This window comes from Geotrypetes seraphini, chromosome 4 (genome assembly GCF_902459505.1).
Source record: "Geotrypetes seraphini chromosome 4, aGeoSer1.1, whole genome shotgun sequence".
NCBI classification, from domain to species: domain Eukaryota; kingdom Metazoa; phylum Chordata; class Amphibia; order Gymnophiona; family Dermophiidae; genus Geotrypetes; species Geotrypetes seraphini.
This window is the reverse complement of record NC_047087.1, coordinates 228,973,483-229,032,815: the sequence shown is the minus strand read 5'-3', so window position 1 is coordinate 229,032,815 and position 59,333 is coordinate 228,973,483. Positions and strand designations below refer to the sequence as shown.

The window sequence follows — 59,333 nt, the reverse complement described above, 5'->3', positions numbered from 1 at the left end:
TTTCATCTTGTTTAATAGTCTACGGTGTGGGACACTGTCGAAAGCTTTACTGAAATCCAAGTACACTATGTCCAGAGACTCTCCCGAGTCTAGCTTTCCTGTCACCCAATCGAAGAAGCTTATAAGATTGGATTGGCATGACCTGCCTCTGGTGAATCCATGTTGACAGGGATCCCTTAGATTCCCTTCATCCATTATCGTATCTAATTTACCTTTAAGTAGAGTTTCCATGAGTTTACACACTATTGATGTGAGACTCACTGGTCTATAATTTGCAGCCTCTGCTCTGCAACCCTTTTTGTGCAGAGGAACGACGTTGGCTGTTTTCCAGTCCAGGGGGACTCTCCCCGTACTTAGGGAGAGATTGAAGAGCATGGCTAACGGTTCCGCCAGAACATCGCACAGCTCTCTGAGCACTCTTGGGTGCAAATTGTCCGGTCCCATGGCTTTGTTCACCTTGAGTCTTGAAAGTTCTCTGTAAACATTAGCTGGTGTGAACTCAAAATTCAGAAATGGGTCTTCCTTGCTTTCTTTTGCTTCCAGCCGTGGCCCGTGCCCTGGTGCCTCGCAGGTAAAGACTGAGCAGAAGTAATGTTTCAGTAGTTTGGCTTTTTCAGAATCTGTTTCCACATAATTCCCGTCTAGCGTTCTAAGGCGTACTATCCTGTCTGCGTTCTTTTTCCTGTCGCTAATGTACCTGAAGAAGGATTTGTCCCCTTTTTTAATGTTCTTCGCTAGAGTTTCTTCCATTCGAAGTTTGGCCTCCCTGACTGCTGTTTTGACCGCTGCAGACTTTGTCCTGTATTCAATGTTTGCTTCTTTTTCCCCCGTGCGTTTGTACAAGAGAAACGCTCTTTTCTTATCCTTGACGAGGTACGAGACCTCATCAGTGAACCATTGGGGTTTCTTTTTTCTTTGTTGTTTAGTTACTGATTTTATGTAGCGGATAGTTGCCTCATGAAGGGTCGATTTCAAGGTTGACCACATAACCTCCACATTATCCGTTACTTCTTGAACCTGAAGCGTCTGATGGACGAAGTCTCCCATGCGTGTGAAGTCAGTGCCCCGGAAATTGAGTACCCTTGTTTTTGTTTGTGATCTAGGGAAGCCTTTCCTAAGGTTGAACCATACCATGTTATGGTCACTGGTGGCTAGCGGTTCTCCCACCGAGATCTCTGAGACGCTTTCCCCGTTTGTAAGTACCAGGTCCAGGATGGCCTGGGCCCTAGTGGGTTCTAATACCAATTGTTTGAGCCGTACTCCCTTCATGAACGTTAATATTCTCCTGCTATCACAAGTAGTCGCTGAGAGTGTGTTCCAATCTACATCAGGCATGTTAAAGTCTCCTAACAGAACAACGTCTCCCCATAAGGTGATATTCTCAATGTCTTCAATTAATTCAATGTCCTTGTGCTCCGATTGTCTTGGAGGTCTGTACATCACACCAAGATACAGGCATTTTTCTCCGCCTCTGGCCAGGTTTACCCAGATGAATTCCCCAGTATACTTGATATCCGTGATTCTGGTTGTCTTGATGTTTTCTTTGATGTAAAGTGCTACCCCTCCTCCTAACTTACCCTCTCTGTCTTGGCGAAGCAGGTTGTATCCTGGTATAGTTATATCCCACCCATGAGAGTCTGTGAACCATGTCTCTGAAATTGCTACTACGTCTAGGTCTGCATTAACTATTTCTGTTTCCAGTTCTAGAAATTTATTCCCTAGGCTGTGTGCGTTAACATACATAGCTCTCCACTCTTTTTGTTTACTAAGCTCATGCAGAGAGCCACCCATTTGAGTTAAAGTGACTCCTAGCAATTCTTTTGCAGTAAGGGTACTTACCTTAGACTTAGAAGCGGAGTTTTGGTTCACCACATCAGGATTGTTACTTACTGCTCTGGTGTAAAAGTGGGTACCCACCCCCGACTTACCTAGTTTAAAGCCTTTCGAAGTAGGTGGGCTAGTCGGTGTCCGAAGACGTTCTTACCTCTGTTGGTCAAGTGGAGTCCGTCTGGTCCCTGTAGTGTCTCTCCGTGATTCAGGAATCCGAAGTTCATCTCCCGGCACCATCATTGTAGCCACTCATTCGTCTTCAGGATACGTTGGGCCATCCTATTTCTAAGCGTACCATCTCCACCTGGATGGCGGCTTGTATCTCTTTCTGCTATGCCCAGGCTGGATTACCCCTTCACAGTAAAGTCACAGCCCATAAAGTCCGGGCAATGGCAGCTTCTGTAGCTTTCCTCAGATCTACACCTATTGAGGAAATTTGCAAGGCTGCTACTTGGTCCTCGGTTCATACCTTCACTTCTCACTATTGTCTGGATATTTTCTCCAGACAGGATGGACAGTTTGGCCAAACAGTATTACAAAATTTATTCTCCTAAGTTGCCAACACTCCCACCATCCCATTCTGGTTAGCTTGGAGGTCACCCACATGTGAGAATACCTCCCTGCTTGTACTGGGATAAAGCAGTTACTTACGGTAACAGGTGTTATCCGGGGACAGCAGGCAGCTATTAGCACAACCCACCCACCTCCCCTGGTTGGCTTCTCTGCTAGCTATCTGAACTGAGGAGACGCGCCCGGTTCACTGGGCGGAAAGGCACTTGCGCATGCACGGTGCGGGCGACTCGAAACTTCTAGTTTCTTCAAGCAAGTCTGCTTGTGAGGCGTCCGCATTGGGGCTCTGTCGGATGACATCACCCACATGTGAGAATAGCTGTCTGCTGTCCCTGGATAACACCTGTTACGGTACGTAACTGTGCTTTTTCAGACACTCAGTGTTTCTCAACCTTTTCAAGCCAAGTACCCCCTAAGCCTAACAAATACCAACCGAATAAATTAAAGTATCATGGGATAGGTGGCAAAGTTCAATTATGGATTAGGAATTGGTTATCGGATAGAAAACAGAGAGTAAGGTTAAATCAGGGGTGCCCAAACGGTCGATCGTGATCTACTAGTAGATCACGAAGGCGCAATGCAAGTTGTTCTCAGAGCCCATCCCAGTCTCCATGATAGACTCACGTTGCCTTCACATTCTCCCTGCTTCCTGACACCGTAAATAGAACAGCAGCAGCTCTGGGCCCAGCATCCCCCTCCCCCTGAGAAGAAGTTCTGGGTCAGCCAATCGCTGCTTGGATGGCCCGGAACTTCCTCTCCGATGTCAGAATTGACATTGGGTGGGGGGGGGAAGGATGGTGGGCCCGACGCTTCTGCTGTCCTATTTACGGCATCGGGAAGCAGGGAGAGCTCAGAATTTGGTGGCAGTGGCTTAGGGGGGCAGGGAGACTGAAAGAAAGGGGGGACAGAAAGACAAAGAAAGAAAGGAGGCATGGAGAGAGAAAGAAAGGGGGCAGGGAGACAGACAAAGAAAGAAAGGGAGTCAAAGAAAAAAAGGGGGCAGGCAGGGAAAAAGAAAGAAAGGCATGGATAGAGAAAGACAGACAGAAAGAAAGGGGGTCAGGGAGAAGGAAAGGGGAGGGAGCAGGGAAAGAGAAAGAAAAAGCTGGGGGAGGGAATGAGGTCTGGAGGAGAGGAAGCATACAGGAGGCTGAAAGAAGGGAAGAAATATTAGAAGCACAGTCAGAAGAAGAAAGTGCAACCAGAGACTCATGAAATCACCAGACAACAAAGGTAGGAAAAATGATTTTATTTTCAATTTAGTGATCAAAATGTCTGTTTTGAGAATTTATATCTGCTGTTCATATTTTGCACTATGGCCCCTTTTTATTAAACCGCAATAGCGGTTTTAAGCGCAGGGAGCCTATGAGCGTCAAGAGCAGCGCGGGGCATTCAGTGCTGCTCCCTGTGCTAAAAACTGCTATCGCAGTTTAGTAAAAAGGGAGGGGGTATATTTGTCTATTTTTGTATAGTTGTTACTGAGGTGACATTGCATAAAGTCATCTGCCTTGACCTCTTTGAAAAAACCCCAGAATATAAATAATAAACATAGTGGGCATTTACTTACAAGAACCAGTATTCAGCCATGGCCATTTATATGTAGCTTTTTCTAGAGTTAGAAGTTTTTCAGATTTTCTGATGACAGCTGTAGATGGCCCTAACCAAGGAAAACTATTACCTAACTCAAACAGAATCTTTACAAGGAATATTGTCTAAGGACATTTTATAGATATACAACATAAAAACAATAAAAAATTATTTTCATACTATTAATAAAACCCTTAACTACACATGCACACTTTTAAACTACATGCCTGCACATGCACATAATAGAACCACCAAACAGAAAAGCATCTGAGCACCAAGCATTCCTTTACACCCTTGATTTACACAGGGTTTCCTATGTTGACTGGGAAGTATGAGTATTATATTCAGTTGACGGAGGTTTTAGGTAATTGAGATTGTTTGTATGCATAGTTAGGAACGGGAGAGCATTTTACAATAAAATACTGTCATTTACAATGTTTAAGAATAATTTTTAAAAATATATATATTTTTCAGTCACTTCGGGTTTTTAAATTGCACCTATATGCCCCAATGGCAAACAGACCTGCTGGACAAATGGGAAATCTAAAAATTTCTTAAGCCCATTACATGCAACAACAAATAGGAAAAATTGAAAAACTTATAATAAATCAATCATACAATGGATATAAAAGTTCTCATAGTAAATTTTTAGTAAATTGTTTTCAGTCTGCAACTATATTCTAGCACCCATTAATCTAACGGGCTTAAACACTAGTATAAATAATGTGTGGTCATTTTAAAAGTAGCTCGCAAGCCCAGAAAGTGTGGGCACCCCTGGGTTAAATGGTCATTTTTTTCAATGGAAGAGAGTAAACAGTGCTATTTAACTTATTTATAAATGATCTGGAAAATGGAATGAGTGAGGTGATTAAATTTGCAGATGACACTAAACTGTTCAAAGTTGTTAAAACGCACTGGAGAAAAGGAGGGAGGAATTACAATCTGTAGGTTTCACATAAACCTCCGTTGTGAATATACCATCTTTAATAGTGATCTGAACATCAAGAAAAGAGATCTGTTTATCACTATATGTATAGGTAAACTTAACTTTAGGGTGACGTGTTCATATATGCCAAAAATTGAAGTAATTCATTCTCTCCACCATTCCAAACTAGAAAAATATCGTCGATATATCTGACCCATGTTTTGGTCATCTTAATCTAGACTCCCCTTTCAAGGGTTAATGTCGGGGAGTATGACGTCAGTTTGTCCAGTTATGCAGTTTAAATGTATGTAACTGTATCTGGCCTTTAAACTCCCCTGTTAAGGGTTAATGTCGGGGAGGATGACGTCAGTTTGTTCGGGACGTTGCCTAGTCAGCACGCTGAGGCTCGAGTATTAATAGCACTGCCGGTGCCATATTTCCTCTGTTTGTAAGCCTTCAGCAGCTTTCAACGGAACTGTAAGTCAGTTGTATAGCTTATGATAGGAATATCTCTACTGACATGATTTTTAAGTGATTATTTGATTATCTTGTAGATGCCTGCATGTTTTTGCCCACGGCCCTGAAGCAGTGGACTGAGTGATATGTCCACGAAACGCTGGCCACGTTGGCAACCTTTGGCAACCTACAGGCAATCCTTGAATTAAATATGACAACATCTAAGATAAGTGCAAAGTTGTCAAACTCTCTTGCAAACTAATAGAGAGATGTATTCATAGTTCGTTAAAAAGTTATAGTATACATAAAGGTTCTAAAAAAGTTTAGAAAAAGTTTTAAAAAAGTTAAATAATTATATTTATTGAAACCTGGAGCAGACTGTGCTGAATATATCCTCAGGTGTTTTTAGGCCAATGATTGGAGCAAGGAGTAGTTACGCTGAAGTTTTAGTCCATGATAGGACTTTGCGTAAGCTCCTATTCTGAGGCCTTTTCCTGAGTAGATATAATCATTGTAGAACTAATTTTGAACACATACTCTCTGGAAGTGGTATTTTGTATCATTTTTGTATTTTGAAGAATAACCTGAATCATAGTTACCGGATGCTAGGGTCCACCTTGGGGATTAGTGCCCAAGAAAATAATCTGGGTATCATCGTAGACAATAAGATGAAACCTACCGCCCAACATGCGGCGGCAGCCAAAAAAGCAAACAGGATGCTAGGAATTATTTAAAAAGGATGGTTAACAAGATTAAGAATGTTATAATGCCCCTATGTCGCTTCATGGTGTGACCTCATTTGGAGTATTGCGTTCAATTCTGGTCTCCTTATCTCCAGAAAGATTTAGTGGTGCTAGAAAAGGTTCACAGAAGAGCGACCAAGATGATAAAGGGGATGGAACTCTTCTCCGATTAGGAAAGACTAAAACAGTTAGGGCTCTTCAGCTTGGAAAAGAGACAGCTGAGGGGAGATATGATTGAAGTCTACAAAATCCTCAGTGGAGTACAACGGGTACAAGTGGATCAATTTTTCACTCCGTTAAAAATTACAAAGACTAGGGGATACTCGATGAAGTTACAGGAAAATACTTTTAAAAACAATAGGAGGAAATTTTTTTTCACTCAAAGAAGAGTTAAGCTCTGGAACACGTTGCCAGAGGATGTGGTAAGAGTGTATAGCATAGCTGGTTTTAAGAAAGGTTTGGACAAGTTCTGGAGGAAAAGTCCATAATCTGTTATTGAGAGACTCGGGGGAAGCCACTGCTTGTCCTGTAGCGGTAGCATGGAATATTGCTACTCCTTGGGTTTTGGCCAGGTACTAGTGACCTGGATTGGCCACCGTGAGAACGGGCTGGACTTGATGGACCATTGGTCTGACCCAATAAGGCTATTCTTATGTTCTTATTACCTCTGCCCAAGCACTGCCACAGACTCACCCAAACTCTGCCCCTGACTCCACCCCTCATAATTATAGTACTAATTTTAATGAAATTTCTTCCATCCATTTTTCAAATTCACACAATTTAATCTCATTAATACACAATGGTAACCACAAAATTAAAAAAAAACCTAAAAAACACACTGTATGTAGAGAAAATGTTAATTATCATTTATATTTGGGTTTTTTCAAAGAGATCAAGACAAGCGATTTTAAAATATGCAATGTCTGTCACCTCAGTAACAACTATAGAAAAATAGACAAATATAATACACAATTTAGACAGCAGATATAAATTCTCAAAACTGACACATTTTGATCACTAAATTGAATGAAAATAAAATCATTTTCCTACCTTTGTTGTCTGGTGACTTCATGAGTCTCTGGTTGTACTTCCTTCTGACTGTGCATCCAATATTTATTTTTGCCTCCTGCATGCTTAAGGTGACCATACGTCCCGTTTTGAATGGGACCGTCCCATTTTCAGACCCCCGTCCCGTTGTCCCCACACACAGCTTCGGGACGCCGAAATGTCCCGTTTACAGGGACAGCGTCCTGAAGGTGTGTGCGGGGACAACCGGACAGGCGATCGCTTCCTGTCCCTCCCTGCGCGCAAAAAAAAAAGCCTCTTTTTCTGGCCTCTTGCAGTGCTGAAGGGAGGGAAAGAAGGGCAGAGATGAGGGCTGAGTGACGAACGGTCTTCAATCCCTTTCAGTGCTGATTGGTCAGAACAGTTCCTGGGGTGGGGAGAGTCATAGAAGGGTCTGCCCTCTAGCTCTGATTGGGGGAGAAGAGAAAAGAAGGCGTCACTCTTAGCTCCTTCTGCTACTCATAGCTAGGGCGGGAGGAGGAACCAGGGCTGGACATGCAGCTGGGAAGATGGGCGCCCGATTTAAATCCACCCCATCTGCCGCCGCTGTTCTTCTTCTTACCTCCCTGCTGCTGCTGCTGGTAATCGTCGGCCCAGAACGTCCTCTCCAACATCAGAATTGATGTCGGGAAGAAGGCTTCTGGGCAGCGACTGCCAGCAGCAGCAGGGAGGTAAGAAGTAGAGTAGTAGCGTCGGCGGCGGGGCAGGGTGGCTTTTTTTTTTTTTTTTTTTTACAGTGACAGGGAGGGAAGGAAGGAGGTAGGTAGACAGACAGGTTAGCTTCAGTGGGGGGACACAAAGTCTGGAAGGCAGTGTGGGGGGATCATGGGAAGGAGGCACTGGGGGGCACTAAGGATATGGGAAGGAGGCACTGGGGGGCACTAAGGACATGGGAAGGAAGGAGGCAGGGAATAGAAAGGGACAATTGTTGGGCCTGAGTGCAGAAAGAAAGAAAGGATGCAGTCAGAAGGAAACGCAACCAGAGACTCATAAAATCACCAAACAGCAAAGGTAGGAAAAATGATTTTATTTTCAATTTAGTGATCAAAATGTGTCAGTTTTGAGAATTTATATCTGCTGTCTATATTTTCCACTATATTTGTCTTTTTTTTTATATAGTTACTAAGGGGACATTGCATATTTTAAAGTCATCTGCCTTGATATATTTGAAACCACCCAAATATAAATGATAATTAACATTTTCTATGTGTATAGTGTGCTTTGTAGTTTTTTTTAATTTTATGGTTACCATTATGAATTAATAAGATATTGTGTGCATGAAAAATGAATGGAAGAAATTGGGGGCGGGGCTAGGGCAGGATTATGGGCGGTGATGACAATTAATAGATGTCCCCTTTTGATGGAAAAAATAAATGGTCACCTTATGCATGCTTCCTCTTCTCTAGACCTCATTCCATTCCCCAACCAACATCTCTCTCTGTCCCTACATGAATCCATCTTTTTCTTCCTCTCTCTGCCTGCCCTCCCTTCCCACAAAGTCATAGCTGCCATTGATTCCTAACTGCCCCAGACATGTGCCATTCCCACCCCTGCCACAACAGGGAAGGGCCAGGTGTGGCCAGCCCACAGGCCTTCCCCAATGTCAATTCTGATGTTGAAAAGATGGTTTTGAGCAAGCCAGGAAGTAATTGGCTGGCCCAGAACCTTCTCTCCAATGTCAGAACTGACATCAGGGGAAGGCTGGCTGTGTGCAGGTTCAGAAATACTGCTCTATATCTATCAGCAAGCAAGGCTTTCATCTGTGTGTGCTGAGCTCACTGCTCAGCATGGCTATTTCCCGCCGCGACGCCGGACTTGTAAGCTGCATTCCTGCGTGACACACTACCGGAGCCGCAGCAGAGGTGGAAAAGAGCCGCATGCGGCTCTGGAGCCGCGGGTTGCCGACCCCCGATCTAGTATGTCTACATTTTGGACCAGATTCTAAAAACAGTGCCCTAAGTTAGGCAGTGGTAGGTACCTTACCACCGCCTAATGTAATTGGTTTTAATGGGCTTAATTGGCACACTAATTGGTTGCGCAAAATAAAAACCAATTAAAATGTCATTAACAAAAATGAAGGTGCCTACAAAAAGAGCATCAATATCATGCCTAAGGATGCGCCTTACAATGCCTAACACCACTGTAAGTGTGGTTAACGCCAGAAGTAGCATTAGGCATCATAAGGCACCTCTGTGGACACAATTCTCGTGAAAGGTAGGGGCCAAAAATGTAAGCCTTGAAAACCCTAGCCTAAATTTTCAATGCCTATCTTGTCTGAAATACTGTCACCACCAGTGAATATCTGATTTAAAAAAATATTTTCTGCACCGAGTAAACAAACTTTGCATAGTTATTGTGCAATGAACAGCTGAAACTCAAGGAAAACAGCATTTTCCTTGTGGATAGTGGGATGCTAGCTGAATACCATGGTTTCTGCGTGGGTTGTGAGACTTGTGACCCTTTCTGAGCTCTTTGGGGAGGACGGGAAAGAAAACGAATTAAATAACATCCACTAAGCCCTCTGCCATCACCACAATGCTGAACCTTAGACTCGCTACAGCAGCTTAATTTATTAACGATATAAAACAAAAAAAAATATAAATATTGCATGCAGTTTCATTTGCTATAGCAATGCAATAACGTCTTTAAAAAATGACTCTTTTTGGGATAGCTGTTTGATAACACTCGAAGACAAGAGATTGAAATTTATATACTCGCCTAGAATCCCGTGAGAAAAAAATAGTCTAAAGGATCGTAGTGTGCTGTTCCATTCTCATTCTTCCACCAACAGCTGCAGAGTAACCCTTAGGGTCTCATAGCACTAACTTGCAAAGCATAGTGGGATAGCTTTTTTGGCTGTAAGGCGCTGATATCCGACAGTAGGGAACGTCCTTCACCCCTTCTCCCTCCCCTCTCCCAAATTGTTAGCATACCGCTTCCTGTGCCTAGCTTTTTGTGACATCACCGCCAGGCTGCAGCCCCTACAAGTAAATCCTGTCCCGGCGAGTAACTGAAACCTGACCTCTTCTGACGTCGGTTCTGTAAATCAAGCACTATTAAGCCACACCTCCAGGATCGAGGTAGCGTAGAAAAAGCCTGATCTCAGAGCACCAAGCCTGGAGCTCTGTTTTTCTGGCTGTTCTTTCAGTGGGCATTCATTGTGTCTATAGCTAGGAAAGGGATTACTCTTAAACCTCAGGGTGCAGGCGCGTTCTGTTTTATGTTTGGTTCAGTCGAACAGGCGCTAAGTGGCAGCCTCATTTTTCTCGTTCCCCCCGCCTCTCTCTGACAGGGGTCCTAGTTGTCCCAGGTTATGATAGTCTCGGTAGGAAGACAGCGTCTCCTTCACTTCGCCCTCCAGCAGCCTGCAAGCACCGGAAGAACCGGCGCCGCCTTTGCTGTTTTAGACTCTACCCAAGCTCTGTTCTAGGTAGCTGGCCTCTACTGTAGCTCCAAAGTGGGGTGCTTAAGTAAAAGTCGCCGATGGAGCAGGAGAAACTTGTCCCTAAAAAAATGTGTGGCGGCAGGGTTAGGCCTATCGTTTAGCCTAACATACAAGGCCCGGCTCGCTATAGAGAGGGAGTAGAGTGGTTCTCACTTGTGAGCCCACTGCCTAGCGTCGCATCCTTGCTGTTTTCTTTATTAGGGATGTCTGTTCGTTTGGCGCACCTTACCCGGGTGCTGGTACGTGAGATGGGTTATATCGGGCTTTATTCCGCGTGCTACCCTCGCATGCTGGAGCTGGGCTCCATCCCTCGGTACAAACTGGACTAGGACTACTCTGGGTCCCCTTGTCTTTCGGTACGAGCAGGGCGGCTCCGGCACGTGTTCTCTTTCCTCGCCGATTCCTGGCCCCACCCACTCCGCACTGGGCTAATTAGCCGACCTTCTTCTTTTTTTTTTTTTTTTTTACTTTTTTCTGTCCCAAAGCGATAAGCGTGTAGGAGAGGGTGGAAGTGAAAGCTGGCTTTAGATTTCTATAACATTGGTAGTACAGTAGTTTCATTAACTTTCAGCACGGAAGTCAATTGATGCATGTTCCCAGGGTTAGGTCAAAATGGCCGAGTAGCTTAAACTTTCTGGGATGGTCTTTGTATCTAGTTTGTCTTATGCGCGGCGATTTTCATTTATGTATTTCCAAATGTATTAGTTTAGTACTGTTTTGCTGCAATATACAGTTTTTGTTTTTAGAATAAGTAGACTAAAATTGCCAAACGTACTGATTTGTACAAGTGCTTAAATATCTGGAGACATTTTATTGGTTTAACTTGTGCATGTTTTTTCTCATATTGGAACAAAAAAAAGGGGGGAGGGACTTTAGGAATCTTCGGCTCTATGTAAAATGATCTGTATGATATATTTTGAACACATGGATTTTCACACCATTGTAGCCTCAATCTTGGTATGACTTTTTTCAGCTTGTCTTAATGCATCTTAACTATTCTAGTTTTCTTGGTTGTATTAATGAATTAATAATCTGGCTTTAGTGTCACTGGATTTTGAGCAATTAAAGCAATAAGATAATATGCTGATAATGCATTTGTTTTATTTGTTCAAGGTACTGCATAAAGAGCCAAGCATAACTGTAAAATTATTTTCTTATGCTGTCACTCTTGTGAGGGTGAGGCATAAGAATTTAAATTGATTTGAGTACAAGGAGACTCAATAATGTAATCTTTCCTAGTGGTTGGAGGTAGAGAATGACACAGCGACAAATTTTTTTCCTGTTCCCCATAGGAACTCAATTTCCCTATACCATCCCCATGAGTTTGTCGCTGTCCTTGCCTCATTTCTGTAAGCTCTGCCTTAACTGCACAAGTCTCGAACACTTATGATTTTAAAGTGTTTGAGGCTTGGACAGATGAGGACAGAGCTTGTAGGGACAGGAAAACAACTGGATGGGTCAGGAAAATGAGTTCCCTTGGAGATGGGGAAAAAATTGTCCCCATGTCATTCTCTAGTTGGAGGTTCATGCCTTCTGTCACTTATTCTGCTTGTACTAGGGCCCTTTTATTCCTAAAAAAACAAATTTTTAGGAAGCTAAATAATTTTGTGTTGACTTGAAAAACTATGTAGAATATAATCAAAAGTTTAGTTCAATGGCTATGGGTATCTTATTGGTAAAACAATTGATGCTGCCGCACAGTGTTTCTGCTATTCTTGTCTTTAAGGCAAATAAGCTTTTGTGTATGTAGAAACATATCTATTCTGATTGTTATTAAAGCACACAAACTGCTTGCACTGCTGTTGGTCATAGCTGCACTGCAAAATATTTTAACTGATCCTATTCAGACCAATTTGAATGTTTGAGGGCATGGAGCATTTTACAACTTGCTATGGCTAGCCACTAATACAGTGTATCTTTAACTGTGTGCTCTTGCGATTTCAGGTGTGCCATGGCACACTGGAAAGGAGAATGCGCCAGCTGACTACCTACAGGACGTTTCTCTCATGGTGAGAGGTACGTCCTGTAAACAGTCAGCCGGCGCCTTTCCTTCATGCCAACCCTCTTCCCTGCTGGCACCCCCTTCTGAGGGCCTGTCTGGAGGGCCTTCATGTGTGTAAGTATGCCATCATGCTGACATTTTTGCACTTCTGGATGCCTCGAGCCGCGGCCTTTACATTTAGTGTGCCGCAGCTCAGGAAAGTTTGTGGGACACTGCACTAATAAATAACTTTTTATTGGTAGTGTAGATTTTACTAATCTGTTAAAGTAGGTTAGCTTACAGTTGTCAAATGTTTGGTTTTTTTCTGTCATTATATAGCCTCCCAAGATTCTCCAAGAAATTTAGCTTATAGTGCGCCAGACATTTATCTGTTAATGTGGAGGCAATCTGAATTTAACATATTAAAGTACAGTCTTGATTATCCAACATAAACAGGACCGACCCATTGTTGAGTAAGTAAAAAGTCTGATGTTAGGAAAACAGTGCTAACCCCCTCAAACAATGCATAAACAAAGGCAGTAAAAGCAGCATTCTGGGTCCAAATCAGATTCTTAGATGTGAAACTTCCCTCTGTGCTACACTGGAAAACAGAAAGCGAATCCACGTTTCTTAATGGCAACGCAATAACATCGTGGTGGGGGGGGGGGGGGTTGTCTGTCAGATATGTCAGATGATCAGAATAAGGAAAGGTTGGCTATTCAAGTTTCTACTCTACTAGACCACTAGTTCTTAACCTGGTCCTCAGGGCACACCCAGTCAGTCAGGTTTTCACAATATCTACAATGAATATAAGAACATAAGAAGTTGCCTCCACTGGGTCAGACCAGAGGTCCATCTCGCCCAGCGGTCCGCTCCCGCGGTGGCCCATCAGGTCCGCGACCTGTGAAGTGGTTTCTGACCACTTCTATAACCTACCTCAAGTTCTATCTGTACCCCTCTATCCCCTTATCCTCCAGGAACCTATCCAAACCTTCCTTGAACCCCTGTACCGAGTTCTGGCCTATCACTTCCTCCGGAAGTGCGTTCCATGTGTCCACCACCCTCTGGGTAAAAAAGAACTTCTAGCATCCTGAAAACCTGATTGTGTGGGTGTGTCCTGAAGACTAGGTTAAGAACCCCTGCTCTACTTATATAGTTAAGAAATTTAATTCTGCAAAATTCTTTTATTACGCTTTGGGAAATCTTTGACTACTAAAATACAGTAATCTTTTGCACTTTCTATGTATTAGATTCAAAATCTAATATGGTAAGTGCAAAGGTTATACAATAACTAGGAGCATTACTGATACTGGAACTCTGCTGTTGGCAATGTGCCTAATATGTTGGTGGAGAAGAAACACCTCCCAAAGCCAATCATGTTTTTAGGATTTCCATAGTGAATATGCTTAACAGATCTACAAGCACTGCCTCATTATATGCAAATCTCTATTATGCTTGTTTATTTTGGAAATCTTAAAATGTGAATGACTGGGGATTGGGTTGAGAATTCCAACTTTATAAAGTTAGCACGTGTCTTCCAGCTTTATAAAGTTAGCCATTGTGTCTTAGCTGGGGTCTCTGGTGCTTAGCAGGCTGCAAGATTGATCTCCAGTCACTTCTGACGTGTTAGTTGTCTGGGATCAGTATGGTGCCTTTGACCTCTAACAGTATCATTGTGATACTGTTGCTAGGGGTCAGAGGTGCCATTTTGATCCTGGGCTACAGGTGGTGTAGGAGTCACTGGGGATTATTTCTGCTCCCCACTAGACACCAGTGACCTTCTGGTAAAGAGCTCGGGGGGGGGGGGGGGGCAGAAGGTAGATATGGCTTGCTTTCTAAAGGATGTTTTTAAAAAAAATTTATTTATTAATTTGTTACAAATTATATAACAAACATAAAAGAATATCAATTACAGTCATCAGCATAAAAAAAAGCAATCTAAAGAAACAAATAATTCAATGATCTAGTCCACATTATCTGGCCGCTAGTACCATCTTTAGCAGGTTAAATTTAGTAAATAAAAACTAACTTCTTGGCAGGCAGAGTGTGGCTTAAATCTTTATCCCAGGACAAGCAGGCATGATATTCTCACATGTGGGTGACGTCATCTACGGAGCCCCGATGCGGAAGCATTTTCAAGCAAATTTGATTGAAGATTTAAGTTTGCTCTGCTGCTCCACGCATGCGTGCCTTCCTGCTCCACTAGGGGGTGCATCCTAGTAAGAAAAACAAAATGAAAACCTAAGATACTGTTTGCACAGAATTATCTTTTAGAAAACTAACTGGACTGGATCTAAGAAGACATATTTATCACTTGCATATGAGATAAGGCATTTACAAGGAAATTTTTAAAAAAGTCGCACCCACCACTAAAGCTCTAGGCCTAAGCGCTAAGAATTGCTTCCTTTTGAATTGAGTCTGTTTAGAGACATTGGGGAAAATCATCACTCGCTGGCTGCAAAACAGCTTGTTTTTAGTAAAATATAATTTCAAAATAGTTTGTTTCTCTAGCTCTATTTTGAAAACTACCAAGAGTGTAGCTTGTTCTGTAATTGTGTCTTTAAATGACTCTAAAAATTGAGACAAATCTAAACTATCAGGTGAAACTAATTTATCAATTTCCCCCTCATCTGCCTCTTCCTTGGAAGCCCTCGGAATGTAATAGAGGTTATCAGGTTCAAATGTGTCCGCATTAGCATATTGCAAGATCTCCCTCATATACATTCTTACTAGTTCCAATGGAGATATGTAGTGTGTAATAGGGAAATTTAGGAACCTAAGATTCCTGACTCTTATATAGTTCTCCATTCTTTCCATCTTAGCATGAAACAATATACTATCTTTAACATTAGAAAGAGCAGTACTCTGTAAATTACCCACAGATTGATTCAATTTATCTAGTTTATTTCCTAGCTCTGTTATTTGATTTTCATGCTCATTTACTTTAACTGAAGTATATGCGGATAACTGACACAATTTCAAAACTATTCTGCAATGAATATTCAATTCTATTCACAATAAGCCATATATCATTTAAAGTGATAACTTTGTCATAAGAACTTAAGCAATGCCTCTACTCAAGCGGCGGCCCAACAGGTCCAGGACCTGTGTAGTAATCCTCTATCTATACCCCTCTATCCTCTTTTCCAGCAGGAAATTGTCCAATCCTTTCTTGAACCTTGAACCCCAGTACCATACTCTGCCCTATTACGCCATCTGGAAGCGCATTCCAGGTTTCCACCACACACGTTGGGTAAAGAAGAACTTCCTAGCATTCGTTTTGAATCTGTCCCCTTTCAACTTTTCCGAATGCCCTCTTGTTCTTTTATTTTTCAAAAGTTTGAAGAATCTGTCCCTCTCTACTCTCTCTATGCCCTTCATGATCTTGTAAGTTTCTATCATATCCCCTCTAAGTCTCCTCTTCTCCAGGGAAAAGAGTCCCAGTTTTTCCAATCTCTCAGCGTATAAAAGGTTTTCCAAACCTTTTATCAGACGTGTCGCTCTCCTCTGAACTCTCTCAAGCAACGCCATATCCTTCTTAAGGTACGGCGACCAATATTGGATGCAGTATTCCGGATGTGGGCACACCATCGCCCAATACAGCAGCAGGATAACATCTTTCGTCCTGGTTGTAATACCCTTCTTGATTAAACCTAGCATTCTATTCGCTCTCTTAGTGGCCGCTGCGCACTGTGCCGTTGGCTTCAGTGTCATGTCCACCATTACCCCCAAGTCCCTTTCTTGGGTACTCTCATTCAATAACTTCCCTCCCATCCTATAATTGTACCTCGAGTTGCTGCTTCCCACATGCAATACTTTACACTTCTCAACGTTGAACTTCATCTGCCATCTCGCCGCCCATTCCCCTAGTTTGTCCAAGTCCCTTTGCAATTCTTCACAGTCCTCAGTTGTCTGAGCTCCACTAAATAGTTTGGTGTCGTCCGCAAATTTTATTATCTCACACTTCGTCCCTGTTTCTAGATCATTTATGAATATATTAAATAGCAGTGGCCCGAGCACCGAGCCCTGCGGAACACCACTCGTGACCTTCCTCCAGTCCGAGTAGTGGCCCTTCACCCTACCCTCTGTTTCCTACCCTCTAACCAGTTTCTGATCCATCTATGCACGTTTCCGTCCACCCCATGGTTCTTCAGTTTCCGGAGTAGACGTTCAAGAGGCACCTTGTCAAAGGCTTTCTGGAAATCTAGATATATGATGTCTATGGGGTCTCCTCTGTCCATCCGTTTGTTAATTCCCTCGAAGAAGTACAATAAGTTCAGGCACGATCTCCCCCTGCAGAAACAATGTTGGCTGGTTATCAGAAGTTTGTTTTTTTCAAAATATTCATTGATGTTTTCTTTTATCAGTGCTTCCGCCATTTTCCCCCAAACTGAGGTCAGACTCACCAGTCTATAGTTTCCCTGGTCACCTCTTGATCCCTTTTTAAAGATGGGCGTAACGTTGGCTATCTTCCAGTCCTCCGGGATCACGCCTGTTTTTAGGGATAGGTTGCAAATTTGCTGCAGTAGTTCTGCTATTTCCTCCTTAAGTTCCTTCAGAACCCTTGTATGGATTCCATCCGGACCCGGGGATTTGTCAGTTTTTAGTTTTCCTAACTGCCTGCGCACATCATCAAGGCTCACTTCCATGGATGTTAACTTTTGTGCTTTATTTCTGTTGAAGATTTGCTCAGGTTCCGGTATGTTGGTTGTGTCTTCACTTGTAAATACAGACGAAAAGAACATGTTAAGTCTTTCCGCGACCTCTTTCTCCTCCTTGGGGAGAACATCATGGGTTAACTTAATTACCATTTGGACAGGAGTCAGTCCTTTTGTTCTCGCACCCCCAGACTGATCTAATACATTAAGCTCAGTTTTATCACAAGATTGTAAGGAAGAGGTTGCATCCTCTACCTTAGAGGGTGTCTCTACTCTTCGAGCAAAAGTTGATGACTGAGGAGGTGGTGACGGCTCTCCTGAAAAGAGGGAGGCAGACTGCATGCTTAAAGTTACCTGCTCTTCCAACTATGGCAAAGAAGGAGCCAAAAGGTACTGGTCCAATGGTCCCATTCCTAAAGGTATAGAATGTAATTTTGCCTTTCTTTTTCCCATGGTGGAAGGAATTAGTATGAGCCCTTTGCCACCTCCTCACAGCCTCCGAATGGGCTCAAAAGGGGCCGTGTCCTGCCCCTTTGGGCCACGCCCCTTCAGACTTGCGGCCCCGAACCCGTGACTGCAGGCCACGCACCACGGTTGGATGGACTTTTAAAGGAGTCCTCCAAGAACCCTCTCCTTCACACTGGCTAGCGTCGGGCTGCTGCAGGGGCTGCCTGCCCAGATGGAATAACTGTGCTGCTGGCGGCACCAGTGGCCCTTTCTAAAGGATGTTACCGCTCCAGCAGGAGTGTAACTGCATTCACAATTAGTGTGGATGCTCTTAGAACACTGATGGGTAATCATGGGCTACCCAGTGATTGGAAGCAGTACATGCAAATCTCATCTATATTCTTTGTACAAATCTTGAAAACTGACTAGGTTGTGGACCTTGGACTCTGGTTGCCTACCCCAGGCTTAGCACCTTCTGTTTAAGGATGCAGTAAGAGTTCCCATATTTAGTATGTAAGACATGACAGCAGATAGTGTGCAGCCATACCATTTCCTGTCCCACAATATTTCATGGTAGCTTGTTAGCAAATTGGCATGTGCTATCGTGCTAGCATGGTAAGTTAACCAAGCTTGAGTAAACTCTTAAGGGCCAAATTCTATAAACAGCACCTATATTAGGTACCTTAATTGCAGTTGCCTAGTGAAGCCTAATTTTGAGATCTGCGCCTAACTTTTTTATTTAACTGGCATGGGGGAGAACCCGGAATATTCGGGCACTCTCGGTTTGGGAAGCCGGGCGTCATTGAGCCCGGATCAAAGGCTAATCCCTCCCCAACTCGGAAGCGGTTACAGAATTGGGATTAGTCTAGGCCCGATTCTGTATTGGTCGCCCCTCCTGGGCCGCCTTATACAGAATCTGGCCCAAAATGTGGATATGGATTTAACAACTTATTTAGAAAACTCCCTTGAGGTTGTGACTTATAGAACTACCTTGATGCTTACAGTAGCCCTGGAAAGTGACAGGGAATTTATTTTGCGTTTGTATTTCCGTCATCTTAATGACAAGTTTTTGGGCTCTAATGTACAAATTTTTCCTGATTTAGCTCAAAATCCCAGAGACGTAGAAAAGAATTCTTGACCTTAAAACCAAGAGTTCTTGCTCTAGGGGCTACTTTTCTTTTTAAATTTCCCTCAAAATGTTATGTGCTATTTCAAAATAAGAATTTTTTATTTTTTGAGCCCTAACAGTTATTGGAATTATTACTGTACTTCTAAAGAAGGTGTGGTTACCATGACTAATTAGATATGACCTTCCATTTGGTTGTGAAATGGTTTATCTTATGTCGTTACTCTAATAATCTAAATAGTTGATTTGAAATTTATTTCCTTCCTTGATCTCCAAATATTGTGGGCTAAATAAGAGTTAAATATTACTTGTTTATATCTTATTTTGTTAATTTTAATTTCTTCATCTCGTGTATCAAGTTATCATTGTATTAATATAAAAATTCAATAAATAAAATAAAAAAAAGCATTTAAAATAAAGCAAATATTTGACCAAGGATGTGAATACAAACGTAGAAGCTAATATGCCTTTTTGTACATCTCACCATCAGTGTGAGATGCAACAAAGGACAGATCTACCTTGTTACATAAGCCATATTGGTGCAAAAGTGGCTATTTTGTGGGAAATCTGGAAGCATGAGTGTCTGACACGTACATTTTATCTATTAGGTATCGCAAGGCTGCTTGCACTAGCAAACTTACTAATGATTAGTGCATGTTATTGCCACAGGCCCATTTTATTCATATGGGCCTTGCTTCAGATGTTAAAAGTGCCATTAATTTTGAATTGCCAGTGGTGAGCTAGCAGTTAGTAATTCTGCTTACTAAAACGAAACAGGACAAACTTTAGGATCATTCAGCCTCAAATTATTATCCTAGTAATGGAAGGACTAGAACCAGAGCACTTATAATTTAGCACATTATGGCTTGGGTTGGGAGGAATAAGAATGGTAACCAGAGCTGCTGCCAGACAGTTTGTGGGAAGAAATGGGTGAGGTGAGCCTAAAGCAGAGGAAGAGGGATAGAAGGAAAAAGCTTTTAAGTTTAATTTCACTGTTTCATTTATGTGAATGGGCCAATAAATCTCCATGGTTCACTGCGTATCAATAGCTCATTTAAAACATAAAACTTCCTGAAGTGTATAAAAAAATTATCTGGCTTCATGGTGAATTTTTTTTTTTTTTTTTTTCTTTCAGATATGTCTATCCCTCCAACATATGTTGACCTTGGTAAATCTGCCAGAGATGTTTTTAACAAGGGATTTGGTAAGGACTGATTTTTAATATAGTATGTGCATGTTTAGCAGGGAACCGGAACTGCCATCTGCCATCAATCCTTCCTTCCTGTTGACTTTGTGCAACTATCCCGCCCCTTCCCTTCCAATCCCCCTGCAGGTCTACCCTAGGTCCAGCGGTGAGGTGGGGCAGGAGCAATCCCTTTACGCTCCTGCCCGGCAGTCTCCTTAGTGAAAAAATTACTGTTGTGAGATGCCACGGCAAGCTTTGTGAGACTCAGTCTTGTGAAGTTTGCCGTGGTTTCTCACAGTAGTCATTTTTTCCCTATGGAGACTGCCTGGCAGGAGCGTAAAGGGATTGCTCCTGCCCCGCCTCACCGCTGGACCACCGAGGACCTAAGGTAGACCTGCAGGGAGACCAGGAGGGGAGGGGCCAGAAAGGGAGAGGCGAGCTAGTTGCACAAAGTTGCCAAGAGGGAAGGATTGCCAAGAGGCAACTCTGGTTCCCTACTCCACTGGACCACCAGGGCAGTACTGGAGGCCCACAGTGGTTGCAGGATGGGGTTAGCTTGATTATAAACAGAGATCCCCCATTTTTGGGCCATTTATTTGGCTCAAAAATCTCTGTTTATATTTGAGTATATATGGTAGCTACCCACTTTAAAACCAGTGTACTGGCCTCCATTGTGCATGCTTTCCAGCTTTTTGCCTAGTCGTATCTGTGCTTTACTTCTGACAGGATAACTTTTCAGAAGTGACTAAATTCTTAGTTAAATCTGAAAAGGTTTAACCTGCTTGTAAGGGAGTCAATAGGAGGTTACCAGTTCCTCTTAACACTCTTTTGTAGCGCTACCTTAAAGGTCAGGGCCCAGGGAGGACATGATGCAGGCAATGAGATAAAAACCCTAAGCCCAGATAGAACAGAGAGACCCAGAGAATACAAGAGGAGCCCTCCAGCATATCTTAGATACAGGTCTAAGAAGCAGAAATGACTTTTAGGTAAGCTAGGTTTACATTGGTGCTTCACATGGTCCAGTTCTTGATACCTGGATAGTACCAGGCTTAATTTAGGTTTTGTGAGGACTTGTCCAGTATACAGTATAGTGAGACTGTGGAGTCTCTCCAGAGATGCTCCATGAAGATGTATTTTAAGTTATCAAGAGACTGAAATCCTCCTAGTTATTTTTGCATTATGAAGGAAACAGTTTTGCTTTCTGTTTGTAGTGGTTTCTTTTATGTACAAAACACTTTGTGACTGTGTTTATGAAGTTCCATACCTGGCTGCTACCCATGCAGCATAACTAAAGTTTTAATTTTCTAGTGCAAACAGTGTGTATTAATAACTTACTGTTATTTTACTTAAGGTTTTGGGTTGGTGAAGCTGGATGTGAAAACAAAGTCTGCAAGTGGAGTGGTAAGGATGCTTTCATGGATTCTTTCTGACACTTTGCTCTCGGTACAAACCTGAAACGTCTCTCTTACAGCAATATAGACAATGTCAGCAAATATAGACATTTTTCTCTATCTGGTCTACCTATTTGTACCTGCCTCCTTTTTGTCAGTGGTTGGTCCTAATCTTTGGTATTCCTTGCCCATCCTGCCATTAAAAATCTTTGTCATTTAATGCTTGTATTCACCTATATTTTAGGTCTTATGGCCTTCACTAGAAGTCTGTTTAGGTGTGTGTTCACATCACCTTTGAACTTTATTCCTTCCCCCCAACACACACCTTCTTCCTTGAGATTTTTATTCTGTGGAAAATTTACTTTCTTGCTCTGTTGAACACTGAAGTATTCAGTAGGCTTCTTGTCATCTCATTATTTTTTATTTCTTTCTTTAGTAACTTGGGCTTCTGTTTCTATGTACAGCTTATAGTACAGGCTTTGCACTCTTGTTTGAATTTCCTTACCTTATTGTCTCCAGAATTGTACAGAAATGCAGTCTGTCCAGATAGCTGCAGAGAGCCAGGAATTCCCTCTTTCTAATACTAAAATGTTTAGAATGTATAAAATGTTTTTTAATCAAGTGCTTCAAGTCTTACTGTGTAACTGCTAATCTTTCCCTAACCAAAATGGCCTTTGGATTCACCCCTAAGGGGGTCTGGAAAAATCTCGGGTACCTAGGTGCCTAAAATTAATCAGTTGTTGCTAACCCAGGAATGAGCATGTGCCTTGCCAATCAGATGCTAGCTATGGAACTGCATGCTGTGCCTCTTTCTGACCTTCCTCTCAGCCCCCCCCCTTCACTATCCTGAGCAAGACAGCAGTCCCCATTCACTGCACTGCATCGAAGCAGACACAGGAGGGGAGAAAAGCAAACTAGGACAGAATAACACCCTCCTCCCCAACACCTATGCATACAGAACAAAGTACACAAAAAAGGCACGTGGAAAGTTAGTAACCAGAATGCAGTCAGGGAAACTCTGTTTATTCCTCTGAGATTTTGTCACCATCCTCCAATGAACCTGGTTCTAAAGCCCTTCTAAACAAGCAAGCATGCACCTTAGAAGGAATGAAAAGATTATTTCTACTCGGAGCATCTTGTAGTGATTCAAGAAACCAAAGTCCTATCATTAATAACAATGGCCCAAAAGACAATGTAGGAAAAATGGAGTTGGTTCGATGTATAGACTCCACTGCCTTGGTATTGGCAATCATGTAGCACTTCTTTGTTATCTTTTCAGAATTTCTATTTTTTTTTTCTTTTTTGAAGACAATTCCTTCAGAGAAACATAGAAACATGATGGCAGATAAAGGCCAAATGGCCCATCCAGTCTGCCCATTCACAGTAACCATTATCTCTTCCTCTTTAAGAGATCTCATGTGCATATCCCACGATTTCTTGAATTCAGACAGTCTCTGTCTCTACCACCTCTTCCAGGAGACTGTTCCCTTTCTGTAAAAAAGTATTTCCTTGGATTACTCCTGAGCCTATTACTTCTCAACTTCATCCTATGCCCTCTCATTCCACAGCTTCCTTTCACATGAGAGACTCAACTCATGCGCATTTACACGTTAGGTATTCAAACGTCTCTATCATATCTCCTCTCTTCCACCGAAGTATACCTATTGAGATCTTTGTCTGTCCCCATAGCCTAATCATGAAGATCACGCACCATTGTAGAAGCCTTTTTTTGGACGGATTCCATCCTTTTTATATCTTTTTGAAGGTGCAGTCTCCAAAATTGTATGCAATATTCTAATGAGGTGTCACCAGAGTCCTATACAAGGGCATCAATACTTCCTTTTTCCTATTGGTCAAACCTTTTCCTATGCACTCTAGCATCCTTCTAGCTTTCGCCGTCACCTTTTCAACCTGTTCGGCCACCTTAAGATCATCAGTCACACCCAAAGCCCACTCTTCTGTTGTGCACATAAGTTCTTCACCCCCTAAACTGTTCTGTTCCTTTGGGGTTTTGTAGCCCAAATGCACGACCTTGCATTTCTTAGCATTAAATTTTAGCTTCCAAATTTCAGACCATTCTTCAAGCTTTGCTAGGTCTTTCTTTGTTATTTACACCATCCAGGGTGTCTACTCTATTGCAGATTTAGGTATCACCCGCAAAGAGGCAAATCTTACCTGACAGCTCTTCAGCAATATCGCTTATAGAAATGTTTAAAAAAACAGGCACAAGAACAGAACCTTGAGGCACACCACTGAGGAACCAGAGTGATCTCCATTGACCACTACTTTCTGTTGTCTTCCACTCAACCAGTTCCTGGCCCAGCACACCATCTTGGGGCCCATCCCAAGGGCACTCAGTTTATTTATTAGACGTCTGTGTGGAACATTGTCAAAGTCTTTGCTAAAATCTGAATACACCAAATCTAGCGCACTCCCTATATCCAATTCTCTGGTCATTCAGTCAAAGAAATTGATAAGATTTATCTGACAAGACCTACTTCTAGTGAATCTGTTTCTTACAGTCCTGTAATCCACAGGATACCAGAAACTTCACCATTCTATTTTAAAATAATTTCCATTAATTTGCTTACCACAGAAGTCAGACTTACTGGCCTGTAATTCCTTACTTTCACTTTTATGCAGAAGGACCACATCCGCCCTTCTCCAGTCCTCCGGTACCACTCCTGACTCTAGAGAAGCACTGAAAAGGTCAGTCAGCATGGCAGGCAGATTGATAGGCTCAAAAACGATAAATCCCTGGGACCGGATGGCATCCATCCAAGGGTAATCAAGGAACTGAAAGGTGCAATAGCTGAACTGCTTCAACTAATAGCCAATCTGTCGATCAAATTGGGAAGGATTCCGGAAGACTGGAAAGTGGCGAATATCACGCTGATCTTCAAGAAAGGTTCGAGGGGAGATCCGGGAAACTACAGATCGGTGAGTCTGACTTCGGTATCAGGAAAGATGGTAGAGGCACTGATAAAGGACCGCATCATTGATCACCTTGACAGACACAATCTGATGAGGACCAGCCAACATGGCTTCAGCAAGGGGAGATTTTGCTTGATGAAGTTGCTGTACTTCTTCGAGGGAGTAAACAGGCAGATAGATAAGGGCGAGCCAGTCGATATTGTATATCTGGATTTTCAGAAGGTGTTCGACAAGGTCCCGCATGAACGACTATTTTGAAAAATTTCAAGCCATGGAATCGAGGGTGAAATACTCATGTGGATTAAAAACTGGTTGGCGGATAGGAAACAGATGGGGGTAAATGGACAATACTCGGACTGGAAAAGCGTCACAAGTGGAGTGCCACAGGGTTCGGTGCTTGGACCCGTGCTCTTCAACATATTTATAAACGGTCTGGAAATTGGTTCAGCGAGTGAGGTGATTAAATTTGCAGACGATACGAAGTTATTCAGAGTAGTGAAGATGCAGGAGGATTGCGAAGACCTGCAATGTGACATAAACATGCTCGAGAAATGGGCCCGACATGGCAAATGAGGTTTAACGTGGATAAGTGTAAGCTAATGCATGTCGGTAAGAAAAATCTTATATACGAATACAGAATGTCCGGTGCGGTACTTGGAGAGACCCCCCAGGAAAGTGACATGGGTGTACTGGTCAACAAGTCAAGCTGTCTGCGCAATGGCGGTGGCGAAAAGGGCAAACAGAATGCTGGGAATGATTTAAGAAGGGGATCACTAACAGATCGGAGAAGGTTATCATTCCGCTGTACCAGTCCATGGTACGCCCTCACCTGGAATACTGCGTCCAGCACTGGTCGCCTTACATGAAGAAGGACATGGTACTACTCGAAAGGATCCAGAGAAGAGCAACTAAAATGGTTAAGGGGCTGGAGGAGTTGCCGTACAGTGAGAGATTAGAGAAACTGGGCCTCTTCTCCCTTGAAAAGGGGAGACTGAGAGGAGGGGACATGATAGAAACAATCAAGATAAACAGGTTGTTCACCCTCTCCAAGGTAGAGAGAATGAGAGGGCACTCTCTAAAGTTCAAAAGGGATTGATTCCGTACAAACGTAAGGCAGTTCTTCTTCACCCAAAGAGTGGTGGAAAACTGGAACGCTCTTTCGGAGGCTGTTATAGGGGAAAATACCCTCCAGGGATTCAAGATAAAGATAAAGTTAGACAAGTTCCTGCTGAACCAGAACATACGCAGGTAAAGCTAGTCTCAGTTGGGACACTGGTCTTTGTCCAAAGGGCCACCGCGTGAGCAGACTGCTGGGCACGATGGACCACTGCTCTGACCCAGCAGCGGCAATTTTTATGTTCCTTCAGCACCCTTGGAAGTACACCATCCGGCCCCATCACTTTGTCAGAAGTAGTTGAATTCTTTGTAGCTATGTGTAACTTGTTCAGTATCGTGCTCTAGAGTGTCATATAAATAGTAATACAAACATATTTTTGAGATAGTTTGACCATTCTGCATAACTGAGTCATCTGTGGCCTTGAAGTTCTGTTCATTCAAGCTTGAACCCCCCCCTCCAATCTAGTGCATACATACAGTCATGTGAAAAAGAAAGAACTGAATATTTCATGGGGTGTCCTAATTTTTTCACATGACTGTATAAGGCTAGTAAGTAAGATTTAAAAAAAAAAAAAGACATGCAGGCCTTGACTCTAGTTCCTACTTTAGCAGAATTGGCAGTGATGGTCTTTATTTCCTATAGTGCTTAAAGGTACCATATCAATGCCAGCATTCTTAATATTTTGGCATTCTTTATAATTTGGCAGTCGGGAGTTTTTGGCAGTCGGGCTTATTTTCAAGCTGGGATAGCGTTCAAACTAGAGCATAACCTAGTTACTTTAGAAAGTAGATAAATTATTGAATGTTACTAAATAGCATGACCACACATTCAGTATGAATCTCCTATTTTACTGCACTGATCTACACAACATACTCTGGCTTCCAGTGTGAAGGAACATAAAATATTCAACAAGATTATCTTTCTGCCTAAACCCACCTCTTCAGTCCCCCCCACCCCCCTTCCCAAGTCTCCTTCCTGTCCTATCAGCTCACAACATCGGAGTCCTCTTTAACTCCTCTCTCTCCTTCTCCGCTCAGATTCAACAAATCGCTAAAGCCCGTCTCTTCTTCCTCTGTAATATTACCAAAATCTGACCTCTCCGAGCACACAACCAAAACCCTTATCCATACTCTTGTCACCTCTCACTTAGACTACTACACTTTGCTTTTCTCAGGTTTTTCACTCAACTATCTCCACACTCCCCCTTCAATCCATTCAAAATTCTGCTGCACGCCTTATATTCTGCCAGAGCCACTATACTCGTATTACCCTTTCCTTAGGTCACTTAATTGGCTCCCTATCCACTTCTGTACTCGGTTCAAATTCCTTTTACTGACTTACAAGTGCATCCATTGACCTGAGGAAATAACATATCATATGTTGTGGTAAATATACCACTAAAGAAAAATATCAACCCAAGTGATCCAAATATCCAATATAACACCCCTTATGATAGTCATGTGATCATATCAGTGCATATCACTACATTTTCTTATTCTAATTCAGGAAAAGGCCTCAGAAAAGGAGCCTATACACAGTCTTATCATAGACCAGAGTGATCCGCGTAGTTTACACTGCTCCAAGCTCCAGTCATCGGCCACAAAAACCTGAATATTTTATTCAAATTTTTAATTTATATCTCAGTTAAATATCTTCTTAAAATGATACTACTTTCATTATTTCTTCTAGGCTTCTTTTAATTTTCATTATTTCTTCTAAACTTCTTTTAATTTCTTTCCCAAAGCTTCTTTTGATTTCTTTCCCAAGTAAGCAAGAAACATTTGAAATGCACTTCTCCTTTACTAAGAGAAAATTGACAGTTATATTACTTATCTCAGTCACTGTTATGCCTCTCAATCAGTATTATTCTGTTATGCTGACGCAGGCCAGCGTTTCGCTGAATTAGTTTTGCTGCTGCTTCAGGGCCACAAATAAGGCATCAAGGTATCTATAGATAAAAGTATAAACATTATTTAACTAGCTATACTTTTCTTACCAACTAAATCGGACATTACTTATGTTTCTACTCGCGACTGTCAGAGATTCTCACATATTAACAAAATGGCAACGGCGTTTATTTTATACCCCCTCAATGACATACCACATATTCATTCAGCGTAACTCCTCCCATTGATCTCTTATTGGAAAAATTAACATATAATAGTAAAGCAGTGTAAGAGATAGACAGTATAAGAGTTTTCTTGCCCAAAAGACACACTTTTTCTACCCCCAAGTACCTTTCCTATTTCTAATCTTAATGTATATTTTCTGTAAACCGCTTAGAACCTAACGGATGTAGCGGTATATAAGAAATAAATTACATTACAAATTACATTACAAACATTTAATAAAAATGCTGCCATTCTATATTTTTGTTAAGACCCATAGGAGTCAGTGTATCCAAACGATCGATCCATCTTTGTTCATGTTGAGACAAATACCGTCTGAAATCGCCTCCTTTCTTTCCCCTGCTGACAACTTCTAGTATTACAGCTTTCAATGACCAAAAATCATGATTCATTTCAATGCAGTGTTTTGCCAATGGGGCACCAACTCTCTGATTTTTTTTTTTTTTTTTTAATATTACTTTTATGTTCAGTGAGGCGGATGTTAAATTTTCTAGACGTTTGGCCCACATAAAGGAGATCACATGGGCATTTAAGTATATACACTATCCCTTGGGTTTTACAATCAGTTATATTTTAAAAAATACTCTCTTATTTCTTGGATTACAAAACCTATCAGTGCACAACATTATTTTACACATTTGGCAAGCTTCACATGTTCGTACACATTTGGCAAGCTTCACATGTTCGATGACCCTGATAATATATCTCTCTGTTAATATTAATATTGGGAAGCATCGAAAGACATAAAATTTCTTTCCGATTTCTGTGATACGCTATCCACAAATCGTAATCCTGGAATGTTCCTGATATTTTAAACATTTCCCAATGTTTCCTAAGTAATGATAATTATTTCTAGAATATGTTAGTACACATGTTAAAACTTTACCATCCAACTGAGACTTTTTATCTGCTCTAGGGGTAAGTAAAGTGTCACGATGATTAAAGTATGCTGTCTTATATGCCGCCTTAACTACTTTAGGGGGGGTAACCACATTTTAGAAATTTATTTTTAAGTACATTCAACTGCTTCTTAAAGTCCACTACTGACTTGGAGCAGTGTAAACTACGCGGATCACTCTGGTCTATGATAAGGCTGTGCGTAGGCTCTTTTTCTGGGGCCTTTTTCTGAATTAGAAAATGTAGTGATATGCACTGATCTGATCAAGTGAATCTATTATAAGTGGTAAATATACCAACCATATGCTAGAGCAGTGGTTTTCGCTAATTTTTAAGCAAGGGCCATTTTAGGTCCAAAAGGGTTAACGGAGAGCTGACAAATATCTTCCCACTTGGGGCCATGACACCAATAATGCTTCTTGACATTCATTCCTACCAGAACACCTGGCCTTGATCACATATGCAGGATACAGATAAACTGCTACATTTCACTAATTTATTATGCAACTGAAATAGGAACTCCCTTTCCCTTAGCAGTGTACATGGACTTTCTTGTATTTCTCCTTTTCTTTAAAGGGGCTTATTTTTCTGGAATCCCCAGCCTGATTTGGCCCATTTTCAAACTTCTCTTTTTCCAGGTTTCTCCCAAGTTTCATCTCATTCCTTCCATTTTCAGTTATGTTGCCCCCAAACAAAATTATACAAAAGGATCAAGAATTTCTTTCCTTTACCTTCCCCCCTTTTTTATTTACAAAACAGCACAAGAGGTTTTAAGCACCGGTGTGCTGAATTCTCTGCACTGCTCTGATGTTCATAGGAAAGTCATAGCAACTAGAGAATGACACGGGGACAGATTTTTCCCCGTCCCCGCGGGAGCTCATTTTCCTGTCCCATCCTGGCGAGTTCTTTTCCTGTCCCTGCCCCATTCCTGCAAGCTCTGTACTCATCTGAATAAGCCTCAAACAGTTTAAAATCATAAGTGTTCAAGGTTTGTGCGGTTAAGGCTGAGCTTACAGGAAAGGGGCAGGGACAGCGATAGAGACAAACTCGCAGGGAAAGGATGGGGAAATTGAGCTCCTGTGGGGATGGGGACAAATCTGTCCCCGTGTCATTCTCTAGTAGCAACGCAGAGCATTTAGTACACCGGCCTATTGCACGATTTTGTAAAAGGGAGGGGTTAATCGAATCTAAACTGTCACAAAGGATGCTTCTGTCTCGACAGTCCTAAGGACACCACTGTCTGGTACTTATGGTCTATCTGGTCTGCCAATTTACCTTCTATTGTGTAAAACAAGGTTTGTTTGTTTTTTTTTAGCTAAATACCGTATTTTTTTGCTCCATAAGACACACTTTTTCTACCCCCAAAAAGGGGGTGGAAATAAGGGTATGTCTTATGGAGCGAATATCCCCCCCCCCCTCCCAGTACCTTTCATTTAAAGTCCCCTTTCCGTGCTTCTGCTTGTCTCTCTCACCTGATGGCTCTTCAGTTTGGGCAGAGCGGCGCAGAAGGTTGGCATATGCTGTTTGCATTCCTGCCTGGGCCGGCGCCATTCCCCGATTGGCTACAGTTCATTTTCAGGCTCCATTTCTCTCCATTTCCTTCTCTTGCTCATGCTGTTCTTTCACTTTAAAATGTTTCTGCCCCACTTCCTTTTTACTGAACTCATTTTCAGGCTCCATTTCTGGGTTGAGGAAGGAGGCAGTTGTGCAGCTCACTACTTTATTTAGAAGGAAGTCTTCAGATAGGCAGAGCTGGGAAAAATGCCATTTTCTGAGGGCCCTCTATTATGCAGGACCCGTAGGTAAAAGCAGCATTTTTTTCCCCATAAGACAGGGTGCACAAAACCAAAATGTAATAATACTGTGTGACTTATTTTTCTTTTAAAGGAATTTACAACATCTGGTTCATCAAACACAGATACTGGCAAAGTTAATGGTAGTTTGGAGACAAAATATAAATGGGCAGAATATGGTCTGACTTTCACAGAAAAATGGAACACTGATAACACTCTGGGAACAGAAATCACAATTGAAGACCAGGTAACTCTCCCTCCCCCCCTTTTCCTCTTTATTTCTTCCAGCTTTTTGGAAATTGGTACAATCTGATCTGGTGGCTTGAATTTTCATTTGCAGATTCTTATCACCTTCTGTCCAGAAAAGCAAGCACTAATAGTGCAATTTAAACCAGTAACTCTTGCATGTCTCAGATGCTAAGTCATAGGACTGGGCCAGGCAACTGGTATTAGTGTTTCACATAAATAATCTAAAAAAATATGATTTAACGGAAGCTTTTTTTCTCTCCATGTTAACCAGGTTGCTAAAGGTTTGAAGCTCACATTTGACACTACATTTTCACCCAACACAGGGTAAGTGTGTTAGATTTCATTTTCTTTTTTCACACTTGATTCTGTTTCTAAAAGTAGGATTTCTCCAGCTGTGATTTAGACATTTTTATTCAGCATCTTAAACCTGGATGCTGAAAGATGATTCTATACAAAAGAGTATAATCTGAGTGAGTGCTTGATGCAATGGAAGGCTGTGACTTGGTAAAAGTGATGTGACTTGCTAAAAGTGATAATAAACTGATAAAGCTCAGGTACATACAGCTTTTTTTCTTCTGTTTCTGAATCTGTCAACCACTGGCTGTCTTCAGTATGTGGTGAGTGAAAAGAGCTGCTGGTGCTATCTACAACAGACAAAAAGATGATAGTTCTGAAGTGAAGATTTCCTTATTGTTAGTAGTTTGAAGTGGTAGAAATTTATCAGAGGAGTTCGAGGGTACATTTTTCTCTGAATCGGATACAGGCAGTTGTTTGCCTGTTTGGGGAGGGGAGAGGGGCAAGGAGTTGGAAACTCAAATGGGGGTAGGATTTATCTACTCCCTCTTTTTCCCTCCCCTTAGAATGACAACCATAAATTTTCTCTCCATCACTTATGTCTCATCCCTCCTTGTCTTCCCAGGTCTGCTGCCACCAGGCTCAGCCTTCATAACTGTTTAGTCATAGTTGCAGCAGAGTGCTACAATAACACATTTTAACTCCTTTATATTTTTAATATTTTTATTGTTTTCCTTTGTTTTTTCCACTTATTTTCATTTCTTTAAGCTTTTTGTATGAATTTATTGCATTTTTCCCACATTTCCTCTCCTTTTGATTAAGTATTTTTTCCTTCATTACTCATTTTCTCTAGTTTTTTTCATCCTTTCTTTATGCTCATAAGTTTTTTGGGTTTTTTTTTTTCCTTTTTCTATCCTACCTATACTCCTTCCTCTCCTCTCCTGGTGTTTCACATACCCCTTGATCCTTGCCTCTCTTGCCTTTTGCACAGTTCACCCATCTCCACTACCCTCTCCTTCGATCTATTAACTTTTGTCCTTCCCATTCACCTATTCTCATTAGACAATGACACAGGGACAAATGTCTCCGTCCCCACAGGAAGGCAATTTCCCTGTCCCGTCCCCATGAGTTTTGTCGCTGTCCCTGCCCCATTCCTGTATGCTCTGCCTTAACTGCACTAGCCTTGAACACTTATGATTTTAAAGTGTTTGAGGCTTGTGCAGATGAGGACTGAGCTTGCAGGAATGGGGCAGGGACAGGAAAAGAACTCTTACGGGGATGGGAAATAAGTTCCCATGGGGACGGGGAATAATTTTTCCCCGTGTCATTCTCTGCTTCTCATTTCTTTTCTTCCCTCCTCAAACCTCCACCCCTCTTATCTTTTTTCATTCTCTCTTCTTCCCCATCTTTCCCTCCTGGCAAATTCTTTCTTGCTCCAATATTCAGTGGCATACACTCTTCCCTTCTGCCCCCAACTCCCCTCCAGGTCCAGCATCTTTCCTTCTGTTTTCATCCCACACAGGTCCTGCATGTTTTCCTTTTCATCTAGCATCTTTCCTCCTGCCTCACAGACCAGCATCTTGCCCTTTCCCCTTCCTGCTAACGCAATGAAAACAAATTTAAAACTAGTAACAATCTAAGCGTGGTGCCTTCACATTCCTATGCTGCTAAAAGCCCTGTTATCCTAGGCAGCATATTCTCGCATATGGGTGATGTCATCAACAGAGCCTGGTATGGACAGTATGAAAAGTGTACTGTCGCTAAATTTTAAGAAACTTTGCGACTACCCGCACAACACATGTGCGAATGCCTTCCCGCACGACGCTCGCTCATGGTACCTGAGTTCTTTTTCTGCAGAGCGAAGAAGTCTCTTTTTGACTGGACTCTGTTTAGTTGGTGTTGCCTTCCTGCTTCGTGTTTCTTTTGTCTTGTTTATAGTCCTTTTTTGCTTTTGTTTATATAGTTTCTATTTAAAAACTATATATATATGTTGTGGTCCCAGGTCTGGTTGTCTTCTGATATCTCGCTTGCCAGGGTCTCCTCCTTTCTTCTTCCCTTCCCTCCCCCAGAGGTCTGGCTCTCTATTCCTTCCCTCCCTCCATCCCAGCTTCCTGGTCTCAGAGAAAGCAAAGTTACTTGCCTGTAACAGATGTGTTCTTTGAAGACTGTAGTTATCGGTAACAAACACTTTGTCATCTCTCCCCTTCAAAAAAAAAAAAAAAATCTGTGTGTTAGAACTTAAGAGGGTTATAGGCTTTCCTGGAAACTTGAAAAAATTTCAGTTTGGTGGCTTGAGCAGTCACGTGATTTATGCATGTGACACTTGTCTTGAGCAACTGCTTTCATTCCCAGCCTCATTTGGCTTTAGCATTAGTGTTTGTACTACAGTGTCTTAAGCATATTCCAGAGTATGATGTTTTTGTTTTTTCTCCTTCCCTCAGCAAGAAGAGTGGCAAGATCAAGACTGCTTACAAACGTGATTATGTACATCTTGGTTGTGATGTTGACTTTGACTTTGCTGGCCCAGCCATCCATGGGTCTGGCGTTGTCACTTATGAAGGCTGGCTGGCCGGTTATCAGATGACATTTGACAGTGCCAAATCCAGGCTGACAAGGAATAATTTCTCTGTGGGTTACAAAACAGGAGATTTCCAACTACATACTAATATGTAAGTGTTACGAGTTTAATGGAAATAAACTTTGGTAGGAAACTGAAACTATTACCAGTTGAGGGTTCATGTCACTTTTTGCACTAGTGAGTGGTTTTACAGAACCTTTTAATGAATTGAATATTTGCATTTTTATTTATGTTGCTGGAAAATATTCTCCTATAGGATTCAGAATTTTTCATTTTTTAAAAATTTTCTGCCTTTGAGTATTCTAGATAATACAAATAGGAACATAACTCCATTCAGGCAGGAGGGAGTAGGCATTCCTCCTGCCGATGTCGGGGGGTTGTGTTGGGGTGTTATTCAGGCAGAAGGGAGTAGGCATCCCTCCTGCTGATGTCGGGGGTGGAGAGTTTCTGCCCACCGCAGCCAGCTAAGCTGATTGCGGCAGGGGAATTTCCCCCTATCAGCTTAGCCTGCAGGACTCCCCATAACCGCGGTTTCAGCGAGTCCTGCCGACTCTGCTGACCGGGGGAAATTCCCCTGCCACAATCAGCTGGTTGCAAATTGCAGTCTAATGATAAAGATAGTGACTGAAATGTAGGCTAGGTTTTTATGGGCCTACATATCAACCGCCTTTCTCGTGGCCACAGAGGCACATTAGGCCGCCTAATTCCACTTTTGGCATTGACCATGCCTACTTTGGTGTTCAGCAGCCTAAAATTTTTTTGTAGGTACAATTCCAGTGCCTTTTATTTAGGCATTGGTAGGCGCCTCATCCTTGCTGGGGGGGGTAGGGGGGAAGTTCTGTTTCTAACTGCATTTTTCAATTAATTTAGGTGCCGGTTTTAGAATTTCCCCCTAAATGCTTACCTCAAAGTTCCAGTGCATTTACCATTCCTCCTGTTAACATTTTTTGTTCAGATTTAATATACTAAACAGCTGTTGGTTCTTTCGGCTCATTTGTAGCCGTCATATTGCTGTACATGCATGGCTGCTGGAACCTTATTGTGCCCATGTTGTGCGACTGCCACTTGATCCAGGTTATCCTATATGCATATAGTTGAAGGTGACCATATACTACAAATTTATCTCTTAATCTGTGCTTTCATTTTTAACATAATTAATTTTATTCCATTAATTTTAAATTTTAATGTCTTTTTAATATAATAGGTTATATTCATTTTTTACTATTTTGTATTTCACTGATTGTCCAATTTTTTCTCTTCTGTGGAAACCGCCTAGAATTCTTTTGATTAAGACGGTAAAGAAAAATAAAGTTATGTTTTGTAAAAAAAAAAAATAAAAATAAAAATAGTTATGTTAAATACATAAGTTAGTACAGGTACAAGATCTTTTATCCGTAAAGCTCTGAAAACTGAAATTTGATGTGAACCAGAAGAAGTTAATTTCCCCAACGTGACACACGCTGAACAGTGCAGATGCATTCATTTTCTCCTGATCTCTGCACAATTCAGGTCGGAGGGCTGGAAAATGGAGATTTGCAGATTCCAGGATGGCACTGAAAAGCAGAAATGTTTGGAGAGCTGGAAAATAGCAAAGAGATGCAGATTTCACTTAGTAGTGAAAATCAGAAAAGAAAGCGTTTTATCTTTATCAATAGCACAGAAAGTTGAGGTATTGAAGAAGCTTGATCATGATGTGTTTGTATAATGACTGGCTGAATTATATGGTGTAGGAACAACCATATATTACATTACATTAGAGATTTCTATTCCGCCATTACCTTGCAGTTCAAGGCAGAGTACAAAAGAGTTAAAGAAGTTGAGTTATAAAAGAAGAACAGTGGTCATTAGAGTATATATGACTTCAAGAAACAGTTGTTGAAGTTTTACAATGAGAGTAGTGACCAGAAATTAATGAAAAACAGAAAACATTGCATAGAGCAAAAAATGAAGATTTACATTGTGTGCTGATTGTCAAAGAAGGTATGAATGCATGTCATTGACAGGTTTGATGGCAATGAAGCAAGCCAAAAAATACAATTAAGAACTGAAGATTGATGGTGAGTGTGAATATTCAGAAGGTTGGCTGCAGAAATTTTAAGAAGCGCTGCAACTTGAATATTGTGTGCAGTTCTGGTTGTCATATCTCTAAAAGATATAGCGGAACTAGAAAAGGTACAGAGAAGGGTGACAAAGGTTTAGGATGACTTTCTTATGAGGAAAGGCTAAAGTAGCTAGGGCTCTTCAGCTTGGAGAAGACAGTTCAGGGGAGATGTGATAGAGGTCTATAAAATACTGAGTGAAGTGGAAAGGGTAGATGTGAATCACTTATTCACTTTTTCCAAAAATACTAGAACTAGGGGGCATGCAATGAAGCTATTAAGTAGTAGATTTAAAACAAACCAGAGAAAATATTTCTTCACAAAATGTGTTATTAAACTGTGAAATTCATTGCCAGAGAATGTGGTGAAATCGGCTTACGGGGTTTAAAAAAGGCTTGGATAATTTCCTAAAAAAGAATTATTGAGATGGCTTGGGGAAATCCACTGCTTATTCCTAGGATAAGCAGCATAGAATCTGTTTTACTACAGTACTTGGGTTCTATGTAGGTACTTGGGACCTGGGTAGTCACTATTGGAAACAGGATACTGGGTTTGATGGACCTTCGGTCTGTCTCACTATGGCAATTCTTATGTTGTCCCCAATATAACAACTGGGTGAAATTCAAACAGAAAAAGTTCCCAAAGGACTGTGAACTAACAAAAACAAAAAGGAAACAAAATGAAAATGCCTTTAAACCTCGAAGGTGCTCAGAACCAATATATGGTAAGAAAGTGACCAAACCAGGGCAACAACCCCTGTAAGGACTTTCAAAGAGTCTATCATTGCACCATTCTCAAACGGTAGAAAGTTATTTAAATTTTGGTGAGTGTATTTTTATACTATTTTTCTTCTTTTTTTCTAATAAATGTCCATTTAAAATGTCCAATGCTTAAGTGAAAACTATGATCCTCAAAATAGGCAACTTGCTGTAGCAAGTTGGCTTCCTAAACTCACAGTTAAGTTTTGCCTATTTTGAGGATCATAGTTTTCACTTAAGCATTGGACATTTTAAATGGACATTTATTAGAAAAAAGAAGAAAAATGGTATAAAAAGACACTCACCAAAATTTAAATACCTTTCTATTGTTTGAGGATGGTGCAATGATAGACTCTTTGAAAGTCCTTACAGGGGTTGTTGCCCTGGTTTGGTCACTTTCTTACCATATATTGGTTCTGAGCACCTTTGAGGTTTAAAGGCATTTTCATTTTGTTTTTTGTTTCCTTTTTGTTAATTCTTATGTTATGCCATGGTGTTAAATATTTCAAAATCTGTGGTGAAAAAGTTTTTGCTGATTACAAGGCAGCTGAAAGTTACATTGATGAATTTGCTAAAAGGCTTTTTGATGGAAACCTTGATTCTGAAATAATTTACAATGATGAAACAGCTTTTTGCTGGAGCAGTGTTCCTCAAAAAACACAATAGTTAAGGAGCAAGAACCATCTGTTTTTAAGGACAGGGTAACTGTTCTTGCATGTACCAATGCCGCAGGCATCCCCAATGTTTCAAAGGCATATGTCATCTACCTGTGGATTATTAATGCTAACAAGAAAGCAAGGATAACCAGAAAAACATTTAGTGATTTGTTTTCATAACACTTTGTGCAAGCAGCAAGAGCTCATTGTAAAGAAGCTGAACTGGAAGAGGACTGAAGTTTTACTAGTTCTAGACCCGTGTTTCTCAACTTCAAGCCAAATACTCCTTGAACCTTACAAATATCAACTGAGTACTACTGCCCCACCTCCATAATAATAGTACTAATTGTAATGCAATTTCTTCCATCCATTTTTTCATACACACACAATATAATCTTATTAATACACTAGTGTTAAAGCCCATTACATTAACGGGTGCTAGAAAGCAGCCCCCTTTCCCTCTCCCCCTCCAGTTCTTCCATGACTCTCTCTCTGTGGCCCCCTTCTGTCTTCCCTCCCCCAAGCAAAGCTGTCTGCCTCCCAACTCCCCCCCTCCCCCCAAAGCAGCCTCCTTTCCCTCTCGGCCTCCAGTTCCTCCCTGTCTCTCCGTGGCCCCCCTTCTGTTTCCCCCCCAAGCAAAGCTGTCTGCCTCCCAGCACACCCCTCCCCCAAAACAGCCCCCTTTCCCCCTCCCCCTCCAGTTCCTCCTTGACTGTCTCTCCGTGGCCCCTCTTCTGTCTTCTGTTTTCGTGTCGGGCAGAGCAAATCGGGGCAGTAGCAGGCTGCGAAGCAGCGTGTTTAGAGTGCTGCGGCCCCTGCTGGAGTAAGGACGTTTGTCGGGACTGTGGGGCGGGAAGAGAAGAGGAGCGGCGGCAAGGGACTACGGGAACCGAAGGTAGGGTCGGATGGGAGGCTGAACGGGGGTTCAGGTGTGCCGGGGAGAGGAGCGAAGACGCCGCCGCCGCCGACCTTTAGTTCTGACGCGATTGGGTCCTGTTTGGTCTGCCACTGGCTGGAGGAGCTGAAGAGCAGGGAGTCCCGTGTACGGATTCTCTGCCGGCCAGAGAGAGAGAGATTCGCGTGCATGCGCACTCCTACCTCTCATGGAAAACGGATGCACGCAGGTGGGAGTGCACATGTGCGGCTTAGGGTTTTATTATATTAGATAATGGTAACCACAAAATTTAAAAAACACAAAGCACACTGCATGCAGAGAAAATTTTAATTATCATTTATATTCAGGGGGTTTCAAAGAGGTCAATTCAGGTGACTAAAATATGCAGTTGGTATCAACTATAGAAAAATAGACAAATATAGAGCAAAATATAGACAGCAGATATAAATATCACAAAACTGACACATTGTGATCACTAAATTGAATATTAAAATTATTTTTTCTACCTTAGTTGTCTGGTGATTTCATGAGTCTCTGGTTGCATTTCCTTCTGACTTTGCATCCAATATTTATTTCTTCTTTAGCAACTCTCCAAACCGGCATAGGCATCTTACAAAGGGGTTATATCTTATCATGATGAGCAGGTGAAGACCGAAACAAAACTGTGGAATATTACATAATAGGGGTCTCTCCCTATTCTTATCAGTCTTCTTTCAGTCTCCAGCAGGTGTGAGTAAGCTGTACCCAACACCCTTGGTAGGGCTGTTGGAATTTGTGTAGGGATCCTAGTCACTGTTTTTGTGCCAAATTGAGCTTGAGTGAGCCCTGTTTGGGGGTCTGTCCAACCTCAGGGGTGTCACCCGGCGGGTCTCGTGCTGGGTCCCTCCCCTTTTTTCCTCCACCTCCCAAACATTTTTGTAGAGGTGCCTCAGCAGTAAGTCTTGTCCCTAGTTCAGGTAAGGCATACTGATTTGAGAGCCAAGTGAAGTCTGTTCTGTGTCAAAAAAAATCCTGAGGTAGTGCCAGTTTGAAGGATTGCTTTCCCTTTAAATTTGCTGTATTTTACCGTATTTTTCAACTAACCGGCACTTTTTTCTTAGCTAGGTCGCGTATGGAGCAATGAGCACTTTACAAGGGAAAAAGTGTTCATTGTGCTCCAGACGTGAGGCACTTGCAGCCGGCCTATGCAAGCGGTTTACAGGCCAGTGCGGTGGAAGTTCCTTGGCAGCAGGTGCCGGTAGCAAGGGAACTCCGTCGCAAAGGCCTCGCGAGTCGGTAGGGAGCAGTGGGGAAGCCCGGTCTTCCCCCATCGCCCACAGAGGGATTTTCTTAGCCACCGACGGTAAGGGTAAAAAGGATTTTCTTACTGCTGATTCGGCTAGAAATTCCCTCACAGCTGATGCCGGCTTGCCTGCTTTAGCAGTTGAGATAGTTCAGGCTTCCCAGCTGCTACAGGCCCTGGAAGGGTTATTTTTTGCGGGATCTTCGCCATTTTTGACAGCAGGCACCTCCATTTTGTCTGCAACCTCAGGTCATCTTCCCCCTGTATTAGAAAAACAGGGGCAGGTTGCTGCTAGGTCCCCTGCTGTGGCAGGGAGTCCCATGGGATGCCCAGGGGTTTTTTCTCCTGATTTAATTTTTACTGTGTGCAGAGCTTATTTTTAGGCAGCTGAGGTCCCGCATGCACCCAGGGTGTTTCAGGGGGAGGGGGGGTTCCCTATGCACCCCTGTGGCTTTGCGTCCCTCTATGCCTTAGGCGTCCTCTCTTCCTCCTGCCTCATCCAAGCGCCTGAGGGTGGTTTGGGACGAGGAGTGGTGGTTGGAGGAGCATGTCGGCCTGGATGAGGATCTGGACCCTTTTGAGGAATTCCAGGATCCTCTAGAGGGGACGGCTGCTGGTGGTGGGGCGTCTGGTTTCTAGCGAAGACACTGGAAGAAATCTTTAAGAAGACTGCCACTGTTCCTGCACCATCATCAGATAACCAGTTAGACAGAAGATGATGCATGTTAGATGTTTTTGGCTAAGAGTCTGTGACTAAGACTTGAAGCATGTTAAAGCTTCATTTAAGGTATTGCTCCAGAACCATAATTTGGAAGAAGTTTGTGTTTGAAGTGTTTAATTTTTGTGACTCTTTCCTTGGTAATACGCACTCTTTGGGTCCCTTTTAGACTTTTAGATGGTAGTGACTTCGTGAATAGTGCGACTCTCTCTTTTTCCTCAGTTGTTTATACTCTTTCTAAAAGAGTACAGATTACTAAACAACATGGAAAATAAGACTATGGAAATTGTTGGGATGTGCACTCCTATATTTTATTTTATATCTGTCCTCCAGGAATATTTGAGCCAGAGACATGTCAGCCAGTGGAGGAGGGATTATGTTTGAAGTGTTTAATGGTTGCCTTATTTTGAAATAATTTTGGTGCAATTTTATAGTCTTATGGTCTGTCTCTTTTTCTGATTTAAATTATCATTCCAAAAATTGAAAAAATTCCAAAAACCAAAATTATACCTAGTCCCAGGATTTTGGATAAAGGATCTTGTACCTGAAGTTTAAGGTCTATAAATCCAAACTACAGTCCAAAGAAGCAGTCCACAATGTCCCATATTTTTAAAAAATGAACTAAAATCATTATGTAGATTTCTCATGAATGTTACAAGTGAAAGAAAGTGTCCCTTAAATGTATTACGATACATTCCTGTAAGCTTATATTAAACCAGTAATACTAGGAGTAGTAGAGCATCTGTCCCCAAGCTCTCTAGCTGCTGATATTATATTGGATAAAATATTGATGGGGCCGTGGCTTCTGTGACCCACCCTATTTTGCTGCTTATGAGTAATATAAAACTCATTTATTCAGATTCTATTCAATTCTCTGATCTGGTTTTGTCACTTGTGCCCCTGTCAATAAAGAATGTTATTTTTTTTTTCTCTTGCATTAGGGTAGCACTTGCTGGGCCGATATGAATCTGCATCACAGTTCATACATTTGTGTTCATAATTGTCAGCATAATTAAGGAGCCTTCAAAAGCTGAAAAAGTTTTGTATCAGTATGTGAGGAAAGATGCACATCTCGGTTTTAAAATGACCCAAATTATTTACAAGAAATTTCTTGTCCTGCTGCTTTGCTTTAAAATAATATTTTGAGGTAGCAATTTTGCAGCTAACATTGTGCATTTTAAATTGGGGTGGGATAGGGATGTGCATTTGTTAGCACACTAAATTTAGTTTGTACAAAATGAACATGTTAACTGTACACATAGTAATTTGTAGGTTTGTTTCTGTATAATTCTAGAGTGTGTTTAATTTTTTTATTATCTGAAATGAGGCAAAAAAAGTTTGAAAGTTGGTGGGGTCAGGGAATGCAAGAATAAATAAGGATGCGCACAAACAATAAATTCTAAGGAGAGGAGAATAGCAAACACCTAACCTTGCTGTGATACTAATATGGAGTCCTAGGATTCTGATGACGATTTGTTTGAAAATTGAGGGTGGGAAGGCCCCCAGCTGCCAGTACTGTAGCTGCTAGTTCTTTACTACCTTTGAAGAGGATGTATGCTCAAAATGAGAGTAGTTGAAGTTTTTGAAACTAAAATAACCAGACAAACCAAAGACTTTGTCCCCATGTTTCAGCCGTTTTTTTAAATCTCCTAATATTCTCTTAGAGTAATCTTTATTCCCATTTGGCGTTCAGTTCGATGGGGTTCATATTCAGTTTCTGCTGAATACTGGGCCTTAATCTGCATTAAGGAATAAAGTACCTGTATACATGTAAACCACTTCGAATGTGTAACCACAAAAGGCAGTGCAAGTCTCATTCTCTTTCTCTTAAGGAATCAAAAAATCTATGCCATGGGATACCAACAAAGCAATGTTTGTTTATTTATTTATTCAATTTTCTATACCATTCTTCCAGGAGAGCTCGGAATGGTTTACATGCATTTATTCAGGTACTCAAGCATTTTTTTGTGTGTGTCCCGGTGGGCTCACAATCTATCTAATGTACCTGGGGCAATGGGGGAGATTAAATGACTTACCCAGTGTCGCAAGGAGCAGCTTGGGTTTGAACCCACAACCTCAGAGTGCTGAGGCTGTAGCTTTAACCACTGCACCACACTCTCCCCCAATGTTGTCCTCTATAGTATTTCCAAAGTATGTGTTAATTTAAGCAAATTTTCTTTTAAATTGCAAAATTTCCATGAAAACTTCATCTTCAGGGAATGAGATTTGTTGAGATGCCCTAGTCTAAATTTATAACATTCCTCATCCTCCTTAGTCATTACAGAACAGTGTGTCATGTATTGAAGCACAGATGCTAATTCTGAATGATCGAGACGTTCAAGTATCTCACGGGTCGCATCGAAGTGGAAGAAGATATCTTCCTTCTCAAGGGTCCCACGGCAACCAGGGGGCACCCGTGGAAAATCAGGGAAGGGAAACTGCACAGTGACACCAGGAAATTCTTTTTCACTGAAAGAGTGGTTGACCGCTGGAATAATCTTCCACTGAGGCCAGCAGCGTGCCTGATTTTAAGGCCAAATGGGATAGACACGTGGGATCTATTCACTGAGTTAGGTGGGGAAGGGTCATTGCGGTGGGCAGACTAGATGGGCCGTGGCCCTTATCTGCCATCTGTTTCTATGAATTGAACTGTTCAGATGGGTTGTCCAGCACTAATGCAAGGTAACATAGTTACAGAATTGAGTGCATGAAGGTAGTATACATGTTTTTCAAAACTGCATGTATAGGGGTGGTTCTTTCATTCTTATTTGTTTTAATGCCGCCCACATGAAAAATAGTGCAGGCTTTTTTAAATTTGTGTAAATTCTGTACTTCAGTTTCTATAGAGTAAGCCATTCTCATTTGAAAAGTTTTAATATTTTACAGCAACGATGGGTCAGAATTTGGTGGCTCCATTTATCAGAAGGTGAGCGATAAGCTTGAAACAGCTGTAAATCTGGCTTGGTCAGCTGGCAACAACAGCACTCGTTTTGGCATTGCAACCAAATACCAACTGGACCCTACTGCTTCTATCTCTGTAAGTTCTTCTCAGTATTTTTTTAAATACTTACCCTAAAGAATGTTCATTGAGAGAAAGATGCATTTACCAGGACAATCCTGCCTACCAGAGTGCTTTACCTGAGGAATTTCATTGTTAACTTGTAAAATAAATTACTGAAGAATGCATTTGTCAGAGTAAACAATATAATTCCATTTTTCTACTTTCAGACTATAGAACTTCTTTTATCATTTTAGTACCGCTCGCCTTTTAGATTTGACTTCTACTCAGCACAGAAATGTGTGACTGTCTCTGGAAAAAGGTGACTAAATAGTGGATTTAAAATATTGAGATTGACCCATGACATGAAAAAAGGGCCATTTTTTTAATGTCATGGGTTTGGCTATTGCCAAATACAAATTGTCTTCTCTTAACAGAATTCATTAGAACCTCCATTTTTTTTGTTTCTAGTTATTTGTCACTTTTCCAAAAGATGGTCTCACAGAGTGGCGTGGCGAGAGAAATTGACGCCTGGAGCAGAGGCACCCAGCAATCCCACCCCACCAAACATCCCATCCCATATTTCTTCTAGTCTTCACCAACTGCAAGCAGGATCTATCTGCTGCTTGCCCCAGCTGAGTCTGCCCTTTGACATGGTCTTGCGAACAGGAAGTGATGTCAAAGGGAGGGCTGAGGCCAGCATGAGCAGTGGGGAGAAGTTCCTGCTCACTGCCAGTGAAGGCTGTAAAAGAGGTACTGGGGGAGGCATGCATTTAAGAGAACTCCCTTCCCCCATTGTCTGTGGGAAAGAGACACCAGCTACCCTGCAAAGATGGCACCCTGGATGCTCTGCCCCCTTCCTTACTATGCCACTTCTCATATATGTTGGTTATTGAGCTTTTCCATGAATTGTATTGGCATGCTCATGCCATTACATATTTGAAGAAGCTTCCCAAATATGATTTAATCTTAGAACAGTGGCTCTCAATCAGTCATGTAATCATTCTGAATTTCTGTCTTATATATAGATCGCTGAGGAATTGTCATGCTCTCTCTACTCTTACGCTCTTATTAAAAATGTATTTTTTATATATATATATTTTTTACTTTTACCCTCCTCATGCACCTTGTCAAAAAGCCAATATTTCTTATACTTGTTTTATGGGTGTTTGAAGAAATTCACGTGCAGCTACTTTTTCAGGAGCAGAAAGGATCCTTAGGCATCAGAGTTCAGGTTTGATCAGAACTTTTCTTTCCACCTTTCACTTTTTTTTTTTTGCCACAAGCTGCATCCAGATATATATCATCGACATACCTGGATCTCAAAATCAGCTTATGAGCTCAGGGAACTTTTTCTGTTTGAATGGCTTCTTTCTGGAACACCTCAAATCAACCTCTCTGCCAAGGAAGAGAATGCAGATGTTCCTGTCTACTGTAATAATATTCCTTCCCCACTGCATCTTTATTCCAGATGCGTTAGCAATTCCAAAAATTTGGCCATTTCACTTATTCTCTTGCTTGGCGCAATGTCTTCTTTCAAATGGAATGGATTCGCAATCTGGTGCCTTAATAGCCATGACACTGTTACATGCCCCCCTACAACAATTTACAGTATCTATACCACTTTTATCCTCTTGTGTCTACAGACCTCTTCTATTAGAGTGCATTCTGGTGTATTGTTTGTCAGTGCATGAAATTAAATGGAGTATAACATATCATGTATGAGCAGTATACCCAATTACATCATTGCTTGGTCATCCTTCTAATACAGTGGTCTCAAACTCGCAGCCCGGGGGCCACATGCGGCCCACCAGGTACTATTTTGAAGCTCTCGGTATGTTACCATTATTCTGGAACATTGCCCGCCTCACTGCTGTAACCTCATGCAAGCGCTTTCCTGCATCTGTATGTGATTGTGAGGTGGAGTGGAGAGGAGAATCGCATACACCAGTTGATAACTTTAGAATCTAAATCACAATTTTGCATGATGTAAAACTCTTTATAGTTTATAAATCTTTCCTTAATTGCTTCTGATAATTTCAGCTATACACAGCTGAAAGCAGAGCAACATGCAGAAAGTGAAAAACTATCTAAACTTCACTTTCTGCATGTTGCACTGCTTTCAGCTGTGTATAGCTGAAATTATAAGAAGCAATTAAGGAAAGATTTATAAACTATAATCAGTTTTACCTCATGCAGAGTTGTAATTTCTTTGATAAGACATTAACTATTTTTTCTGCGTCCCTCCAAGTACCTACAAATCCAAAATGTGGCCCTGCAAAGGGTTTGAGTTTGAGACCGCTGTTCTAACACATCCTAAACTTTTACTGAAAGTTACAAACCTTTTTGCTTTAATGAGGAAATAGTCCTACCTTCTATCGAAGCCTCGTTTCAATTTTTGACGAAGAGCCCTTCGTACTCTGGATTGTAAACAGGATCTGTCTTTTTACAGAACTGAATCTTTGCAGAAGTCTACCCAACCTTTTATGATCCAAATAGGAATGTTAAGCCAGTTGTAAAAGGAATTCAAAGATTACTGATCATTGGAGACATCAATCTCCACCTTGACGATGTCACCAGCAAGGACGCATCCGAATTTAATAGCTTCCTCTCCTCTTTAGGCTTTCCCCCTCCCACTCTCTCCCATACCCACGAAAAAGGCCACACACTAGGTCTCATCAGTTTTCTGGATCTCACTACTCACAAAACCTCAACCACTGACATTCGCTGGGAAATCGTTCCCTGGTCCGATCACTTCCTAGGGGCTTTCTGTCTCCCAATCTTCATGTCACATTTTGGGCCCACATCCCGCACCTCGACTTCTATCACCTTCCGCAAAAAAATCTCGTGCAATCTGTTCTGGACCAATTTTCTTGACAAATTCTCCCCCACCCCTAAACCTGCAGAACCAGAAACAAACTGGGTCACCCTCTCCGAGTCCACCTTCCTTTCCCTTGCCCCTCTCTCCACTAAAACCATCTCCTATTCCCACAAGGCCCCTTGGTACCTCCCATACCACAGAGAACTGAAACAGAAATGCCGAGCTCTGGAACGAAAATGGAAAAAATCTAAATCCCCTACAGACAGACACTCCTGGAGGGTCAATATTAAATTCTACAATACTGTTCTAAAAAAAGCAAGGAAAAACTAATACGGTGACAAAATCTCCAAATCCAACAACCAGACTAGCACATTATTTAACATCTGGCGTTCCTTAACCTCCAAAAATGCCTCCATCCTCCCCTCCTCCCCCTCAGCCGATTCTCTGGCAAAGTTCTTCAGCGACAAGGTCTCCACCTTGAGGCGCTCCTTCCCTCCTGCAATCTCCTACAAATCTCTGATTTCAATCGACCCCCAACCCTATCTTTACAGACTCCTACCCTATCCCAGCTGACAGATCCTGGTCTTCCTTCGAACTTGTTTCTGAATCCTTGGTCCATAATCTCTGCCTCAAATTGAAATCCTGCAATTGTACCTTGGATCCATTCCCCTCCTACCTTTACGAGAACACTCCCCCTCAGGCCATCTCGTCTCTTACCATTCTCATAAACTCTGCCTTCCATTCGGGTCTATTCTCCCCAGAAATGAGCCATATCTCCTTAACCCCACTACAGAAAAAACCTGATCTAGACCCCTTTACACCTTCCAGCTACCGCCCAATAGCAAACATTCCTCTCCTTACCAAGATGCTAGAATCCATCATATCCACTCAACTATCTTCCTACCTTGAAAAATAAACCATTCTGCTACCCTACCAATACGGCTTCCGTCCCAACTTCAGCACCGAATTCCTTCTGACCTCCTTAATCTCAAAAGTTCAACATCTCCATTCTCGCAACAAGTTCGCCGTCCTTCTTCAATTCGACCTCTCTGTAGCTTTTGATGTTGTCCATCATGATATCCTACTTTACCAACTCACCGAGATAGGCATTAATTCCACAGTGTTTGACTGGTTCTCGAAGTTCTTACGCTCCCGCACCTACACAGTCAACATGAAGGGCACTTCTTCCTCCCCCTGGAACCCGATCTGTGGAGTCCCACAAAGCTCTCCTCTCTCCCCTATCCTTTTCAACATTTATATGTCCTCCCTTAAAGTCCTCCATCTCTCCCCCCTTGAAACACTTTACACTTACGCAGATGACATTTTTGTCCTCCTTGACATCTTTGTCCACCAACCTCTCTGCGAACATATCCTCATGTATATCGAACCTTCAATCCTGGGCCCACACTGTGCAGATGAAACTGAACGAATCCAAAACAAAACTTCTCTGGCTTGGCCCAAAATTGGACCAACTGCCCACCGCCATCCCTCTGTCCTCTGGCCCTACTCTGCATCTTGAATACTCAAGTAAAATTCTGGGAGTCATCATTGACTCTACACTTTCCTTCAATGATCACCTCAACTCCCTAATAAAAAAATGTTTCTTCAGCCTTCACATGCTGAGGAAAGTGAGAACCTGTTTCCATCAAAAACACTTTGCCGTCCTTGTCCAATCCACCATCCTTTCCAGACTGGACTATTGCAACTCTGTCTACCTAAGCCTAACAAAGAAAAACCTTCAAAGACTCCAGCGGATTCAAAATGCCGCTGCTAAGCTTATCTTCGCAAAAAGCAAATTCGACCACGTCTCACCGCTTTTGTCCAAGCTCCACTGGCTTCCGATAATATTCAGAGTCCACTTCAAATGTGCCTGCCTTACTTTCAAGATCCTACACGGCATCCTCCCCCCCCTTCATTCCTCTTTCTTGGAATTCCTCTAACCCCAATTCCACCAGATCCACCCAAAAACTGAAACTCTCCTTTCCCTCTCTAAAACCTTGTAGGAAAACTAGGTTCCTCCCTCCCTTTTAGAATCACTGAGCTCTGGAACAACCTTACCTCCCCTCTTAGGAATCTGAGCTCCCTCCAACTCTTCCGTAAACATCTGAAAACCTGGTTATTCTCAAAAATGTAACTCTTCCTCCCTCTCTGATTATTCTAGTCCTCTAAATTTCCTCTTCATCCTTCCCTCCTCTGGAGTTCCTTTCTACCCTAACTCGTTAACCGTGTCGAGCTTTGCGAATGTAGAGATGATGTGGTATACAAACCTAAGGTTTAGTTTAGTTTAATTCAGGCATACTTGCTGTCATTTTGCATGCAATTGTGCTATGATCAAGCAGACACTTCCAAGATCAACTCTCATCAAATTGGAGCTACTGCAACATTGATAGCCCTCTTCAAGTCTGCCTCTTTAAATATTTATTTATTTTGTTTTCTATCCCATTCTCCCCAAAGAGCTCAGAATGGGTTACAGGCTAACATACATAATATACAGTTAATGGGTTACAATTTGCCATAGTTATAGTACAAGTTTATTCCAGTACAAGTTTTTATCCTAATTCGACACATTAGGGATCTAATACCAATATGCATTATATACAGTTTACAGTACTATTTCCAAAGCAACTACCTGATTGCTTTGCCACTTCACACTACTCTTTGGTCAGAGCTTTGACACAAGATAGTGCCTATGGCTGAGCAGTAAAGGCCATTCTGTACTTATGAACTAACAACTATCTTGTATTTTACTGTCTATTCAGAAAGATTGCTCTAATTCATTTCTGAGTTGCTCTAAATTGGGAATCACCAACTTATGTGCCTGACCCAGTCCTGTTTGTTGATGGAAAAAGTGGTTTGTGGTATTTGCTATGGATATTGGGATTGTTGATGCACACAGTTTCTCTCATCTTCACAAGAGTAGCTTCACTGAGCTTTGAGCCAAACGAGGAGCTGTGTGTTGAGTGCCATCGACTCAGGTTTGAGTCCTAGTGCCTTGATGAGTTAAAGATCCAAAAAGAAGTCGGTCAAGTGTTAGTACGACAGAGTCCTCCAGCATCATTCTTATAGTGGTTGTCAATGTATCCAGCCACCTAGTTGCAGGTTGCCCTTTTCACCTAGTTTCTTAGATCGTCCCAAACATGATGTGCTTCTCCGGTGATCTCTCTTCTAACAGTGTGACCCAAATAAGATAGTCATATCTTCATCATGTGGGCTTCGAGTGACATATTTGGTCTAATCTCTTCCAAAATCAATTTGTTAGCTCTCCAAATGAGTCCATCCTCTTTCTGTAATGTCCAGATTTTGCATCCATAATTGACCACTGAGAAAATGAGTGCATGAACCAGTCTAATCTTTGTTTTAAATCTTTTCCTTGCCTTCAAATAACCATATCATGAGCCTTCATTATAGAGCTACGGATTGCTATTTTGTGGAATATTTTGCACTTAGTCGCTTCCTCCTTTACCAGATCCCAAAAGATTAAAACTCTTTACAAATTTTATTCAATCCCCTTCAAACTCAAAATCATCATCATTTTCCATATTTATAATCTTTGTTTTGTTTATAGTATATTCAGTTCTAATCCCATGTTATGACTTTCGGCTTAAACTTTTCTTAGCAGATACGTGTCATCTTTACTACTAGCAGTGAGCGTTGTCGTCTGCATAACCCAGGTTGTTTATTTTGACCACCTACTTTTAAAACCAATGCTCTCTCCTTCCAAATTTGCTTTTCTGAAAATAGTTTTGCTGTAAAGATTAAACGAATAGGGCAACAAGATGCATCCTTGTCCACCACGTTATATTGGGAACCAATAAGTGTTGCCATATTCAATTCTCACTCAGCTTCTTGATTTTCATAGGGGCTCTTTATCAACTGAATTATGTTGCACTAGAGTTCTCCATAGTTTATCATGAACCACACAGTCAAAAGCTTTGTTATAATCAATAAAGCAAAAGTATGCAAGCTTTTGATATTCTTTACTCTTTTCCAATATCCAGCTAATATTGGCAATAATGTGTCTAGTTCTTGACCTTTTCTGAAACCAGCCTGAACTTCAGGTAGTTCTTGCTCAACATATGATTGTAACCCTCATTGTATTATTTTTAGCAATACTTTGCTGGTGTACATTTTTCCTATTCTATACTTCTGAGTATAATCTTTATTAAATAATGCCACCAAGTAATTGAGAGGATACAGTATGGAACAGTTCACTGAATCTGGTGCCATAGATGCTCTCAGTCTCAAGTACATTCTCATCTCATCAAGTACAATCCCTTCCAGCAGCAGATTAGTAGAATTTAAAGTAAAGGTGCATGCTCAATAAATGTCTATTTTCATAACAAATTTATGATTATATAGCTGATCTTATGGTTGTTAAATGCTGTTGGCCTCTTTTACAAAGCTGCACTAGTGGCTGCCGCGCAGCAACAGCCCCGAAGCCCTTTAAATCTCTATGGGCTTTGGGACCGTTAGTGCAGCCACTAGCGCGGCTTTGTGAAAGAGGCCGTATGTCTTCCTGTCCTATTCAATATTGTATTTCTCCCCTTCTACCTTCTGAGTCAGTCTATAATGTCTAAATGTATATTTATACCATCATGTAATAACTATTGTTTGTATATCCCTCCATTATTATACATTTTATTACTGTAAGCCACTTAGAAATCTGATAAGCGGGATAACAAATTTTAATAAAACTTGGAAATTTGGAAGTATTGCAGTTGTCCTATAGTTATAATCTTTTGCATTGCCTTTCTTCAGTATAGGTATAAAAAGTGATCTTATTCAATTGGTTGGCCAAATTTGGAAAAAATGTGGCCAACAAGGAGCTGAAGAGACCATTATGTGGAAAGGGCTGAGCACATTTAGAGCATTACACTGAGGGCTCCTTTTATTAAGGTGCATTAGGGCATTAACACGCGGAATAGTGCACACTGAATTGCTGTACACGCTAGACCTTAATGCCAGCATTAAGCTGGCGTTCTAGCCGTGTAGCGCGGTAATATCCTGCATGCGCTAAAAACGCTAGCACACCTTAGTAAAAGGAGCCCTGAGTTTTGAGCCCTAGGGGAGTAATTCATCCCATTGATGTTGCCCCACTTATGTCTTATCAATGCTGTTGCTGTTGCTATCTGTACAGCCATGTATATAGTCTGTCTTCAGAAATTGCTGTTTTAGCCATTAATTCAGCATTTTTTTTTTCTCACTCGGTTGTCTGGTACTGCTTTTACATCCTCTATCAATATCCTTAGATGCACATGCTCAATTCAGTTAGGCCTGTGCAAGCACACTTTTTTCTAATATATTTTGGGCAAACATGGATTTGTTTTCCTTTGATTATGTTCCTCTGGTGTTGCATATTTTATTTGATTATTTGCACTTATTAAAGACATTACTCCAGAGTAATTCAGATTTAAGGGTCATGGTGGATTTCCTGGCTTCTAATACAGTCGCATGTTGCTTAAGGCTTTCTTAGGTGACCTCATTAAGGGAAGTTTTTCAATTAAGATTCCCCTGCAAGTGTTTTGTTACCAAGGAAACAAATATATATTTTTTTGAACCTTCCCAATTGGAATTTTTCCTGGAGAATAAAGGGGTAACTACTGAGGCTCAGCCTGAACCAGTATAAATGTGGACTTGGAATAAATAGGAAAAATGTTTATTGTTCATATTTCCTTTTGATATATTTCAGTACCTATCTCCCTTTATCCCCAAGGGAGGTTTCTTTTGAAACTTTTTCTCCTCTCCAGGTGGACTATGATAAGAGTATATTTTCCTTTTTTAAAGTTTGTTCAAATTGTTTTGGACTGATTGACATTGGAGAAGGAAATTATGTTTGGGAAGATTGAAGGAACCAGGCTAAGAGGGCGACCTGCAGTCAGATGGCTGAACATGTTGAAAATAACCATGGGGATGACGCTGGAGGTCCTTAGTGGTCTAGCACAAAATCGATCTCTTTTTAGATCTGTAATTCACAAAGTCACTAGGACTCAAGCATGAGTCGATGGCACTTAACTAGCTTAGTTTACAGGGGACTGTTACATGGTTTCATCTGAAGGATGCTCTGAAGCTCCTCTCTCAATTTTGAAGTGTGGCATTCATACCATCCCAAACTCTCATTTGTGGTAGTCCAATATTCTTAACTCCCACTCACCTTAAGATATCTATGTCCATCCTATCTACTCTGCAAGAAGCTCCCCAACCCCTATTTGTCCTGTCTGTCCAAATTAGATTGTAAGCTTTTCTGAGTAGGAACTGTCTATTGCATATTAAATGTAAAGCACTGTGTATGCTTTTCAGTGCTATAGAAATGATAACTAGTAGTAGTTTCCTGCAAACATTAATAAAAGGATTCTTCAAAAAGTTTCCACACTTTCATATTTATGAGGGAAATAGTTGGGGCGGGGGAAGTGGTTGGAGGCCTTGTCATAGAATGTCATGTGACTAGTCAGGCAAGTCGCCTTACCTTGCAGATAGTGATGTAATTTTCTTTGGAGATATTTAATATACAGTGTCTTAAAATATATGCAAACTTTTTGAAGATCCCTTGTATTAGGCTGCTGGTCCTCATAGAAACGGTATGTACTTTACTTCACTCTCCTGTTCTCTTAAAGTATTTTCATGGGTTCCTGCAACCTACTCCCCTTTCTCATAGGTAAAACAAAAAGTCATTTCCTTGGCAGAAGTCCTAAGAAAGCTTAAGCTTGGAAAATTGCTCAGTTAGTATATGGAATGTCCAAATCTGTTAGGAATCAGAACTTCCACTTGTTTTAATATTGGCTAATAGTAGGAGTTCTCAACCCAGTTCCTTGGGATACACCAAGCCAGTCAGATTTTTAGACTATCCACCATGAATATGCATATGAGAATCTTCTACTTCTATTGTATGCAAGTCAATTTTGGGCACATTCTTTGTGGGTATCCTGAAAACCTGACTCACTGGGTGTGTCCTGAAGACTGGGTTGAGAACGTCTGGCCTAAAGTTTGTCTGCCATCTATTTTTGACACTTTTTTTTTTTCTTGACATTTTGAAGTGTGCATCCTATAGGAATTTTTTTCCTGTTCTAATGGTTTTTTTAAAAAAATCCTTTTCAGGCTAAAGTGAACAATTCTAGCCTAGTTGGAATAGGCTACACCCAGACCCTGAGGCCAGGTGAGTAGCTTATAAGTGAATTGTCATAAGATATCATCACTCTGCTTACAATTAAGATGTAGCTATGCTGGAACTATAAATTACAATGGAGGACAAGTGTGAGTGCATGCTCTACACTATTCTTGGTATACTTGATATTTTGTCCTAGATGAACGAGTTTACTCCTTTTAGAATTTTATTCTGTGGTGGTAATGTTATTTCTTCACTTCTCTGTACTACATAAGTTGGAGTTCTTTCTGGCTGATTTTAGTTTGTAAACCACTTTGCTACATTTTTTCAGGAATAGCAGTAAAATTAAACCTTAAGAGCTAAATGGTGCTGTAACTGTGTAAGGTTCAGAGTAATAAAAATAAACTGAAGACCAACTTAGTGCCAGATAACCATGCTGAGGACATTGATTTTTGATGCCTTGCTGTGGAGGCAGCCCCTAGTGGGAGGAAGTTTTTGCCATCACTTCAGAGCACCAAATTTTTATTTTTTTGTTTTGGTTTTTTTTTTGTTTTAAATTTTTTATTGTAAACCGTTTAGATTTGCCTTCTGATTTTATATTTGCGGTATATTAAATAAATTGAACTTGATTGTGGCATCCATGTTAGTCAAATTCTAAAGGGAGAAGTGGCCGTGGTCCTTGCTGCAATGACTGGATTTAGGTGGGAAAGGGCAATGCACATGAGGAATATTCTCTAATTTTATACAAATTAAGACTCGTGGAACTATAGGCCAGGTATTCAAGAGTTTTTAAAATTTTAACTCGTAACATGAATTTAACATGAAAATTTGGTAAATGAAACAGGAAGAGAGGTAAAGATAGGGATTGGAAGAAATAATAAAGAGCTTAGGAGGTAGGGAAGAGCAGAACTGTTGGAGGACTGAGTAGTGTTCTAGGCAGTTGAGGAGCAGGGGGGTTCCTCTTGATGTGGGAGAAGGGAGCACTCCATTGATGCACCCAGTTCTACAACCACAGCCTTTTTTGGAGGACTAGCATCAAGGAACTTACTCTTCTCCATAGACGAGCAGGGCAAATGCAGTTAAACTTTCTGGTGAGTTATCCAATGAAGCCAGAGTGCCTGAAGCGGCCCTCCTCAGCTTGAACTCTTATTTAAAAAAAAAAAAAAAAAAAGTCTGCATGGGGATTCCTGCATTCTGAACAACTGAAGGTTTTAATGGACCATGTAGTTTTCCAATTCAAAACTAAAGAAACTATATGCAACAGTAAATAAAATAATTTAATTACTAAAAGAAGGGGGGAAAAAACCTCAGAAGCCAACAGTCCAACATTTTCTATTTGTCTATATTGGACTTTTATTGGTTCCATTCATAATTCATTGGTCCTTGATCTTGTCTTTTAATGTGATGCTTAAGGTGCAAAGTGTGTGTGTTTGGGGTTTTGTGTTTTTTTTTTTAAGCTAACAATCCAAAAAGCAGGCATTTATTTAACTTAGACAATTATCTCAAGAAATGACCTAACGGAGAAGTCTATTCACTAGCTTTCAAGCCCTTTCTTGCACATTGCCACCCTGCCCCCTGAAGATCTCTGGTCCAGGAGAAAATCTCTATGGAGATAATGGGTTCCTTTTACAAAGCCGCGCTAGCGGTTTTAACGCACGCACCAGATTAGTGTGCGCTAGCCGGAAATCCACCACCTGCTCAAAAGGAGGTGGTAATGGCTAGTGCGGCTTTGTAAAAGTAGTCCAAAGTCAAAGATTAAGTTTTCCAAATAAAGGATGATTATTCTACAGTTGGTGCTTTCCTCCCTAAGTTAGTCTCAGTATCAGACATGAAAGCCCTACCTTTAAGAGACCATATCGTTATAGATACATTTAAATAGTACTTCCCATAAAGATACCAGACTTACCGAAGTCTGCTTTCAGTGTCAAACCACTCAGAATTATCTACGACAATGTCATTTAAAGGTACATAAGCAGCAATTGTCTATACCATTGTTTGATCTGACATTGACTATCTACTCGGGGGAGGCAGGATTCAGCTCTTTTTTCAGGTCATGTAGTTTGACTAAGTCTGTTATAAGGTTGTTTTTTTTTTTGGGGGGGGGTTCTTTTTTGAGATATTTGCTGGAGTGGTGTCTGTTGGGGAGAAAGTTGTGAATGTTGCTGTTCAGCGGGTTATCTGAATGAAGGTTTCAGGATTGATGATGGAGGGGGTTGGTCATTGTCTTGTTTCTTATGTGATACAACAGGTTTATCTCAAGTTACACTTGGTTAGGAAGCAGGACAGTGGAGTTACACCAGATCTTGACTCGCTCCCTCTCTTTTTTTCTGCTCTCTGACTTAGGCTCCAGTTTCAACTTTACTGATATTAGCCATCTGGGTCTCAGTACTGCATTTCTTTTTGCTATGTTTAGTCAGGCTTGCAACTGTCTGGGTACAACAGCACGCCTCAGATGAGAGGGCCAACCAAAGCAGCTTCCATTTATTCTGAGCATCTCCCATCCTGCGTATCAGCAAAGCAGTCATCTGGGCTTCTCCACATATCTACTGCTTGGATCAATTTACAGCCCAAGATATTGCTCTTGAGCAAGCAGCTTTGTACAACTTGTTTGCACATTAATTTTTCTATCTGCCACCAACCTGATCAATTTTTAGAACACTAGCAACCTGTGAAAATAACAGGAGCCCTTAGCTCTGGATTCACCAGAAAGTGTGCCTCCATTTGCCCTGCTTCTCTATGGAGAAAGCAGAGCTGCTTATCTGTAAGTGTGCTTCTCCATAGACAGCAGGGAAATGCAACCATGCTTTCTCATCTGCCTTGCCTTGAAGAGGGAAGTTCAAGGGGACATTCAGAGTAGTGCTTCACCTGCACACAATAAGTCTTCATGCTGTAAGCTCTGGAACACATAAATCCTTTTAGCGCTTGAGGGGAATGCAGAAACCTGTGCAGACTTCTCAGAGTTTATATATTGGAAAAAAAAAATAATTCTGAAGGAGGGCTCTGTGCACCTTGGAATTATCACCTTGGACATCACCAGAAAGTATAGCCGTATTTACCTGCTGTCAAAGGAGAACCCATGTTTAAAAATAAGCAGCTTTGCTTTCTTAGTGCGGCTATGTGTACAGGCATTCGTCTATTTTGCCACTTTGATAGCTCTAGAACAGGGGTATCAAATGTTGGTCCTCGAGGGCCGCAATCCATTTGGATTTTCAGGATTTCCCCAATGAATATGCATGAGATCTATTAGCATACAATGAAAGCAGTACATGCAAATAGATCTTATGCATATTCATTGGGGAAATCCTGAAAACCCAACTGGATTGCAGCCCTCGAGGACTGACATTTGACACCCTTGCTTTAGAGCAGTGGTTTCAAACCCTTTGCAGGGCCACATTTTGGATTTGTAGGTACTTGGAGGACCTCAGGAAAAAATAATAATAATAATTTTATTTCTTATATACCGCTATACCCTAAGTTCAAAGCGGTTTACAGTGAAGTCGTGTCTAGAGAGAGTACAGTGTTAACAGTAGGATACAGGATAGTACAAAGTGAGCAGGTACTGGGGAGATTACAATAAGGTACGAGATATTAACACGGAGACAGTTACAGGAAGTTTACAATAAGATGCAGGGTACTGGGGTGTTTACAGTAAGGTACAAGATAATAACAAGAGAACAGTTACAGGATGTTTACAATAAGATGCAGGATAATACAAAGTGAGCGGGTACTGGGGTGTTTACAGTAAGGTACAAGATATTAACAAGAGAACAGTTACAGGATGTTTACAATCAGGTATAGGATGTTATACTAAGTTATAGGATGATACAATATGAACAGTTATAAGGGATCAATGCAGTTTACAGCTAGAAATAATAATGTGCGTAAGAGAGGTACAGCATTAGGCGTTGGGGGAAGGGAAGGGGGAGGACTTTCGAGGCGGTTTATAACTGGTAAGGGGAGAGAGTTTAGGTGGTGTTGAAGAGGCGGGTCTTCAGAGATTTTCTGAAGTCCGCGTATGATGTGGCTTCGAGTATTGGTTTTGCTAGCCATGTGTTCAGTTGGGCTGCCTGGAAAGAAAGCATTCTGTTTAGGTACTTCTTGTAGTGACATGATTTCAGGGATGGGTAAGTAAAGAGGTTTGTTCTGCGGGAGGTCTATGTTAATGTCTTATTAAAGAAATGACAATTTTGCATGAGGTAAAACTCTTTATAGTTTAGAAATCTTTCCTTTTGGCTAAGTCTTAATAATAATATTGTAATTTATAGCTAGAGAAACATATGATCAAAAAACTGTTTTATTTTACTTTTGTGATTGATAAACATATCGAGGGCCTCAAAATAGTACCTGGTGGGCCGCAAGTTTGAGACCACTGCTCTAGAACAATGGGACACACGCGGCAAATAAGATTTGTAGAATATCCACAATGAATATGCATATGAGAAATTGCATGCATACTACCTCCACTTTGTGCAGAGCTATCTCTGCATATGGCTTATGTATATCCTGGAAACCTGATTGTCCTGAGGGTGTGTGAGGAATGGGCTGAGAATCCTTGCTCAATAAAGAAGTTTATGTAGATAAGCAATTAGTGTGTTGAATGATGAATGTTCATTTAATTTTATTGTGAATATTCTTTCCAGTTTGAAGATGAAGTGTTAGTCACATGTTGATCTATTCATTTTGTTTGCTGAAATGGTTCAATTATTTAATTGAACTTTATGGAACGTTTTTAATGGAAAGGCTAGCAGATGGCCAGGTAGGAAGATGATAAATCCAAATTGCATAAACCAAGAGAAAGGAGTTGGTTTTGTTTTGACTAGATTTCACAGTGTAAACAATGCTTTTAAGAGGATTTCTGTTTTGTGCATGTGAGAAGCAGATAAGATAATAGGAAGAGGGTGGGGAACCAAAGTAATGCCTTAGGATAATGAGAAAAGAAAACGGAAGAACTGAGTCTAATTGTCGTGTGATGATAGAATATCAAGTCAGTTAAACTTTTCTAACACCAAGGTTTTCTTTCCCCATCGTTGTCTTTCCTGAACAATGAAATTTAACAGGTCTAATAAATGTAGAGAGAATAAGCAAGCCAAAAGCTCTGCTTGGATGAATCTAGTTGGAGGGGAAGGTGAAGTGCAATGTGGAAACCTCAGAAAGGACCTAAATGGTCTCGAAAGCTTTTTTTCCCTTGGCCTAATATAAGGTGCATCAGACTTTTGCTGACCATTTAGCCATGGATCTGAAACACTTGTCAACCATTGCTTTCTAATTTCTCTACAGTTAGGGCAACTTTCTAGTATTTGGGAGTTATTTTTGCCGCAGTGGGTAGCTAAGCCATATTGTAATAAATGTGTGTATAATATGCAGAATGAGATGGGATTGAATATATTTCTCTTGATCTAAATTGGCTTCTGCCTATTTTGCTTTCTTCTTAATGATGTATAGGGTTTTTGAATTAAGTACATATTAATGTCTCTTTATTATATTTCACATAGGTGTGAAGCTGACACTATCTGCTCTGATAGATGGAAAGTGCATCAATGCTGGAGGTCACAAAGCAGGCATTGGATTGAATTTAGAGGCTTAAATTGTGCACTTGTCTATAGAACTCCTGTAGAAAAGGGATATCGGAAGAATTTGGCCTTAAGAATGTTTTTCCCAGTGTGACCAGCAGGCTTTCCCCCCATGAGGGATGATCTAGAATCAGAGCTGTATTTTTAAGTATTTAGACAGTTACTTGTTAGCTGGTTTCTAGTTTAAATTGGTTACCCATCTGTTACCACACTACTGCAGTACAGCAGTCATTTATACATTATTTAAATGTATTTAACTGTTTAAACAAATCGCCAATAATGAAATAGACCTTTTATCAAATGTACAAACTGTGTGCATGTTTTTGTTTTTTTTATGTTCATTTTAACATTTTGTTATTGCCATGAAATGAAATGGATCACTGAATGTTTTGAAATGAGATGCAACCATTTTGTTGAAGCCACCTAGTCAAATTTTTGGTATCCCGAAAATATGAAATTATGAATAAAACAAATACACATATTGATGCCTTGCTTGATAATATTCAGTACTGCTTTGTGCTTGATCAACTTAATTGCATAAGGTTTCTACAGAATCCTTGTGAAGATGTACTAACTTCACCTTTTAAACTGAAATACAGCAATACACCTTGTAGGTGAAAATGTCTTAGATATACACAGTGACTAGATTGATTAATTACAAATTTGATTGGGGAGGGGGAGAGGTTAACTAGAGCTTTTTGTTATGCTAACACAAAATCTCTACCTGTTCAGATCATTAAGCATGAAGATCAAGCTGAGAACAATGTCAGAATTATCATAAATCTTGAACCCCAGAAACTAACATTTAAATATAGAAGTGTCATGCACGTGAACTGCATTCGCATAGATCATGGAAGGCAATGGCTGCAGGTTTATAAAGTTTAGATTTTTAGGTAAAACTTACGTAATCCCTTCTAATAGACTTTTGTTTTCCCCCAGACTGTTGAACTGTTAAAAAGTAGAGTTAGTGATCTTATTCTGAATTGAATGCCATTAAAGACCACTTACATCTGCTGTCCCTGATAAATTGTTAAAA

General features: G+C 41.2%; 1 protein-coding gene across 1 annotated transcript; it reads left to right on the top strand.

The window, feature by feature from the left end:
* The first annotated feature begins 10,477 nt into the window (after positions 1-10,477).
* On the top strand, positions 10,478-58,780 carry VDAC2 (voltage dependent anion channel 2). The gene is made up of 9 exons (XM_033941475.1): positions 10,478-10,606; positions 19,969-20,037; positions 21,371-21,420; positions 30,375-30,527; positions 30,801-30,853; positions 33,265-33,492; positions 42,696-42,846; positions 52,721-52,778; positions 58,220-58,780. The coding sequence occupies exons 2-9, from the start codon at positions 19,971-19,973 to the stop codon at positions 58,309-58,311; spliced, it is 852 nt and encodes a 283-aa protein (XP_033797366.1). The 5' UTR covers positions 10,478-10,606; positions 19,969-19,970; the 3' UTR covers positions 58,312-58,780.
* The last annotated feature ends 553 nt before the right edge of the window (positions 58,781-59,333 follow it).

Coding starts and splice junctions, on each gene's coding strand:
- VDAC2 (XM_033941475.1), top strand. CDS start 19,971: ATGTCTATCCCTCCAACATATGTTGACCTTGGTAAATCTGCCAGAGAT. Junction 42,847..52,720: donor ACCCTACTGCTTCTATCTCT/GTAAGTTCTTCT, acceptor AATCCTTTTCAG/GCTAAAGTGAACAATTCTAG. Junction 52,779..58,219: donor CACCCAGACCCTGAGGCCAG/GTGAGTAGCTTA, acceptor TATTTCACATAG/GTGTGAAGCTGACACTATCT.